This window comes from Pieris rapae, chromosome 13 (genome assembly GCF_905147795.1).
Source record: "Pieris rapae chromosome 13, ilPieRapa1.1, whole genome shotgun sequence".
NCBI lineage: Eukaryota > Metazoa > Arthropoda > Insecta > Lepidoptera > Pieridae > Pieris > Pieris rapae.
The window spans coordinates 9,310,308-9,382,396 of NC_059521.1; the positions used below are offsets into that span (position 1 = coordinate 9,310,308).

A 72,089-nucleotide genomic window follows, 5' to 3' on the forward strand; every position below is an offset into this window, starting at 1 on the left:
GGACCAAATTAGTTTTCATAGATATAACGTTAAGTTAACTGTCTGAAGAGTATTTAATATGGCCATTTGTATCTTTAAATATTAAATACTAGTTTATTGTACTTTTATAACGGTTTTCCTTTGTACTTCTTATCATATATGTCTAATAATGAACAAATCAGTGAGTGACTGAGTGAATTAACTATCAATTGAAAAAAATAGTATTAGAAATTAATTTAACAAATGTCTGAAGAATGTTTCATATGGTCATTTGTGTTTTTATATATTACATTATAGTTTCTAGTGCTTTTATTGCGATTTGTATTTCACTATGGTAATATAATAATATATGGCTAATAATAAACAAATCAGTGAGTAGAAATTATTAAATATAACAAAAACGATATTTCCGTCAATTTTAATCAATTTAAATTTTTGGCTACACCCCGAATCGAATCGAGTACCGAATGATCTACATTCAAAAGCGCTAATAAATTGATGGACGAGGCTGTTATTTTAAACCCAAGTATTGATTGGTACGACAAGGCCGTTAAAGTGCATGATTAATATTGAGGTTATTAAACGAATTTATTACAAAACTGCTGTGAAATTAGTTTGCGCCTTATACCATTCTAAGTATTAAATATTAAGTGGGAATGGGTTAGTCCATTATATATTTCACATAATAGAATCTCTATAACTGCAGAGTTCAAACGCAAGAGTTGAATTATTCTGACCCTAATAAATTTACACAGTCAAACGGACGGTGTTAGACAAATGATTTTCAAGACGTGTGTTAAGACATTATTTTAAGTCTCTTACGACAGCTCATTTGTGTTGTGATGGATTCCTCTATGCAATATATGTCAGTTTTCTTGAAAGGTATAGTTGTATGGAGCCAGTGGAACGGATTTTTATAATGCTTATTTCATATCTACACTAATATCTGGACTAGAGGACCATTTTGTAATTGTAAACAGACTCCAAATTAGAAACTGCATTCAGAATTGAACCATAAGGTATTCCTGGATGAACTCCTATGAAATATGTTCAAAAAAGTTTGGTAGGTGTGGACTAGACGAATAAAATAAAATTCCTAAATCGCGCACGCGGGAACCTAATGTCAAGAGAGCAAAATATTACAGTTTTAAAGAGGACATCAATATAATTTTACAAAAATATATTCTTTTGCATTTTAATATTAATATAACACATAATTAACAGCGTGGTACAACTAAATTAACGTGGGTAGAACCTCACACTTATATAAATCAAAAGAAATGTGACATCGACATTACTTACACAACATTTTTAAATTGAATAACATATGTTCTTGTCTGTACCTTGGTTCGAGACATATGCGTATAAAACAATTTCAAATTGAAGTAAACATACTTCGTTGTAAGGAAATAAAATAAAATAACAGTAACATTTTCACCTTCAGTGTCACATTTGATTTAAATATAAAACGTATTTATTATTTTCCTGTTGCCAACAGGGAAATTTCACGCCGTATTCGGCACATAAAACGTACAGGCGAGATGTTAATTTACAAAACACATTTGCCTTGAAGTGTTTAACGCAATTTCTTTCGCCGTTTCCTCAAATAAATTACAAGTGTAAAATTCAGACCAACAAAGGCAAACAAAAGGCTCGCGGCTCGCAACATCCGGAAGGCCTTTCCAAACTCTGATTACGGATTTCCGAATAAGAAAAACGAAAAAAACATTCTTGTCCGTGTACCTAACAATGGAAACAGTCAAAAAATTTAATTTTCATCCACGTTTTGTATAGAACACTTTCTCGTTAGCAGAACGTTAATGTGATAATTCACGTATTCGAATAACTCCGGTTGTGGAGTGTAATGCTTGACATAGAGATGGAATCGCGGATCTTTTTGAGGTTTTCTATCAACCGTATCACCACAAGGCGTTGGAGCAGGCGCGCGTGGTGGAGCAGGAGTGGATTTTGGCAATGTGAATGGTCCTCTGCCCTCATCCTGCGAAGGCCTCACCTTTCTCCACAGAAACGGCTGCTTATGCTGCGAACCGTGATGAGTAGCAAGGTGTCTAGTGTTCCGATCTTTTGGAAGTTCCACCGTCAATTCATACATCTCGGGTAAAGATAAATACCAATAATCAGCCCCATCCCCAATTATGGGGAATAATCTTTTATTACTGAACCTCGGTCGAAATTTCCTCACAAATTCGTTGTATTTACGCTTAAGCCGTTTCATATACTCTGTGTATTGTATAGACTTAAGAAGCTTTTCGAACTCAGACAATTCCGACGTCGCTATATCCGAGTACACACCCGCACATACGGACGTCCGAAGAAGATGGTGCAATTTGAAGACCACAAACGCCAGCCACTGGCGTGCCTCATCTTCTAGAATACGTAAATCATCAGCTCGGCTTCTGACACCAAATTCCGCTGCTTCTGCAGCACGTCTTTCTCCTCTTTCTGTGACTGTTGCTAACCATTTTCTATATGATCGATAACAGAACTTTGTACGTCTCGAAAAGTGGCCTCGCCATAATGCCTGGTACAAATGTGATATTATTAATATTGCCAGGAAAGAGGCTTTATAATAATTTAAAGCACAATTATATAGTTAGACATTATTTAAACCTGACCATCTGTAGTATTATAAATAACTAAGAAATATTTACTAACAAATGTGTTGTACCCTACATTCTCGTTTATTCAATATGAGAAATATTCTAGTTACCTGTATTTTAGTTGCAGCTTGTGCATAATGTTTCCCGTGTTTATTACGGACAGCTCTCCGCAAAGCGGCGCGGTAAGCTTTCCGAGCCCTGTGTATTCTGAAAGCGCATTGAATGATTGTTGCGTTCAGCGATAACCAGGCGATATGCTTCCGTATCAAATAGCCCCTAGTCATCCGCTGTAATAACAAAACAGCAAGAAAGCGCTTGTGTCTCCTTTCTTCAGCGAGATCAGCGCGACATTGTATCTCTTGATAAAAATCGTATGGATTGGGTAGAAATCGCTGTACAGTTGCCATTACACTTTAATATTTACAAACCAAAACATCCTATTAAAATTTTGACATTCTTGACAAGTACGCGACATATATTTCGTTTACAAATTTAAATTAGGTTGTATAGAGTTGTTAGCGGAACTCGACTCGTTTAAGTATGCCGTAATAAGCTGGGGAGTATTTTTATTTGTTATATTCTTGCCCATTTCGTTGCGCCTGAAGCGATGATGTGAATGTATTCGAATTCTTTCGCCTGAACCCTCGCTCAGGTGTGCCCGTGTGTGACGTCATGAATAATTCAACAATAGGAAATGCGAGGTGTACTCTTATTTATTTCATTCCGTAATTTTTCTTATCATAACATTTATAACATTATCAAAAAAAGCAGCATTTCATATCGTTTTAAAATATATTGACATATCGTACTTATAAAAACTGTTTGTTGAGTTTTGTAATCTGTGGACATATATTTAGATTTGTAATCTATGCCATTTAATTATCATTAACATACCATTTAATTCATTAGAAGTAGTCTGTAGCACTACTCCCAGGCCCTTTTTATCAACTAGAAAATCGTTGACATTATAGCCTTTTTACACAACTTTTTACTTTTTTAAATATATTTTTAAAATTTGTAGGTAGAGATAAACGATCCTCTGGAACTTTTATCAAAGAAAAGTATTTTAATTTTCCCGAAAAAGAATAACTAAGAAGACTACTACATAGAATAAGTACTATATGTAAATTTATTCATGGCGTAAATAGAATATTATATTTAGTAAGTAAGTTAGTAAGCTGTTAATCTTTTGCAATAAATATATAAAAAATTAGTACTATGTCTCATCGCCAATCCGTTAATATGAAAGAAACACTGAAGTTTTGAATCCATGGTGATTTCAAGAAATCCAATTGTATCATCCAGATTCAATTCCCAATTATTTATGATTGGTCTAGTATCCATAACCCTTATATTTTTTTGCACAAAATACCACCGCAGGCACCGTCGATTTCAGAGTAATAAATAGGTATTAGGCACATATAATAAGTAATCCTCGCTTGGGTTACCTCTGGTAAAATGGTACTAAAATTATGAAATAGCTCAAACGGAAAATTATTTCATTTAGGATCAACTAAAGCACATGTATTTTTTTTTACATTCGGTAAATTGGCATTCAAAGACACACGTTCCAATTAAGGAAAATTCAGCTAGAAAAGCTTGCATAAGCGGATAAGGCGTAATATGACATTTTATTGAAATATTAAAATGCGGTCTTTATTTATAACATGGCTTATATCCTATGTAAAACGATAAAAATATATTTTGATACATAAAATGAAAATAGTAGGTACTATAAATGTCGCAACAATGACGTGTCAGCTGTCATTGTCAATTATATTTCACAGGGCCCATAAATTAACAACGTCAACGTCAAATTGTCAAAAAAGACTGCCGCAACACGTATAACTCCTATTTCCATAAAAAAACTTATCAATATATTTTTATTTAATATAATACCTACATAGACAAATATAGTTATATTATGAAAATAATTTTCTATCATATATTATTACTTGGTTTAAGATTCGTTCATTTGTCTTAAAAAATCGTAGATTTGCAAAGGTTTTAAAATATACGTTAAATGAGTGATTACATTAAATGAACCTTAGTTTGTAATTTTGTTGATTACACGTAAAAGCTAAATGTGTTTATAGTGTGTCAAAGTCATTGTCAAACATCATATATGTCAAAGTCAATTTATTCATAAAGATAACACAATGAACGTCAAAAAATAAATATACATTAATGCTTCTAATTAACTGCCAGTTTTCAAATCAAGGGCGTAGACGGAAGAACTGCCTATAAACTCTCCGCCACTTTTTTTAATCAACAGGTTTTTTTTGTGTTTTACACAACGTTTGTTAAAGGAGCTGCAACCATTACACCATATTCCACGTGACATCTTAAGAAATAAATAATATATATATATATATAATAATAATAATAATAATAAATTAAAAACAAAGATTCGTCTCAGATTGTCAAAGATCCTCTTTAAGTAGGAGGCATGGTGAAATAGTAGCAGACACTTACATTCTCGTGGGAACACCCGCAAATACATAGTCAAAATAACTAACAGCACCGCATATCAAGTACGACCAGTCACCATAAGTAGCACCCGTTCACGAGTATTAATGTATTGTATGTAGTAAGTAAACCATTAATGAAGCGAGACAACATTTTATAATAATAAAGCCAATTTTCTATCTTACAAATGCTAATAATATACAGTTATATACATCGTTTTTCCTGTTACTCGTTATCCGCGTCCTTGAGTAGCATTGATAAAAGCCAGGGAAATCGTTACCAGAGAGAGAATTTATAGGTTATCTTTCGCTGGTACCGATCTGCCCCAGCTTTTCTCAAGTATCTTCATCCATCGCTTTCTTTCTTGATTTACTTCGTGCTAACAAATTATTGTATTTAAGATGTAAATAATTTCAACAAAAACTATATTTCCGTCAATTTTAATCAATTAAAATTTTTGGCTACACCCCGAATCGAATCGAGAACCGAATGATCTACATTCAAAAGCGCTAATAAATTGATGGACGAGGCTGTTATTTTAAACCCAAGTATTGATTGGTACGACAAGGCCGTTAAAGTGCATGATTAATATTGAGGTTATTAAACGAATTTATTACAAAACTGCTGTGAAATTAGTTTGCACCTTATACCATTCTAAGTATTAAATATTAAGTGGGAATGGGTTAGTCCATTATATATTTCACATAATAGAACCTCTATAACTGCAGAGTTCAAACGCAAGAGTTGAATTATTCTGACCCTAATAAATTTACACAGTCAAACGGACGGTGTTAGACAAATGATTTTCAAGACGTGTGTTAAGACATTATTTTAAGTCTCTTACGACAGCTCATTTGTGTTGTGATGGATTCCTCTATGCAATATATGTCAGTTTTCTTGAAAGGTATAGTTGTATGGATCCAGTAGAACGGATTTTTGTAATGCTTATTATGCAATACTATCTACAATAATATTATCTGGACTAGAGGACCATTAATTGTTATTGTAAACAGACTCCTAATTAGAAAATACATTCAGAATTGAACCATACGGTATTCCTGGATGAACTCCTATGAAATATGTTCAAAAAAGTTAGGTACGTGTGGACAAGACGAATAAAATAAAATTCCTAAATCGCGCACGCGGGAAACTAATGTCAAGAGAGCAAAATATTACAGTTTTAAAGAAGACATCAATATAATTTTACAAAAATATATTCTTTTGCATTTTAATATTAATATTAAACACATAATTAACAGCGTGGTACAACTAAATTAACGTGGGTAGAACCTCACACTTATTATAAATCAAAAGAAATGTGACATCGACATTACTTACACAACATTTTTAAATTGAATAACGTATGTTCTTGTCTGTACCTTGGTTCGAGACATATGCGTATAAAACAATTTCAAATTGAAGTAAACATACTTCGTTGTAAGGAAATAAAATAAAATAACAGTAACATTTTCACCTTCAGTGTCACATTTGATTTAAATATAAAACGTATTTATTATTTTCCTGTTGCCAACAGGGAAATTTCACGCCGTATTCGGCACATAAAACGTACAGGCGAGATGTTAATTTACAAAACACATTTGCCTTGAAGAGTTTAACGCAATTTCTTTCGCCGTTTCCTCAAATAAATTACAAGTGTAAAATTCAGACCAACAAAGGCAAACAAAAGGCTCGCGGCTCGCAACATCCGGACGGCCTTTCCAAACTCTGATTACGGATTTCCGAATAAGAAAAACGAAAAAAAAAAACATTCTTGTCCGTGTACCTAACAATGGAAACAGTCAAAAATTTTAATTTTCATCCACGTTTTGTATAGAACACTTTCTCGTTAGCAGAACGTTAATGTGATAATTCACGTATTCGAATAACTCCGGTTGTGGAGTGTAATGCTTGACATAGAGATGGAATCGCGGATCTTTTTGAGGTTTTCTATCAACCGTATCACCACATGGTGTTGGAGCAGGCGCGCGTGGTGGAGCAGGAGTGGTTTTTGGCAATGTGAATGGTCCTCTGCCCTCATCCTGCGAAGGCCTCACCTTTCTCCACAGAAACGGCTGCTTATGCTGCGAACCGTGATGAGTAGCAAGGTGTCTAGTGTTCCGATCTTTTGGAAGTTCCACCGTCAATTCATACATCTCGGGCAATGATAAATACCAATAATCAGCCCCATCCCCAATTATGGGGAATAATCTTTTATTACTGAACCTCGGTCGAAATTTCCTCACAAATTCGTTGTATTTACGCTTAAGCCGTTTCATATACTCTGTGTATTGTATAGACTTAAGAAGCTTTTCGAACTCAGACAATTCCGACGTCGCTATATCCGAGTACACACCCGCACATACGGACGTCCGAAGAAGATGGTGCAATTTGAAGACCACAAACGCCAGCCACTGGCGTGCCTCATCTTCTAGAATACGTAAATCATCAGCTCGGCTTCTGACACCAAATTCCGCTGCTTCTGCAGCACGTCTTTCTCCTCTTTCTGTGACTGTTGCTAACCATTTTCTATATGATCGATAACAGAACTTTGTACGTCTCGAAAAGTGGCCTCGCCATAATGCCTGGTACAAATGTGATATTATTAATATTGCCAGGAAAGAGGCTTTATAATAATTTAAAGCACAATTATATAGTTAGACATTATTTAAACCTGACCATCTGCTGTATTATAAATAACTAAGAAATATTTACTAACAAATGTGTTTTAAATACCCTACATTCTCGTTTATTCAATACGAGGAATATTGTAGTTACCTGTATTTTAGTTGCAGCTTGTGCATAATGTTTCCCGTGTTTATTACGGACAGCTCTTCGCAAAGCGGCGCGGTAAGCTTTCCGAGCCCTGTGTATTCTGAAAGCGCATTGAATGATTGTAGCGTTCAACGATAACCAGGCGATATGCTTCCGTATCAAATAGCCCCTAGTCATCCGCTGTAATAACAAAACAGCAAGAAAGCGCTTGTGTCTCCTTTCTTCAGCGAGATCAGCGCGACATTGTAACTCTTGATAAAAATCGTATGGATTGGGTAGAAATCGCTGTACAGTTGCCATTACACTTTAATATTTACAAACCAAAACATCCTATTAAAATTTTGACATACTTGACAAATACGCGACATATATTTCGTTTACAAATTAAAATTAGGTTGTATAGAGTTGTTAGCGGAACTCGACTCGTTTAAGTATGCCGTAATAAGCTGGGGAGTATTTTTATTTGTTATATTCTTGCCCATTTCGTTGCGCCTGAAGCGATGATGTGAATGTATTCGAATTCTTTCGCCTGAACCCTCGCTCAGGTGTGCCCGTGTGTGACGTCATGAATAATTCAACAATAGGAAATGCGAGGTGTACCTACTCTTATTTATTTCATCCCGTAATTTTTCTTATCATAACATTTATAACATTATCGAAAAAAGCAACATTTCATATCGTTTTAAAATGTATTGACATATCGTGCTTATAAAAACTGTTTGTTGAGTTTTGTAATCTGTGGACATATATTTAGATTTGTAATCTATGCCATTTAATTATCATTAACATACCATTTAATTCATTAGAAGTAGTCTGTAGCACTACTCCCAGGCCCTTTTTATCAACTAGAAAATCGTTGACATTATAGCCTTTTTACACAACTTTTTACTTTTTTAAATATATTTTTAAAATTTGTAGGTAGAGATAAACGATCCTCTGGAACTTTTATCAAAGAAAAGTATTTTAATTTTCCCGAAAAAGAATAACTAAGAAGACTACTACATAGAATAAGTACTATATGTAAATTTATTCATGGCGTAAATAGAATATTATATTTAGTAAGTAAGTTAGTAAGCTGTTAATCTTTTGCAATAAATATATAAAAAATTAGTACTATGTCTCATCGCCAATCCATTAATATGAAAGAAACACTGAAGTTTTGAATCCATGGTGATTTCAAGAAATCCATATTCAATTCCCAATTATTTATGATTGGTCTAGTATCCATAACCCTTATATTTTTTTGCACAAAATACCACCGCAGGCACCGTCGATTTCAGAGTAATAAATAGGTATTAGGCACATATAATAAGTAATCCTCGCTTGGGTTACCTCTGGTAAAATGGTACTAAAATTATGAAATAGCTCAAACGGAAAATTATTTCATTTAGGATCAACTAAAGCACATGTATTTTTTTTTACATTCGGTAAATTGGCATTCAAAGACACACGTTCCAATTAAGGAAAATTCAGCTAGAAAAGCTTGCATAAGCGGATAAGGCGTAATATGACATTTTATTGAAATATTAAAATGCGGTCTTTATTTATAACATGGCTTATATCCTATGTAAAACGATAAAAATATATTTTGATACATAAAATGAAAATAGTAGGTACTATAAATGTCGCAACAATGACGTGTCAGCTGTCATTGTCAATTATATTTCACATGCCCATAAATTAACAACGTCAACGTCAAATTGTCAAAAAAGACTTTGCCGCAACACGTATAACTCCTATTTCCATAAAAAAACTTATCAATATATTTTTATTTAATATAATACCTACATAGACAAATATAGTTATATTATGAAAATAATTTTCTATCATATATTATTACTTGGTTTAAGATTCGTTCATTTGTCTTAAAAAATCGTAGATTTGCAAAGGTTTTAAAATATACGTTAAATGAGTGATTACATTAAATGAACCTTAGTTTGTAATTTTGTTGATTACACGTAAAAGCTAAATGTCTTTATAGTGTGTCAAAGTCATTGTCAAACATCATATATGTCAAAGTCAAAGTCAATTTATTCATAAAGATAACACAATGAACGTTAAAAAATAAATATACATTAAATGCTTCTAATTAACTGCCAGTTCTCAAATCAAGGGCGTAGACGGAAGAACTGCCTATAAACTCTCCGCCACTTTTTTTAATCAACAGGTTTTTTTTGTGTTTTACACAACGTTTGTTAAAGGAGCTGCAACCATTACACCATATTCCACGTGACATCTTAAGAAATAAATATAATACATATATTTATATATAATAATAATAAATTAAAAACAAAGATTCGTCTCAGATTGTCAAAGATCCTCTTTAAGTAGGAGGCATGGTGAAATAGTAGCAGACACTTACATTCTCGTGGGAACACCCGCAAATACATAGTCAAAATAACTAACAGCACCGCATATCAAGTACGACCAGTGACCATAAGTAGCACCCGTTCACGAGTATTAATGTATTGTATGTAGTAAGTAAACCATTAATGAAGCGAGACAACATTTTATAATAATAAAGCCAATTTTCTATCTTACAAATGCTAATAATATACAGTTATATACATCGTTTTTCCTGTTACTCGTTATCCGCGTCCTTGAGTAGCATTGATAAAAGCCAGGGAAATCGTTACCAGAGAGAGAATTTATAGGTTATCTTTCGCTGGTACCGATCTGCCCCAGCTTTTCTCAAGTATCTTCATCCATCGCTTTCTTTCTTGATTTACTTCGTGCTAACGCTTCTTCATCCACCGTTTTATAGCCCCCCCTTTTTTTTCTTCTGCCTTCTCTTGATCCTTTGCTCCACCTGTTGTCTCTTCTGTTTTTGTGTATAGTGCAAGACATCTATAACTTTTGTTTTAGTCAAATTTTTCCACTTTTTTCTTTGTTTGTTAAATTTATACAGGCCTTCTCAAACATTGAAACTATTTTGAGATGGTGTAAATAAATTTGTGGAGTATTTCGCTTCTCAATTCATCATATAGAAACATCTCGAATTCTCTGTAAGGTACTCGTTATCCGCTTCCTTGAGTAGCATTGATAAAAGCTAGGGAAATCGTTACCAGAGAGAGAATTTATAGGTTATCTTTCGCTGGTACCGATCTGCCCCAGCTTTTCTCAAGTATCTTCATCCATCGCTTTCTTTCTTGATTTACTTCGTGCTAACGGTTCTTCATCCACCGTTTTATAGCCCCCCCTTTTTTTTCTTCTGCCTTCTCTTGATCCTTTGCTCCACCTGTTGTCTCTTCTGTTTTTGGGTATAGTGCAAGACATCTATAACTTTTGTTTTTAGTCAAATTTTTCCGCTTTTTACTTTGTTTGTTAAATTTATACAGGCCTTCTCAAACATTGAAACTATTTTGAGATGGTGTAAATAAATTTGTGGAGTATTTTGCTTCTCAATTCATCATATAGAAATATCTCGAATTCTCTGTAAGGTACTCGTTATCCGCTTCCTTGAGTAGCATTGATAAAAGCTAGGGAAATCGTTACCAGAGAGAGAATTTATAGGTTATCTTTCGCTGGTACCGATCTGCCCCAGCTTTTCTCAAGTATCTTCATCCATCGCTTTCTTTCTTGATTTACTTCGTGCTAACGCTTCTTCATCCACCGTTTTATAGCCCCCCCTTTTTTTCTTCTGCCTTCTCTTGATCCTTTGCTCCACCTGTTGTCTCTTCTGTTTTTGTGTATAGTGCAAGACATCTATAACTTTTGTTTTAGTCAAATTTTTCCACTTTTTTCTTTGTTTGTTAAATTTATACAGGCCTTCTCAAACATTGAAACTATTTTGAGATGGTGTAAATAAATTTGTGGAGTATTTCGCTTCTCAATTCATCATATAGAAACATCTCGAATTCTCTGTAAGGTACTCGTTATCCGCTTCCTTGAGTAGCATTGATAAAAGCTAGGGAAATCGTTACCAGAGAGAGAATTTATAGGTTATCTTTCGCTGGTACCGATCTGCCCCAGCTTTTCTCAAGTATCTTCATCCATCGCTTTCTTTCTTGATTTACTTCGTGCTAACGCTTCTCCATCCACCGTTTGATAGCCCTCCCTTTTTTTTCTTCTACCTTCTCTTGATTCCTTGCTCCGCCTGTTGCCTCTTCTGTTTTTGTGTATAGTGCAAGACATCTATAACTTTTGTTTTTAGTCAAATTTTTCGGCTTTTTACTTTGTTTGTTAAATTTATACAGGCCTTCTCTACCTTACTACTCGGGAAATAAAACTTTAAAATATACGTTACAAATTTACGATAAACAAAATTACGAGTATACAAAACATTGAAACTATTTTGAGATGGTGTAAATAAATTTGTGGAGTATTTCGCTTCTCAATTCATCATATAGAAACATCTCGAATTCTCTGTAAGGTACTCGTTATCCGCTTCCTTGAGTAGCATTGATAAAAGCTAGGGAAATCGTTACCAGAGAGAGAATTTATAGGTTATCTTTCGCTGGTACCGATCTGCCCCAGCTTTTCTCAAGTATCTTCATCCATCGCTTTCTTTCTTGATTTACTTCGTGCTAACGCTTCTTCATCCACCGTTTTATAGCCCCCCCTTTTTTTCTTCTGCCTTCTCTTGATCCTTTGCTCCACCTGTTGTCTCTTCTGTTTTTGTGTATAGTGCAAGACATCTATAACTTTTGTTTTAGTCAAATTTTTCCACTTTTTTCTTTGTTTTTTAAATTTATACAGGCCTTCTCAAACATTGAAACTATTTTGAGATGGTGTAAATAAATTTGTGGAGTATTTCGCTTCTCAATTCATCATATAGAAACATCTCGAATTCTCTGTAAGGTACTCGTTATCCGCTTCCTTGAGTAGCATTGATAAAAGCTAGGGAAATCGTTACCAGAGAGAGAATTTATAGGTTATCTTTCGCTGGTACCGATCTGCCCCAGCTTTTCTCAAGTATCTTCATCCATCGCTTTCTTTCTTGATTTACTTCGTGCTAACGCTTCTTCATCCACCGTTTTATAGCCCCCCCTTTTTTTTCTTCTGCCTTCTCTTGATCCTTTGCTCCACCTGTTGTCTCTTCTGTTTTTGTGTATAGTGCAAGACATCTATAACTTTTGTTTTTAGTCAAATTTTTCGGCTTTTTACTTTGTTTGTTAAATTTATACAGGCCTTCTCTACCTTACTACTCGGGAAATAAAACTTTAAAATATACGTTACAAATTTACGATAAACAAAATTACGAGTATACAAAACATTGAAACTATTTTGAGATGGTGTAAATAAATTTGTGGAGTATTTCGCTTCTCAATTCATCATATAGAAATATCGAGATATTATCTGTAAGGTAAAATATTTAATATCTATGGGGCACGAGTCCTTTGATCTTATTGATTTACCGTCACATTTTACGCACCATCTTTTTCTTATCCCTACCACGGTTGATTCGAAGAGGTTTCAAGCCATTAATAACAAAAATAAATAATAATCATAACAATGATAGCAATCATTCTATTACAATTAATGAAACTCTGTAAAAACACAATCTAATGGTTGAAAGATCATTTATTTAATAAATTTCATACACAGTGCTATGACAATCAAAGGTAGGCAAACTTCACAAACAAGAAATCTTGCAACTAACCAATAAACTTTATCTGAAATCGGACACAGAATCAAGTTGTCAAACTGTGTTGTGCATTATGAACTAAAATTATTTAATACCAGCTACAAATTGCTTGATCGATCTCAGGTTGACTTCGATGCTTTATTGAAACGTTGAAATGTATTTGGAATATCGGTTTTTGACATAACAAAGAAAATACAGAATTTGAGGACTCAATATAACAGAGAATTAGCTCGAGAGGCTCTAGTAAACAAAAACAAATAAAAATATCTTTATTCATATAAGTAAACAAGTACACTTATGAACATTTTTAAATCAAGGGCGTAGAACGGAAGAGAAGAAAAAATAAATAAATAAAATACGTTTATTTTGGAACATAAGATCATCTAGGTATCACTTATTCCACGTCAATCAATTCGAACCTGTAGGCATCCCTACTCATCGGCAAAGAAGACAAAGAGTGTAGGCCGAGAGAAAAAGCCAGCTTAAAATACTCTCGGTACTCTTTTAAAAAAGCAAATCGTCAAACAATATTTAAAACAAAACAAGAAGAACAAGAAGAACTGGCAATAAACTCTCCGCCACTCTTTTTAATCGCCATGTTATTATACAGTAAGAAATTAACAAATAAAATTACTAAAAATAACCAAATTAAATTACACGAAATTAACCACAATTTCAACAACAATAGTAACGTCCTATATCTAGTGCGAGCGTCGAAGAAGTGCGCCCGACCATACAGCGCGCCGTGCTTATATAGCCTGAAAACCAGTTTAGTCCAGTATACCCCACTGCTACACGTCACTTGACTTTTTACAGCTTATTCGGCCTCTCCTGACGACGGTGCGTCCTCGCCCGTGTGATGATAGGCAGGTTGGCATGTTGAAACTTGACCTGCTGATGACTCTTGTATCACGTGCGGTGGTTGTGGTGAAGGACTATCGTCATCATCAGCGCCACCTAAAAATTACATCATTTTTGTTATTATAACGTTAAATTAACATAACTTCATCGAAAGTAAGAGCGCATCCATTACTCTCGACACAACATTAGTTCTTTTTTTTTTTTTTACATAGCAAGAGCGTCTCCATTGCTATCAACAGTAAGAGTGACTCCATTACTGTACATCACACTAAGCAAGAGCGACTCCATTGCTTTAACAGTAAGAGCGACTCCATTACTGTACATCACACTAAGCAAGAGCGACTCCATTGCTTTAACAGTAAGAGCGACTCCATTACTGTACATCACACACTAAGCAAGAGCGACTCCATTGCTTTAACAGTAAGAGCGACTCCATTACTGTACATCACACTAAGCAAGAGCGAATCCATTGCTATTGATAGTAAGAGCGACTCCATTACTATCACACAAGACTCCCGCAGGTCTTTACCAAAATAGGTACTAGGTACTTATATGATAAGCAGTCCTAATAAAATTACAGTTCTCACAAACATTTATCAACATACATAAGTTTTGAAAAGGCAAGTAAAAATTACTTACTCTCAAAGAATGCGGCACACACATCAGGGGTCCATTCCCCGCGCCAGGGCAACATGTATTCCGCGGCAGCTTTACCATAAGAACCAGCGACTAATTTTAGTTCATATCTGTCCTGCGACAACGTCGCTAAAACCACATATGGTCCGCGCATACAGGAGTCTAGCTTACCAACAGCTTGGCACAAATACAAAATCGCCGCCATTGAAATGCACACCCTTGCGAGTCAACCTCGCAATGCACGATGTCTTCATATCTTGACCATTGCTAATGACTCGGCATAGATACTCGATCTCCGTAGTCTGAAAGTTACATTTTTTTTTAAATTAATGGAAAAGCCTGTCTGGGTCCCTTACCCTTACCCCCATCTCTGACACATCATGTAATGTACCTAAACCCTCTTCTATTGTTTTACTAGGTAATAATACGTCATATACACAATTACAACACACAAGGGCTCTGCCTGAATCTATGTAAAATCGTAACGTATTTGATATAATTCGTTGATATACAACCTGTGCATTGCCTAATTCTTATGGCATCTTTATGTACTCATGTCTCATAGTGATCCTCAGGTGTTACGAATCTCGGAGTGGTGTCGATGTTTTTTATTTAATTTTATCTGGTGAAAGCCAGTAGCCATATCAAGGTAAATATAATAGGTAGCTTTACCTAGCCAAACAATATGGTCCTCAATTAACGGAAGCGGGTATTTTAAGTGTCTTTGAGTTTTAAGTTTAAAGTCGACACAAAGCCTATCTGAATCGCTTTTTTTCTTTACAAATCTCTATCTGTAATTATTTATTGATTTAACACATCTTTTATGATATCTCTAACGCGTAATTTTTCATCATACGACATTTTATAAGGGCGGTAAACTATAACTAATTTAGCCTACCGCTCGACTCGGAACGCTCTCGAACAAAACAGTTCTCCGTTTTATGTCCTACCTTCTTACAAAATGTGCAAATAATTTTGATATTAGAAAACTGCCTTTTTTCTAAACTTGAATTGTTTGTAGATTGAGTCTCTGGTGCGGTTTCATACTTAGTTTTTTTAGGACACAAAATTTGTATATGACCAATTTCCCTACATGAATCATGAACAGTTAATATTAGACTGAAAATTATCTCGTTTTCAGAAATTATCTCGCAAATTTGGCCTTTTAACGTGATTTTGTATTATAGAGCGTGGTTCTAGGGGCTTGGTATATAATGAGAGGAATTTAACTAAGCCTTCCGATGATAAATTAGCACAAGTCGCGGCGGCGCGAACTTGTGGGTCCTTAATACCCCAAATAACTATTGCGACAATTAACTCTTCACTCATTCCTCGTACAACACGCAATACGTGAGATAACTATCAGAGTCTGTTGTCATTACGTCGAATAAAATATTTGCTACTCGCTACGGAAAAAGCTATTTAAATTCTCTCAACTATGATCATTACTAAGCCACTCATTTAGCCACACTTTAGCATCCCCTTTCAAACAGTATCCAATCAGAGATACACACTCACGGTCATCCCAATAATTAGACAACCGCGCAGTCTTCCTGCTCACACCATATATCGAAATATTTGAAAGACGGATCAAAATTAGAAATATAAATGGAGTTAGATCTTACCAGAATTGTGCTCAACGCACTTACTAGTTTGTCGGTCACCTGATTAAGTACCAGATCAGTGCTTGACTCGCATGCGCTGCTTGAACTTGGCACCGGAGCGTTCTCAGTACCATTGTGCGAACCGTCAGTACCAGGTGGTAACGAGTGTCACTTAAGGAAGAAAGCAGCAAATCCGATGGTGTTGCGCATGTCGGTGCAAAGGGCCGATCCCCTCGCGGTGGTGTTGCTGAGCACTGTTGTGGTGACACCACTGGTGGACATAGCTCAGTCGCTTGCGTCGGTTGACGGTTTAATATCGACTGTAACGTTTCTTCAAGCCCAGAGACGGGCACACCGTCTCTTTTTTACGTGTTCACCGCCTACCCTCCATTATTTTTATTAAACGTATATCACTCGCGTTTCAAACTGACTAAAATAAAACCACGTGGGCGTTAATTTAAACTAATCAGAAATGAGAACGAATCCCACTACTGAAGTAAGAAATTAACAAATAAAATTACTAAAAATAACCAAATTAAATTACACGAAATTAACCACAATTTCAACAACAATAGTAACGTCCTATATCTAGTACGAGCGTCGAAGAAGTGCGCCCGACCATACAGCGCGCCGTGCTTATATAGCCTGAAAACCAGTTTAGTCCAGTATACCCCACTGCTACACGTCACTTGACTTTTTACAGCTTATTATACACAATGTTTGTAAGGAGCTGCAAACATTACACCATGTTCCATATGACACGTGAAATAGGATCACGCACTTGCATACTCGTGGGAACAACACGCAAATACGTAGTAGAAACAACAAATATCACCGCATACACAAATTCAAGTACGACCAGTCACCACAAGTAGCACCCGTTCACGAGTATGACGCATGGCCAGCCATTGGCAGCAATGCAGCCGAGAGATTCAGTCGGGTTACTTTATACTGAAGCAATTCATACCCAAGTACTATGATCGTCATACATCACTCATATAATACATCAACTGATACATTATATGAGTGATTAGAATGAATGAAACTTGACTTGTAATTTTGTTAGTAACATGTGAAAGCTAAATGTTTTTATAATATGTATATCTATTTAGCATATCAAGCCCTACTGAAGCGCGACCACACTGTAATAATAATAATGCCAGTTTATTTTACAATCTTTACAAATGTTAACAAAATACATTTTATACATACATCACTTGTTATATACATCGTTTTCAACTTCTTTGAGTAGCATTGATAAAAGCTAGAGAAATCGTTACCAGAGAAAGTTTAAAGGCTATCTTTCCCTGGTACCGATCTACTCCAGCTTCTTTCAAGTATCTCTATTGATGGCTTTCTTTCTTGATTCGTGCTTCAATATCGTCTATCCACCTTTTTATACGACCCCCTTTTCTTCTTGGTCTATTTCATTTTTGCCTTGAATTTTAAATTGATAAAAGCTAGAGAAATCGTTACCAGAGAAAGTTTAAAGGATATCTTTCCCTGGTACCGATCTGCTCCAGCTTCTTTCAAGTATCTCTATCGATGGCTATCTTCTTGTTTCTGCTCTATATCTGTGTGTTCCATATCTTCTATCCACCTTTTTCTAGGACGCTCACTTCTTCTTGGTCTATTTCATTTTTGCTTTGAATTTTGAATTGATAAAAGGTAGAGAAATCGTTACCAGAGAAAGTTTAAAGGCTATCTTTCCCTGGTACCGATCTGCTCCAGCTTCTTTCAAGTATCTCTATCGATGGCTATCTTCTTGTTTCTGCTCTATATCTGTGTGTTCCATATCTTCTATCCACCTTTTTCTAGGACGCTCACTTCTTCTTGGTCTATTTCATTTTTGCTTTGAATTTTGAATTGATAAAAGGTAGAGAAATCGTTACCAGAGAAAGTTTAAAGGCTATCTTTCCCTGGTACCGATCTGCTCCAGCTTCTTTCAAGTATCTCTATTGATGGCTTTCTTTCTTGATTCGTGCTTCAATATCGTCTATCCACCTTTTTATACGACCCCCTTTTCTTCTTGGTCTATTTCATTTTTGCCTTGAATTTTAAATTGATAAAAGCTAGAGAAATCGTTACCAGAGAAAGTTTAAAGGATATCTTTCCCTGGTACCGATCTGCTCCAGCTTCTTTCAAGTATCTCTATCGATGGCTATCTTCTTGTTTCTGCTCTATATCTGTGTGTTCCATATCTTCTATCCACCTTTTTCTAGGACGCTCACTTCTTCTTGGTCTATTTCATTTTTGCTTTGAATTTTGAAGTGATAAAAGGTAGAGAAATCGTTACCAGAGAAAGTTTAAAGGCTATCTTTCCCTGGTACCGATCTGCTCCAGCTTCTTTCAAGTATCTCTATCGATGGCTATCTTCTTGTTTCTGCTCTATATCTGTGTGTTCCATATCTTCTATCCACCTTTTTCTAGGACGCCCACTTCTTCTTGGTCTATTTCATTTTTGCTTTCAATTTTGAATTGATAAAAGCTAGAGAAATCGTTACCAGAGAAAGTTTAAAGGCTATCTTTCCCTGGTACCGATCTGCTCCAGCTTCTTTCAAGTATCCCTATCGATGTCTTTCTTTCTTGATTCCTGTTTCTATATCTTCTATCCACCTTTTTCTATGATGTCCTCTTCCTTTTGGTGTTTTTCAAATAGTTTTGCTTTGATGTCCAACTTTTATATTGCTATATGCTATGGTAAGGATCATGGAGGTGGTGTACTAATTGCTTATTCTAAGAAACTCAAAATTTTGTTGAGAGATGACTGGCAGTCTGACTGTGTTGAGGACTTGTGGGTACAAGTCACATTGAATGGCGATTTTACTATGAATCTATGTATTGCATATCTGCCTGGATATTTATCGTCAAATGCAGCTTGCGATTTTATTCAGAAATGTGGTCGCATAGTTGGTGACATGTCTGATCACAGGACTTGTATATTGGGTGATTTTAATCTTGGTAATGTTCTCTGGTCAACTGAAACTGGCTGTCCTCTGAACAATTGCTGTGAAAAGTCAAAAGCTTTGTGTGACCTATTCGATGTTACTATGTTGCGACAGCTAAATTTCAATAAAAACTATAAGGGTCGAATACTAGATCTAGTTATAACTGACTGTCCAGACTTATTTACAATTTTACCGACATTACACATGAGCCGTCTAGATGAGAACCATCCGACATTTGAACTAATACTTCAAACCACTCCTTCTACATTGATTCAGCACACATTGCTTAAAAAACTATGTTTTCGTAAAACTGACTATGAAAGCTGCAGAAAGGATATATTGAAAATTGATTGGGCTGAATATTCATTTAATATGGGATGTGACGAATTTGTTCTGTTATTTTACAACAATATACATTCAATCATAGAAAAATATACTCCTAAGTCTAATGGTCCAAACAATAAATATCCGCAATGGTATTCCAAAAATTTAATTAAATTGCTTACATCTAAAAACAAAGCTCATATTAGATATAAGCGATTTGGTAACCCAAGGGACTATGACGAGTTCTCTATGCTCAGAACTAGAACTAAAGAAGTTATTAAGAGGTGCTTCAGAACATATATAGAACGAATTGAAGAGGATGTTAAACTCAACATAAAAGCTTTTTGGCGCTACACAAAATCTAAACGTATCACCAATAATATTCCTGGTCGAATGTGTTATCAAGACAAAGTTGGTACTACGGGTGAAGATATTGTAAACCTGTTTGCTAGTCATTTCTCATCAATTTACTCTTCTAATACCACAAATAATTACTTTCCTAGCTTTCCGTCATCAAACTTCTCTATTGGTAATTTACAGATAACTAGAGAGGAATTGTTAAAAAAGTTACAAAGTGTCGATCTCTCTAAGGGTGCTGGCTTTGACGGGATTCCACCTATTTTTGTTCGTTTTTGCGCTACTGCTCTTGTTACACCGTTATTGATTATATTTGAGAAATCTTTGCACGAGGGAGTATTTCCTAGCCTATGGAAGATAGCCAAAGTTACACCAGTGTATAAATCTGGAGACAAAGGTGATGTTTTGAATTATAGACCTATCTGTATTCTAGACTTATTTGCTAAGATATTCGAGGGTTTCATCTATACCCATATGTATAACCATCTCAAACATATATTGAGCCCACGACAGCATGGATTTGTTACTGGAAGGTCAACCAACTCTAATCTTTTATGCTATTCTACTTATTTATGTTCATCATTTAATGATAAAAAGCAGGTGGACGCTATATATACCGATTTCTCAAAAGCTTTTGATAGAGTGGACCATTTTGCATTGCTTGTGAAGGCTCAGCATGTGGGGATTCATGGGAACTTATATAGATGGTTAAGTTCTTACCTTTTGAACCGTACCCAACTGGTTGCTCTGAGTGGTTACAAATCTGTGCCTTTTTTAGCAACATCGGGCGTGCCCCAGGGATCGAAGCTGGGTCCTTTACTCTTTTTGTTATTTGTGAATGACTTGCTTAGCAAAATAAGCAGTGAATGTTTGGCATATGCAGATGACATTAAAGTCTTCAGACGTATATCCGATGAAAGAGATTGTGAGACCTTACAATTGGATATTAATACTATCTCTGCTTGGTGCGATGAAAACTTTATGGTTCTGAATATTGAGAAGTGCCGAGTTATAACGTTTACAAAAAGTAGGAACCCTATCCAGTATAAATATAATGTTAAGGGTATTCTAGTTGATAGAGTTGAGGTGATTCGTGACTTGGGAGTGCTATTTGACTCTGCTATGTCTTTTAGACCTCATTACAATGATATATGTAGTAGAGCTAACCGGATGCTATCGTTTATCCTTAGAACTGCTAAACCATTCAGGCGAGCCGACTCCTTGATTATCTTATACAGCTCTCTCGTGAGAACCATAGTTGAGTATTGTTCGGCGGTATGGACCCCGATATACCAAACTCATATAGATAGATTGGAGGCTATACAAAGGCGGTTTGTCAGAGCATTGTGCTATAAGTATGGTCTTAGGCGAAAAATAAACCAATATGACCAGCGTCTTGCCCACTTTCAAATGGTTAGTCTTGAAAGGAGGAGGTGGGTGAGCGACCTATGCACTTTGCATAAAATAGCAAATGGCTCATCTGACACCTGCCTTTTGGAGAGGCTGGAGATCAAGGTGCCGACGCGTTCTGTGCGCATCCAGGAATTATTTGTTATACCTATGACTGATAACAATGTTTCCCAGAATGCTCCGCTCGTAAGAATGTGCAAATATTATAATGCTGTGTGTGCTGAGGTTGATATTTTTCACAATAATATTTGTAAATTTAAAAAGATAGTTCATAGTAAATACTTGTAACCTTAATTACTAATTTAATTGATTAATGTATATGTATATACATGTGTGTGTGTGTATGTATATATATATTTTTTCCTTTATTTTTTATTATTTTGTCATTCGGTTTGATATGTGTATGTTGTTTAGTTGATATTTAGTGTAAATGCTGTGTACAGATATAACTGGAAGTCAGATTTTTAAATGTTGTTTAGTATGTAATAATTTTATGTATGTAGTCAGTCTGTTTTCTGTTTCTGTACCTTAATGTGAAAATAAAATAAAATATGCTCCGCCAATTGCTACGTCTGAAATACCAATCTAATTATGGTAACATAGGATTTGCTTGGTCTTTTGCTAAAACTTACATTAAATGGGTGATTACAATGAATTAACCTCAGGTTGTAATTTTGTTGATTACATGTGAAAGTTTATTGTCATTATAATATGTTGTGTTATGAATTATATAATAAAGGGTGACCACACTGTTATAATAATAAAGCCTATATATTTTACGTTCTGTACAAATGTTAATAATATATATACTGTTTAAATTTGTTGTATAAATTGTTTTTCTTGTTACTCGTTATTCTTACTTCCTTGAGTAGAATTGATAAAAGCTAGGGAAATCGTTACCAGAGAGAGAATTTATAGATTATCTTTCGCTGGTACCGATCTGCCCCAGCTTCTTTCAAGTATAAGATAGGGATATCGATGGCTTTCATTCTTGATTTGTGCTTCTTTATCTTCACTCCACCTTTTTGTAGGACCCCCTTTTCTTCTTGGTCCATTCCATTTTTGCTTTGATTTTTGAACAATTAATTAAGGATTTTCTAGTCTGGCCATAAATACTTTAATTTATTTCAACGTATAAAGAAATTTGAAGCAAAACTCTTACCACAAGAAATAAAGATTACTGCTAGGACTTTGTCGCGTAGAGATCTGAAACTCAGTGCTTATCGTCGCTATATAAGACATGCCCTAAATCAATCTGTACAATTTGCTGCCTGCACCTGGATTTCCAGCTTTTTCGCTTACGGAGTGGGGTAGACTAAATCGAGTCCAATTTGACCTCAAAAAGAAAAAGTTGGCGCATTTTCCGCTAAAAAAACACCCTTTATCGCTACTCCTCTATTTGATGACACTCTCCTTAAAGTCTCAGCTAGCATCGGAACACTGGGCGCTGAAGTATCGAATGTCGTTCAGTTTCGCGGTCATTAGGAAGGAAAGGCTGAGTTGGCCTTTAAGAAGCTTGGTGTACTGAAAAAGGTGAGATGGTACAACGGGCCACCGTTTGATACTCTATGAAGCACAAATTTGTCCCCAAATGGACATGTTCTTACATCTGGGGCAGAGCTCCCCAGTATCAGCTCCTTTCGAGCGATTCGAATCTGACGAATCAATCGATTATCTTTGAATATCATTCATATTAATAATGACTATAAATCATTATTACTACTGACTATCAAATAGTTGACTATTTGTATATCTAGTAATATTCGCAAATCGAATGAACTACAGATATTAACGTTTTTAATAGTAGGGGAGCCCAAGAGGGGATTTCGGGATTTACTCAAGCGCGGCAGATTAATATACAGGGGGATACCTTGTACCCGGTTAAGTACCTCCACCAAATATGAGGCCCATATATAAGGCCGCCCGTGAAGGATACAGGATCAGATTAGTAAAAAAAAATTGATCATCAGACATTCTCGAGCGCGTCAGATTAAGGTAGTGTGAGTTAATCACATCCTAAAAAGTGTATATTCCACTAATCTGACAATTTGAGAGTAACGTAAAGAGAGGGGAGGGCAGCAAAGTTGTAAAAAAAAAACGTCATCTTGACATTCTCGAGCGTAGCTAATTTTTTTTATATTTTGAATGAAATAATTCAAGTATATTGAAAAATATATAATCTGACGATTTCCGCAAGCCGAAATAACAAAATTTCGTCGATAAAGTTCGTGCGATAAACGCGTGCAGCTGCGTGATGCCTACATTTCCTTCTCCGCGTTTCCCTCAAAATTAGATTTCATGTGAATTTGAACCGATTCGGACCGATAGATTTTGAGAAATTTTGAAAAATCTAAAAAAATAACAATTTGTTTTTTTGAAAGTGTTTTTTTGCAATAACTTTTAAACGGCTTTATCCATCAACTTCAAAAATTAATCTAATTAACTAATCCACCTTTAAGCTTAAAAAACGACGTCGATCGCCACCAAACTGGTCAAAATCGGTTGATTCGTTCGAGAGATATTGTGAACGAAAGAAAACCGAAAAAAGTGTTTCTATCACATAACTTCGACATTTCTTATCGGATTATCGTTTTTGATGAAATTAAATAATTAGAGCTTAAAAAATGCGTCGATCGCTGTCAACCGCGGGAAAATTGCTTGATCCATTCAAAAGTTATTGGGGTTTGAAAATTTCAAAAATAGTGTTCTATGAAACTTCTATCAGACTTTCGAGCTGGGACAACTCAAACGCATAGAAATATTATTTCTTTGAACTCAGCAAGCTCATAAGTACAATTTTAAGCGCCCAGGAATGGAATTGCAGGGATGGCCTTTAGGGTGAACCGTTTTTCTAATATTTTTTTTGTCAGATCAGGCAAATCCCTCTAGATAATCGTCAGATTATGAGACAGTACGTTTAGAATATAAATCTGAACCATATATATCTTAATCTGACGCGCTCGAGTATTTCAAAATGGCGAATTTTTTTTGCACATTATAATAATGGCTGCGAGTTTGCGTCAGATCGAAATCGTCAGATTATTGAATGAGAGCTTTTGTTTTGGTGTACTTAACACCCCCTTTGAAAACCTGACGCGCTCGATTAAATTTTTTTTTTTCATTTTTAACCCTTACGTACAACCACCCCCATCATGCAAATGGTCAGATTAACATACGTACATTATTAAAAATACGTAGGACATTGATGCTATCAATATCTGACGCGCTCGAGTATGTCCATGCAACAGTTTTTTTTTACATATTTAAACATCTATAGCCGCTTTCCCCACCGATGAAAAGGTATATATCATATAACATTTTTTTCTTCTTATCATCTAAGCTTTGCAACCCAATAGGTCTCCACGACGCTCGAGTAAATCCCCATTTAGCATCGTGGGCTCCCCTACCATAAAATATTTTGAAATTAAAACTTTGCCGCTATACGTTGAACAGTACTTTTTTCATTAAAAGCTAAACAAAATATTATTATTTTCTTTTAAACCTTAAAATGTACCTACATAGACAAATATAAAAACGATTGCCTATCATTCAATTGTCTTGGTCAATTAAGATTTGGTATAATTTCAAAATTGTTTATTTCATTACTCGTATATATATGTATATCAAATAGTTATAATGTAGCTTTATTATATATTATAATCGCTTACTTACAAATAAATGAACGCAACGCAAACACCCCCAATAAAAACCTGTACATTTGAGAAGGATCGAAGGATTATCAAATTATTACATTCTATTAAATTTAACGTCCAGCTATTAGACTATGATTACACTATATGAGTACGCACCTTGTGGTCGAGCTTTCGTATCACGGTTGTACACCAATACAGATCTCGCTGTGTTTATGCAAGTATACTTGTAATAGAAGTAAAAGAACACATAGTCATCATTGTCATCGAAGCCACCCTGTTTAGACCAAAAATAGGAGAGGTTCAAGTATGGCTGACTATATTTTGTTTTAAGATTCATTCATTTGCCTCAATTAAGTAATTATAGCTGCATACAATTTGCGTGGCTTTTTGTTAAATGGCTGATTACAATGAATGAACGACAGCTTGTAATTTTGTTGATTACAAGTGAAAGCTAAATCACATTATAATATGGAGTATGTCAGCCCCTATGAAGCGCGACCACACATTTATAATAATAAAGCCTGTTTATTTTAAAATATTTACAAATGTTAATAATATATACTGTTTAAATTTGTTGTATAAATTATTTTTCTTGTAGCTTGTTATTCTTACTTCCTTGAGTAGAATTGAGAAAAGCTAGAGCAGGCCTTTACCAGCGAAAGAGTTAAATTCCGTTTCACTGGTAAAGGCCTCCTCTAGCTTATTCCAAGTTTCTCTATCCATGGCTTTCTTTCTTGATTCGGGTTTCTGTATCTCCTATCCACCTTTTTCCAGGACACCCTCTTCTTCTTTGTTGTTTTGTTATTTCTGTAAAGTTGCATTTAGTAGATAATTTTTCGAATAATTATGTCATGCGTGTACATGTGTACAAGCACACATTTCTTTTATTCACCTCTTACTTTATTGGCTATCCAATCAAAATTACCCTAGTTCAGCTATGGTAATTACAAAACATAGAGCATTTCATAGTTATCTCTAATCCAGATCATATTTACCACGGTGAAAAGATTATACTATTTAATGAACATAGTTAACTAAGTTGAGACGGCTAATGGCGATGTGTATCTCGCTCATATATATATATATCTATATATCATATACATATTAATATTAAGTTTCTCGTTTTTTCTAATGAGAAATAAAGTTCTTTAAACATTTGATTTATCACTCCATAGAATTCTGACAGCTATCATTTTTTGACATGTCAGAGATGGCATACCTTCTTAGCCAGGCAAATTTTTCAAATACGAGTCTGAATATCTAAGTCTACACATATATTTTATTTGTTAGTCAATGTTTCCATTTTATGAAATGCGGTGCTCCACATTAAAAGTAGATTAAGGGCGAGTGATAATTAGTGAAAGTCTTAGATATCCTTTTTTGTTTTACATTCCCGTTCATAATACTAATATTAACAGTATCGGTGAAGTAGAAGTGCCGAAGATAGTAAAGTTGTATGTTGGCTAAACTTAAATATTACTAATTAACCTCACAAGTCCAAGATGGCGCATTGCAACGTTTAAAGTTATTTCTGCTAATATCCTTAGTCGAAGCGTACTTAGGATATAACTTTTGGATAACTGAGATTGTACAAACTTCAATAATATCTAACACTTAAGTCTTGCGGTTGAGAAATGTAATGTGTGGACAATGTAATATTGTCTTACAGTTGTTTAACACATTGAATGCTTAAACAATGGATACAAAGTAATAGCCGGAAACCAGAACTTTTTATAGCGAATTTTGAACTAAATAAATATGAATGTTTGAAAATATTTATGAATGCATATTATTATTTTTATTAAAAAAAAATCGGATTCGATTGGTGCCGGCATACAGCCGGCATGGGATGTCAAGCCTTATGTTAGGCTTGATTGTAATGTTAAGAAAAATAATAAAAAAATACTGCATGGCATGTTAATCTCGACTTTAAAGGAACCGAGGTATGATAAAATTTATATCTAAAACATACACAAAATGGAAATTGAACGAAATTTCAAACTTCAATAACAAACTTATTTTATTATTCCGTACTGACTAGAACACATTTTCAATTCTGGCAATTTAGTTTAAAACAAGTTAAATGTGGACTTTAGAATATAATTAAAACTGGAAGCTGCCCGTGACATTACCTGTCCGAGAAACGGCGTTTCTACTGCATTTGTATATATCCTGTGTCGCAGGGCTTATAAATAAACAATGTTAAATTAAATCCGTCTAAAAGCATTTTATTCGTTTATTTGATTTGTCGATTCGATTGTATAATTATTGGGTAATTATTATTAATGAGTATTGGGTAAATTTATTTATTAATCTTAATATATATAAATCTCGTGTCACAATGTTTGTCCTCAATGCACTCCTAACTACTTAACCGATTATAATAAAATTCGCACACCATGTGCAGTTCGATCCAACTAGAGAGATAGGATAGGTAAGATCTTTAATTATAGTCGCAATTTTATTTTATTGCAAATTATTTGTTTATTATTTGATACAATTCTAAGAGATGGCGCTGAGTTAAAGGTAGTTTAGTTTAGGTCCGTGTCGTGGTACCAACGTTTCACATAAGTTCTCCTACGGTTTCCCTTGATTAATTTACTACTATGTAATATAACAAAAACCTTAGCCACAGCAACGCTTGGCCGAGTCTGCTAGTTAACGATAAAATACTACCTATAATTTGTAGTTTCATTAAAAATAAAAGGTTAGAAGAAATATGTCATAATTGGAAACTTAAAAATAATGGCGATGTAACCAATAAATTTATGTTTACATTGAAATTATACTAAAATGTGAAAAACATAAAATAGGTCAAGTTACAGATGTCATAGGTCAAGAGGAAAAGGCCCTGAGTCATCAAAATAAAGCAGGGTCACGCGAAGGCAGAAATAGACTTAAGACTGAATTTCGTCTTTGCTAGTTGACTCAAAGACGTGCCATCCTTGACACAGACTGAATTATAGTCATAAATAGAGAATCAAAAATAAAAACTGGTGAAACTGTGCTTTATGTTTATGTTTGAATGTGTATTCCGTAATAAAATATTATTTCAATTTAAAAATAGTTAAGATTTTCATGAACTAAACGTAATATTTAGAGTTATAATAACTTTCTTGCAAAATTTTCCTTTTTTTTGTAATCCTAGAGTTACTAGTATTTCCTACTACAGCTAGCTTATCTTCTACTTTTAATGGTTCAGTAAACAGTAATTCCAGTCAATAAAAGTAATAATTTTTTACTATTACAACTACATTACTAACATTGATATATTGATATGTTTTAAACCAATCTTCTTGCTGCTCTTAATGGTGTTTAAACTTATGTTTAGTTTTAGTTATTATTATTATTTGTGGTTGATTAATTTTTTCACTTGCTTGATGTAATGTGTCATATTTTCTTGTATAATGTTATGCATACACTTTGTTTTAGATCTTATAAATTAATATCCTTGTCCTAGATCTGGAAGACTGGAGTAAATTTTATTTCTTTGTGTTTGGATGAATACTTGACATTTAGTAAAATATCAAATCTGGTTTATCAATTCATTTGCAACAAATAAACAAAGACGATATATGTAAATAATGTAATGAATTCGGGTTAAAAAAATAAAAATAAATCGATGGCGCTACAACATGTTAGGTCTTGGCCTCAGATTTCTAAATCTGTTTCATGATCATTTTTAAATCTAAAAGGCAAGTAGATCTGATCAGCCTCCAGTGCCTGACATATGCCGTCGACTTTTTGGGTTGGGACAAGCAAATGTTAAATGCGCACATAGAAAGAAACTCCATTGTTTCACAGCCGGGGATCGAACCTACGACCTCAGGTATGAGAGTCGCACACTTAAGCAACTAGGCCAACACTGCTCTTCGAATGAATAAGGGTTATACAATATAATAAAAGAAAGTCGTGTTAGTTACACCACTTATAACTCAAGAACGAAAGAACAGATTTGAGTGAAAATTGGTATGGAGGTAGCTTAGAGCCAGGAGACGGACATAGGATACTTTTTATCCCGTTCGACAGCGTTCCCGTGGGACTTGACATGAAACGTCAGTCACTATAAAAAGTGGTATAACAAATAAGAATCAGACTTGGAATAATAAAACGCAAATGATAGCTATGTAATTGACGTATAATGACAGCTATGTAATGACGTATATATGACAATTTGATATTTGTAAGAAATCAATATTCAAAATATTTCTATTAAATAAATACGTTTAATTATTTTTACAATTTACAATTTAATTATAATGATAGTGCTATTGCCCATTCGTATAAACAGTGAAGAGAACTATAAAACTCGGTATGGTCGTATGTATACAGTTCATCCAAAGAATGATGAATGTTTCTATTTGTTGTTGTTGTCGAATGACGCATTTAATCGAGTAAAGGAAGTTTATGATACTTTAATGAAGGCAAACGATGATGAAAATGGTGGTTTATATTTCCTAGATGCCCTTGGTGGAACTGGCAAGACATTCCTCATGTCATTAGTTTTAGCAACTGTTCGGGCGAGATCCAACATAGCGGTTGCAGTTGCTTCTTCTGAAATAGCAGCCACATTGTTAGAAGGATGCCGTACGGCTCATTCAGAATTAAAATTACCGTTAAATCTTCAAACTATTGGAGAACCAACGTGTAATATTGCAAAACACTCAGCAATGGCCAAAGTTTTAGCGGCATCGAAAATCATCATCTGGGACGAATGCACAATGGCGCATAAACGTGCATTGGAAGCACTTAACCGAACATTAAAAGATTTACGCAATGAATCGAGATGTTTTGGAGGAGCAATGATTTTACTGTCTGGCGATTTCCGCCAAATACTGCCAGTAATTCCAAGATCTACGGCTGTCGACGAAATAAACGCTTGCCTCAAATCGTCAAATCTATGGCGCTATGTGACGAAACTGCAGCTGACAACAAACATGAGAGTTACATTGCTTACTGATAAAAAAGAAGAAAAAGAATAAAGATGTAGATGACCTGAACTACATAATGGTATGCGTTTGGTGGTTAGAAAATTGAAGAACAATGTAATTTACGCTACGATAATGATAGGAAAATTCAAAGGTGAGGAAGTTCTTATTCCGAGGATCCCTATGATCCCAACCGATATGCCGTTTGAATTTAAAAGACTTCAATTTCCGATACGTCTTGCATTTGCCATGACCATCAACAAATTACAAGGCCAATCCTTAAAAGTTTGTGGTTTAAATCTAGAACATTCATGTTTTTCCCATGGTCAATTATACGTGGCATGTTCACGGGTCGGAAGACCATCAGCGTTGTTTGTTTTTGCGCCTGATAATAAAACAAAAAATGAAAAAATGTGTATCACAAGGTACTTAAGTGAAGAGCAACCTATGTACTAAAATACAGAAATAATAATGAATGATTAATGTAGGTATTTAATTTTTTTGTATTTTTTCCAATAAAAAAACCCAAACTGCTTATTTATTGCCATTAAGGCGGAACAAAGTTCGCCGGGTCAACTAGTACAATATAAAAATTGAGTTTAAAATTGTATATCCGATGTATAAGTTAAGAAATAATAGGTATTTTTATCCAATTATAGTTGACCTATTTACTTTGTGTTGCGTACATAAGTTTATGAGTATATGAGCTTCGCGCTTTCATAGAGCTTTAGTCAACATCTCAGAGCTATAAACTGTCCTTATATATGTTGCATAGAATTATGGCACTTTTATGTCCTGGCTTCCGTTGCTTAGCGTCACCTCGTAAAACTTGGCAAATTCAATTCAATAAGAATTTTATTAACACTCTGCATAAATTGAACGTGTTCAGGTGAAAAGGCGTGTTATGTAAATATTATGTAACAATATTGAAATACAGGAATAAAAGTATTGCCTACGTTTTCTGTCCTTTTAGAGATAAAGCGTTCATTAAGATTGATTTATATTTAATAGTTTTTGGTGGGTTTCTGATATACGTATACAGGGCGTCTCAAAGTTATGGGACATGAAGGGAAGTAAATATCGTAGATTGGGTACTGTACTAAAAGAAAGTTTCAAAAAATTAGTTGCCTTGTATGGGAATCAAACCAACTTTAATGTAAAAAACATGAACTTTTATGATGCCAATTGAAATAATGGCCAAAAACTAATAACCCTTCTTAACTATGATAGGAGGCACCTCTCATTCGAATTCTTCGCGATTACAACGGGTGTAAGAGTACTTTTTCTGAATATATTCTGGTGGTGGGCTGGTAATGTTAAAGAAAGCATTCTTAAGCCTAAGTGGATTTGGTATGAGGAATACCAAATCCACTAATTTATTGTAACATTTATGTTAAATGATAAAAAAGATAGCTTGTAACATATTACAGTAAATAGCACCATGTATGTAGTGGTAAACTTCAATAAATAAATAAATAAAATCCATATATAGATGCTACTTCAAGCTTTGACATATTTACACGTTCAAGTTTCATAGCGGAAAATTTTTAAAATATTTTCACAGGCGCTTCAACTTGTGACATAATAACCGAGTTAGAAAAATGAAAACTTTGCCAATATTCCTCGCGAAGTTGCACAGGAATTCAGTAATATACGTAACATGTTTGGAAAGTTTATAAAGTTGATGTAAACTTACCTGAGTGAAATATTTTAAATTTTGCCCATCGGGCTTATGTAGGAGCGATTTATGCGATGATACACTATACTTTATTTTCTTAAATGTACCATATATATGCAATAATATAAAACTCCTTGTTTAAGAACGATACAGATAATTATGTACACGCGTTAGAAGTTATACTTCTTTGGCGTAAAAAGATAAAATCTTTTCAAAAATTTTATCTTTCGTCTTTTGGACACTAACAATAAAAACTATTTATATATAAGTATATAATATAAGATTATAGCTAACTTTAAGATGTCGGATTTTTGTGACAGTATGTGGAGTCGGTTTTCTGTGACGGTGTGCGGCTGTTGGTGTTTTTGCGATGGTTTATGCGCACGCACACCATCATTGTACTCTTATTATTTTTCTCTAACGCACCAAAAGAAGTATAACTTCAAAAATATCATTACGATTGTCAAGAAAAAATAAATAAACTTAAGCAGGTCAAAAAGTTCAGTTTTGTATTACAAACTTGCTTTTAAGAAATTGGTTTCTTCGGTTCTTCAAAATTGGATCTTGAATATTAATTTCACCCTAGCAATCTGATTTTACAACGCGTATTTTTTTTTGTTTCGTACTTGATTTTGAATTGCAGTACACGTGCAGTACAGTAGGTTCTATAGACTATAGACATTTTGAATTAAGACAATATTATTTCCATGTAACGAAATATTTAAAAGCCAATTTAGTCATTTAAATATAAATGCAGTCGAAAATATACTTGTTTTGATCTCATATTAACTCACAAAATAGGTTCCCAATTTGACGAAAGTAAATATTTGGAATCAAAGGAATTTCGTGCCTCATTTAATTGATTGAGCTTTGAAGATGTATTTGAAAGCTCTTGACCGTAAGATTCGTAAATATGTGGAACTTTTAAGAATTTTTGTGAAATTGTCCCGTAGCTGGTAAATTGTTGATGGAAATTTTTGTATAATATATATTTGTAATGGGAAATAAAATAATATATTTGGTATTTATTATTTTATTTCCCCATTTTTGATATTATATTATTTTTATTATATATTATTTGGTTTTATGTGTGTTTGTGTCAACTTCCATCCAGCTTGAAGAGTGTTGGCCTAGTGGCGTATTTGCCGCACGTATATTACGTCATCGTGTGTAATGTTTTTATTTTCGTTACGGAATTTCTTGATTCGGTCGCCGTGCTCAAAGCCCGTGATAAAAGCTATGTAGTAGCTTAAAAACATATATATATGAAATACAAATTCAATTACTTTAATCAATAATAGTATAAATTTGCACTATTGTTGATACTCATAGATTACAAAACATGATTCGATCCTACCAATATTCACTAATCAAAAGTTTAACAATAAAAACGCATTTTATTAGTTTGCATTTAAGTTCACCCTACGCAATGTTATCCACCGCATCATACGCTACCTTGCTTAAAAAATGCTGTTTAGTTAGGAGGGCGAATGAAAAGGCACAGTTCTATGGAAATTTAATGAGAGCTTAGGGAAGGCTTTTAAAAGCGAGTGACCATTACGTGACAAGAGGATGTCTGAATGCCGTGTCCACACTTCCATGCAATGTTGATTTAAACCCCGTTCACTTTGTTTCTTATTCTTTAGACGCCAGCTGAAGTCTGGACGATAGTAAGCAGATATCATGATAATAGGGACCAAAATTTTTTAATTAAAGATTATCTGTACATTAAGCCGTGTTTATTTATTTAATTATAAGTAATCTTACAGCTTATATACATATTATAAGACAAAACAGATTAGATAGATAAACAATTTATGTATATGAAACAGAAAACAAGCAAGTACACTATTAGACCAAGATACATTAAAAAAAACTAAAGTAAACTGAAATTTAACATTTGAAAACAACAAATAATACTTAGGGTCTGTTTCACAATGGCCGGATAAGTTCCAAAATAAGCTATTTATTACTTATTGATAGGATGAACAGTATTGTTGCGTTTCACGACTGTCAGATAGCGATATTCGTCATGAAACGCGAAGTATCTTATTTGGAACTTTTATCTTTCGAATAATTTATATGTTGCATAGCTATTTGGTACTTTATCCATGCATTGTGAAACGGGCCCTTAGAATTTAAAATTACAACTTAATAAAATCACAACAAAATCAGAGTATTTTGTTATTTGTGTAATCTTCAAATAATTCGTTAACAGTTTACGTAGTTTTTGACATTTTTGCATTAAACATTCGAGCAGTGTTGTACGGTTGAGTAGAATTATCGTAAGAAAAATATGAACCGTAGCATTAAATTCCTAGATTAAATGTACTTGTAAGAGATTAGGCAGTATTGAACTTCACACTAAATTAGGAAGTTTATTCATTACTTATTCCGTATATATTGGTTGACTGGAACTGCATGACTTTACCTGCAACAAAATAATACAATGGTTTATTAGATTCAAGTGTTCATCTTAAATTAAACGTGACTTCTATAAATAAACGAGTATCTATAATTGGTTTAACATTATTATCGTTATATTATATTACGATCGTAATATAGTAATATATGTATATCATAAAAACATAGTCGAGTATGTTCACTGGCGGATTTACAAATTTTGTTAAAATTTTGTGTTGAAATTGCACGTAAAATAGGTTAGGATGATGTAGCACAAAATTACACAGAAACCATTCAGTTCGCAGCCTTCAACCAGTTGTAGAATCGACATGTTTGGTCTGATGTGTCGGAGGAAGAGTGAAAAGGCTCATACAATATGTGACAGTTCTATCTGTAAAATAAAAAAAGCATGCAGAAATCTTTTTGATTTATATACCAAAAATTTCGGTTCCCAAATGCCGCCACAAACATCTGCCGCCTTGGGCCTACTCAGCCTGCTAGTACAGCAGCCACTAAATATATTCAAATACTTAATATTTATTTATATCATCTGGATCAATAACCATGGTTTTTGATTTGTTGCATGTTCACTAACTTGACTAAAACAATAAAAAAAAATCAATACAAAATGTTCATGGGTTTTGGAAAAGTCAAAAATGTTATGTTCATCCCGTCGGTACGATAGACTCTCTCCTCGAATTGAACAGCTTATTTAAATAATGGTATCGAAGCGACAAGATACATATACAATTTAATTAATCAATTAGGCGGTACGAAATTCGCTGAGTCAGCAGTTTAAATTAATCCGATGATATTCGAATGTCAAAGTAACATGACGCCAGTAGGTGTCATGTTACTTTGATAGACTCTGTATTAACAGAAAAGCATGTTTTATCTTGTTTTATCTCTTGTTGCTAGACTATCTATTCAATTCTCTTGCATTGCCTTGTAATAGCATTTTCATTTTACATAAATCGCCACTTTTCAATATATATTATCATGGAATGTCATGTTAAGGTTAAACTATCATAAAGTATAAATTATTTGCGTTATATAATCACTACGCAACGTTCATTAATTAAAATCAAACGTGAATAAAACTTAACTGGGCATTAAAGACATCTGGAGCGGTTATAACAAGGTTCACTATGCTCTTTCACTTTACCGCTCGTTACGAACGTTTCTTTGACCACCAAGAGCTATTTACCCGATCAAAAGCAACGTCTAATTACTAAGTTACTAATGGCTTAATATATGGAATTATATTTCAATAATAGATGTTGATCTTAGGTTCACAGCGTAAGTGCTTTTAGCTTTTCAACCACTACCCAAAGTACTTTCAAATGGAACTAAATGACTGCCATGTAACATATGCATTATGCTTTCTATATGTGAATACATTTTAATGAGTTTAGTGTCTATTCATAAGTTTAAATTAAAAGTAAGTGAATATTACTAAATATGAGCTGTGAACACTTGATTATATAGAAATGTAAAGCATTAAACATTCAAAGCATTCAGTATTTAGCTCAGTTAGGGAAGTTTAACTAGCAGTTACTGAACAACAGTTTTTATGCAATACCCAATATGTTAGGTTACCAAAGGCAATAACACGTGTAAGAAGTTAGCCTATTTAATTGTTCCTAAAAAAGGGATGCGAGTGAGTGCTAAAGCAGGACTATCAATGAATATCTCAAAGACTATAGTAATGACAAATTCAATAGAAGTGCCTAACGAAGATGAAGATGAATATGAGTATGTCTATTTAGGACATTTGATAGCTAATAAAGAATGCATAGGCCAAGAACTGGACCGTAAAGTTACAAATACTTCGAAGAGATAGTGGTCACTGTCAGAAATAATGAAAAATAGACAAACAACATTTGCAACAAACAATAAGATTACAAGTGAGAAGGTATTGGGAGACTGGATTCCAAACTACGTAAGAACATGTGATATGGATAACCAGGCTTTCATTCCATAGCAGTCATATTGAGTGGTAATGTTTGTTTTATTATATCCAACAATTCGTAGTTTTAATATAGGAAGACATAAATGTATCTGTTATTTTCGTCGAAAACCTAATTGTAACAAATGGATCAATTAGTTTTCTAATTAACACAGTATTTTCTTCGAGAAAGCACCAGCTCTGTCGACCTCATTAAACTTCAAACCCCATGGAATAACGTGATTGAAATATTTAATATTGTATTTTGATTACGTACAAATGTTTCCCCTAGCTTATATTTGAAGCTGATTTCTACTTCTGCGCAATAGATGGCGTTAATAAACATTTAGTGGGCTTAATATAGTTATTATTAATCGTATCATTTCAGACAACAGATCTATCAATTTGATGTAAGCTGTCGCTCGTCACAACTGACCTGAAGCGTTCGAAACATTGAGTTTATTCAATTAATTAATACTAGATGGAACAGTATAAGGCTATATTTTTTCTATACGCGCACACAACATTTGCTCCTTCGGTAAAAGGAAACATGTTAATAAATCTTCTATGTATCGTCTTTGCAGTAGAAACTATTTTAAAAGAGTAAATATGGACTTTCTTGCCCATTCTTCTCCATTTGACATCTTGTTATTTTGACTTACAGATGTGTCTTTTAAATATGCCTAATTGTAATTTGATTGAATTGGTTTGACTTGACGTGATTTGACTGTGACTTTAGAAATATAAATGCTTATGTACGAGCGATCTGCGGTGATTTAAGGTTCTAGACCAGTGATTCCCAAAGTGGTCTATATCAACCCCTAGGGGTCTATGACAACATGCAAGGGGTCTACGTCAGCGAAAAAAAAATTTGAGGGTCCATCAAATGAAAATGGGGGTCCACGATAGTGGATCTCAACACATACACTGATAGTACCTATTTACTAACATCATACTATCTAATAATAACAAAACATATACGTTATTTATAAAAGTACATATGAAGTCAAAAAATATTATTTCATCACTACATATTATAAAACAAAGTCGCTTTCTCTGTCTCTATGTCCCTTTTTATGCTTAAATCTTTGAAACTACGCAACGGATTTTAATTTTTAATAGATAGAGTGATTCAAGAGGAAGGTTTATATGCATAATAACATCCATTAAATACGGGAGAAGTACTGTTATTTTTGAGGTTTCTATTGTGATGTCGTAAATAATTATATTTTTTCCGCTTACATTGCAAACGCAGGCTGAACCCTACGAGTTTTATCAAAATAATGTCCTAAGTATTGTACACATTGAAAAGGTCTACAGAAAATTCCTTAATGGTATATATCTATCTCTTATGGATAACCCACATTTTTAAATACAACGTTCACAGATTTTCTGTAGTGTATTTAGTATCAGCATTGCACCCGTGCGAAGCCAGGGCGGGTTGCTAGTATGTTTATAAAATTGTGTAAGTTGTAGGATGTTGGTATTCGCTTTGTGGTCACAATACATTTTTAACTTGACAAAAAAATTTAATTAAAATAGTAAATGTATTATTTAACATGTCTTTTTACTTATAGTTTTTAACACTTAACTTCACTACAGGTAGAAATTTACAGGAAATCAATATCAGGTATTGGTAGGGGGTGTACCCAACACGGAAAAACATGGCAAGGGGTCTACGACTAAACAAATTTTGGGGAACTCTGTTCTAGACTCTAGACCTCTGTTACTCGTTATACATATCATTAGACGTATTTGATAAAAATCTATTTATTTGGCACCAGAGACAATTTTTATCACGTTAGAACATTAAACTGTTTGATGGAACAAGGTAGTTGCCGCTCAACTTATTCGTCGCTGTTATTTTGTAATTAAATTTGCGTGCGCTTCAAACTCAGACCTGGACTGTTGCTAAATTTCTCCCAACTGCACATTTTACATAGATCCAATACAACTTTGTTAAAATTTTCGCCTGTAATTTTGAAATGAAAATTTTGTATGAAACAAAAAAGCAAGTTGTGATACTACGGCTAACGTGCACAAAAATTTTAATTCACATGTAAGTTTAACAATCGTTTGACGTCATGATGATTCGTTTGTTAATAAATTTGCTCTCGTTATAAAAACATCGTAAGAAATAGAATAAAAGTTTAAAGAAAAACACTTTTTTAACGGATTATAGATATGTATTTATATTTAAACTTATAATTTAAATTATAAGTTTAAATTTAAACCGCCTGTGTAAAACCTCCAAAAATGTATGGATTGCCAAAAATACACAAACTCAACAATCCTTTAAGACCAATAGTCAGTCATATCGACTCACCCACATACAAATTAGCCAAACACTTAGCATCAATATTATCCCCTCTCAGGGGGCACACTAGTGCTTATGTCAAGGACTCTTACCATTTTGTGGAAACATGTAGAGATCTCAAATTACTCCACAACGAAACTATGGTGAGTTTTGACGTTGAGTCACTATTTACAAACTTACCACTAAATGACTGCCTAGATATAATTTCAAAAAGACTTAAGGAACAGAACATGTCACCAGATTATGTAGATATTGTAAAACACTGTCTTACATCAGGGTACTTAATGTGGAAAGATGAGTTCTATGTGCAGGTTGATGGAGTAGCCATGGGTTCTCCGGTGTCACCTATAGTCGCTGACATCTTCATGGAGGACTTTGAGGAGAGAGCTTTGGCCAATGCCCCGGTTAAACCTAGACTGTACAAGAGATATGTCGATGACACATTTGTAGTACTCCCCAATGACAAAATATCTACATTTCTAGCGCATTTAAATTCAATACACAAGAACATTAAATTTACTGTTGAAAAAGAAAACAACAACTGTCTGCCCTTTTTAGACATTTTAATTATACGCAAAGCAGATGGCACACTAGGTCACACAATACACAGAAAGGCAACCCACACAGATAGGTACCTCAATGGTGAATCCCACCACCACCCGTCACAACTGCTCTCTGTCGGTAAATGTTTGTTTCAGAGAGCCCAACGTCTTTGTGATGCGGCCCACCTCAAGGAGGAACTACAGCATGTCAAACAGGTGCTACACCGAAACAAGTTGCGCATCCCCCGGCTGCATCACAGAAACAAAAACAAGACACAAACAGTTCCTCGCCAGCCAGCTTACCTGCCATATGTGAAGGGAGTTACAGATAGAATTAGCCGGGTCCTAAAACGAGCTTCCATTAATACAATTTTCAAGCCGCACAAGAAGATTCAGCAATTCCTAAGACCAATCAAAAGTAACACCCCATTGCAAGATGCAGGTATATACAAACTGGATTGCGACTGTGGCCTGTCTTACATAGGGCAAACTAAACGCAATATGTCCAGCAGACTCAAGGAACACATCGCGGACATAAGACATAGACGACACACAAAATCAGCAGTCTGTGAACACACACTAGATAGGCCTAATCACTACATACGCTTTGACCAACCGAAAGTACTTGCGAAAGAAAAAAGATTCTTCCCAAGATTGGTACGCGAAGCCATTGAAATCAAAAAACACGCCAATTTCAATAGAGAGGACGGCCTAAAATTATCAAACACCTGGGATCCAATAATATCCAAATTAAAATCTCAAAATAAACAACCCGCGAAAATGGAGGACACCGTGAGCAATTTCTGCAAAAACCCTACATCTTTTAGTCGATACCAACTCCGGGGAAATAAATACAGATAACACAACATTTTTCTGCAGCTGTAATACTTTTTGACATTTAACACCTTTGTCTTCAGTCACCGTGACCACGCACGCTGTAAAGCACGCGAAACGTCGGTTTAAATTTAAAATTATGTACAAATAATTATAAGTTTAAATATAAATACATATCTATAATCCGTTAAAAAAGTGTTTTTCTTTAAATGTGTAAAAGTTATGTAAATAAAAGACAATACTAAGAATAAAAGTTATTGAATGATTCATGATGAGGGTTTAAGTTAGGTAAGGTTAATCGGAAGCTGGCGTGAAGAGGCGGACGCAACCGCCGCATCGCATGTCGGGAAGCGGATAAGGCTCTGCTGTTACTGTATGCCGCATGAGGCGGTTGTTGGTGGCGCCTTGGGGTTTTAGTGGGTATGCACAATAGCGAGTCCCACATAACCCTTCCGCACCAAGCAGTCGCGCCGCAGAAGGGTATGTGCAATGCATTTCCCCAAGTAAAAAAAAAATTTAATCTGTCAATATTTTCGACCCATGGGAGTTTCTGGGCAAAGCTAATAATAATAATACAAATATAATATAGGAATGAAAATATTTTTTAGACGGCTCAATTATAAGAGTGATTTCTCTAACTTCTATTTTGTTTCGTTTGGAGTGGAGACTCTTGGGCCGTGGGGTTTAAATGCACAGACGCTAATAAGAGATATAAGTTGGCGACTGGTAGGTACCTACTGGTGACGTCAGAGCTGGTCACACCCCGCTCAACGCCTAAGTATCTCAATAGAGTGAGGAAAATATACCAGTTTTAGGAAGACTGCCACAGGGACCAAGATTTTTAAATTTGTATTAATTTTTAATTATAAATAGTTATTTAGGTAATATTACAACACACTTTTCAATAAATCTTTATAAACGTATTCTGCTCACTTGATGCTGTCCCAATTCCGAAACGAATACTATTATTTCTACTATTCATAACTTGTAAGGAAGGCATAATAAAAATATCATAATTTGATATTAGAAGCCAAATCAGAGAACACAGTCGAAATCAAAAGAAAAAGTACGAACTGGCTGGATTTTCGTCGCTATTCAGGAATTCTGGATGGATTAGTCTGTACGTCGAGAATTTCGACGTAAGTCCATATTTTTTCGTTTTGTAATTCCACCCTATTAATGAGAACTGGAGACAGTCATGTTACCGGATCAAATAGGCTAGTTCAGATTTTAAAAACCAGCTTTATAAATGGATATATTCTTTTTTTAATTTACAAATGTGTTAAATAAACAAATGAAGACTAAAATGTGTCTAGTGAAAAATAAGTGTTCTGTTAGTTAAATAATGAAGTTTATATGAACCGTGGGAAGTTGATTAGAGATTTAACAATACTGTTTAAAGCGGGACTTAATTTCTATTGTAAACGGCCGCACACAGGAGATAATACCAGAATAACATTAGGAGACACAGAACAGCAGGCACGCAGGTCAAAATTAAAATTAATAATTGAAATATGTCTACTTTAGAATATAAGATACAGGTATCAGTTATTCCACGTCATGCAATTTGAATGACATCCCTACTTATCGGCAAAGAAGACAGAGGGTGTAGGCTGAGAGAAAAAGCCCGTATTATAAACTCTCGGTACTCTTTTAAAATAGATATCATACAAAATGGCATATAACACTTATTTCATTAGCTAATCAATTAGAAGTAGTCTACCTAGCACTAGTCCAAGGCCCTTTGTATCAATTAGATAATCGTATACTTTATTTTAAGCTTCTTTACACAGATTCTCTACAATACATTTCTTAAATTTATTTAAAGGTAGATAAAAGAGCCTTTGTTGGATTTTGTTAAAGAAAAGTATCCCTTTTCCCAAAAAGGAATTACTTTTTTTAGATAGTCTAGTACGGGGAAATCACAGCCTGCATTTGTTCAGAGTGCGTATGATCTATTCTAGAAACAGCATAAACCAGTATCTTCATAAACCTAACTGTATTTTATTAACCTTTAATCGAACACGATAAAATCATACATACACGAATAAGACAAACGAATTCAGTAAAATGTTTTTGCTTATTCGGAAGTTTTCAAACAAAAACCTTACCCATTCATGCCAAATTTGCAGCTACAACGAAAGCCAAAGAGGGTTTCTCTGAAATCCCCTTTGTGGTAAGAGTGGGGTCCTATTCCCTATGCCTAGCTCTCGCTTCCATCGCTTATGCATGGCAGACTTTGCGAATCTTCACAATCTGCTTTGATTAGAGTATATTTTTTATTTATTTATTTACACTTCGTTGCTAAAGAAATACAAATAACACAGTATATATAAATTACAAGGGATGCAACGGGCGGCCTTATCGCTAACAAGCGATCTCTTCCAGGCAACCCTAGTAAGAATAGAAATAAATAAAGAAAAATGATGGGTGCAAGAAGTGCAGAAGTAATATAAAAAACAAAATAAATTTATATTAAAATATAGATCCTTAATCTATTAGCAACTATATATATTATAATAACTAACTAAAACTAATCTTACAAATTTAAGAAAATAGAGAATTTACAAAACGAACAGGAGATTCAAGAATTACACAGGTCACGATTGATCAGGATAGGATAAGGTTAGGAAATATTTGTATAGAAGGGTTTTAAAAGACGATAGGGAGGAAGCCAATCGTATAGACTCAGGCAGCTTATTCCACAGCCTAATGGCGGAAATCCAAAATGAATTACCTAAGAAGGAAGAGCTGTGGGATGGAATTTCCAATAGACATCTATTAGAAGAGCGTAGCGTATAGTTAGAAGGACCTAAGAATTTGAAATTATTTTTGAGATAAGAAGGGGTTTTGGGATTGAAAAGAATTGAATATAGAAGCTGAAGAATATGAGCGTCACGTCTGAGTCGAATAGGTAGCCACCCCAGCTGCCTGCGGAACTTAGACACATGGTCATATTTCCTAAGACCAAATATGAAACGTATGCACAAGTTCCGCAGGCGTTCGAGCTTGTTGAGTAGCTCTTCATTCATATCAGAGGTGCAGGAGTCCGCATAGTCGAGAATAGGAAGCAGAAGAGATTGCGCTAACATAGTTTTAGTGCGGATAGGAAGGAAATTAGAAAGACGTCTCAGAGAATTAGACGCGGCGTATAGTTTACGGCTGATTACCTTTACGTGATGACCCCAGGATAGCGTTTGGTCGAAGAAGACCCCAAGGTTTTTTACATTTTTATTAAGAGCCAAAGCCACACCGTCAAGGTAAACGTCAGGGATCTGAGCCCATTTCACTCTTGAAATAAAGAAAGGGCTTCCAATGACAATTACCTGACTCTTGGAAGGATTAATTTTGAGACCAAAGTCTTTACTCCAGTTAGCTATATTTTTAAGAGCATCATTCATCGTTTGTATCGCGAGAGGAAGCCGATCCAGTGTAGACTGAACGTAAACCTGGAGGTCATCAGCGTAAAGGTGATAATGAACCAAAAGACGTGCTGTCAGTGAGTTAATAAAGATAGAAAATAGAAGAGGCGAAAGTACTCCACCCTGCGGAACACCAGTACTTACATTATTCCACTGCGAGTGTGTTTCATTAATTTTAATACGCTGGCGACGACCGTTGAGATAGCTATCGAACCAAGCAATAGCAGATGGAGAGATTTTTAAAGAACGAAGCAACCCAAGCAGAATTTCAAAGTTCACAGTATTGAAAGCATTGCTAAAGTCAAGCAGAGTGAGAACAGTGAGCTGCCCATCATCCATCCCCTGACGAATGTCGTCAGAGACCTTAACCAATGCAGTAGTCGTGCTATGCCCCGGGCGGAAACCCGATTGAAAAGGATCTAGTATGGAGTTCTTATTCAGAAATCCGCTAAGCTGCGAGTGTATAAGGCGCTCTAGAGCTTTAGATAGGAATGGTAGAATGGAAATGGGCCGGTAGTCAGAAAGGTTAGTAGGATCAGGCCGTTTGGGAATAGGAATGACTAAACTATCTTTCCAAGAAGTAGGAAATTTACCAGCCTTAACTGAATAATTGAAGATATGAGTGATAACTTGAAGGACAGCTGGCAAGATAGGTAATATCATAGCTCGACTAACTTGGTCACATCCGACAGCATCCGAAGAGATGGACCGGATGCAACCCTCCACTTCAGGCTCGGTGAATTCAGTGAAATTAAAGGGAATGAAGTTTGGAGTAGGAAGAGATGCTAGATTATTGAGTGTCTTCTCAAGAGAAGATTTATCATGGGTAGTAGAAGAGGTAAAGTGAGAGTTAAGATTGTCTATATCAATAGCTGAAGAAATATCATTCTGTGCCACTCTGCCAATCCCCAAGTTTTTGAGGAACTTCCAGATTTTCGCGGTGTCACCATTGGATATTGAATCGTGAATATGTTGTCTTTGAGCATCACGACAGCGAGTGTTACAACGATTACGAACTACTTTATATTTTTCGCGCTCTGCATCAGATTTGGCAGTTCTCATTTTAGCTTTGGCTCTGTTTTTTTTGTGAATCAAACTTTTTATCTCATCAGTAAGCCAGGGAGCAGGTAAATGTTTAAGCTTAACACGTCTCACTGGGGCGTGCTTATCATAGAGGTTTATGATAGAAGAGGTGAACAGCTCAACTTTGTCATCGAGGAAGGCTAAGTCGTATAGACCACTCCAGTCAAATTTGAATGCATCACTAAGCAGGCTCTCATGATCGATTCCACCAAAGCAGCGACGCATAACCACTGTCGGTTTCTGCTTGGGTGGCTTCGCATTAAAGGAGAGATAGAGAAGGTCGTGGTGCGAGAAAGCGACAGCAGGAAGTTGCCCATACTTAGCCACAAGGTGAGGAGAAGAAACAAAAATAAGATCTAAAAGTGACGGAGTAAGACCGGGAATTTTATGCGTAGCATTGAGATGCAAGTTTTGTAAGTTGTAGGAGTGAGTCAAAGAAATAAGCCGTCTGGAGCGAGAATCATTTTTTAGCAGGCATGTGTTAAAGTCACCCATGATTATTGTGTTTTTATATAAGGGAGAAAATTGATCAATTGTGTCTTCAAAGGAAGCAAAGTAGTCCACCGATGATGACGGGGAATAGAAGACTCCCAAGAGAAGCTTACAATTGGAGAGAAGAACTTCTATAAGGAGGTGCTCGGCTGCATTGCTAGGTGGAGGCTGTGGCGATGAGTTAATGATGGAAAAGGGGATGTGAGAACGCAAATAAATTGCCACACCACCTCCTCGCATGCCGATTCAGTCATTTCTAATTAAATTGTAACCAGGAAGAGAGTAAGTAACAGAGGAGAGGGAAGGATTGAACCATGTTTCAGAAATAAGAATGGCATGGATGTCTTTAGAAGCCAACGTGAGCAGGTCTGTATGATGAGCTGGTACACTTTGAGCGTTAATGTGTATAACGTTAAAGTGCTTAGACAAGTTTTGAAAAATAGAGGATAAGGAATCAGGTAGTGGAGGCGTGGAAGAGTCTATACTATGGAAGGAGTCACAATCGGACGATTCCAAAGATAAGAAATCAGAGTTATCACTATTGCAATCCATGAATTCACAAAAGTATGATAATTTTCCAAGATATATCCACCAGACAATGAGATATGGCTATATCCAAGAACAAATCACACACACAAATAAACCTATATAACTATAAGAACACAAAAGAGAATAGTTAACTAATAATAATAATATATAAACAAAAGAACAAACAAATTACAATTTAGCCCAAAAAAATCACACTAGTTCGCTAAGTGGCTATCGTATCAGTGCTATAGCTACAGGTATCTCGTTGGAACACAGTCAAAGTATAAGGATAATATTATGTTTAAATTATTTTACATTAAAAAAGATTGTTATGATCCGAAAACACACAGATTAAGACGTGGTACAATATTATGAGAGAATAATTTAATGATCTGTGGACGGACAATACAAACTATCCCTCGCTGACAATCACAAACTTTGACAGTGTCACATAAAGTTTGCTAGGTATCTGTCACTGAGCTGTAATAACTAAATAACAATAAATAAACAAGACAAGGTGAAGATTGTGAGAAATCAAATAAGTAATTGACAGAGAACTATTTATCACTTTAAACCTATGCCCAGAAACCAAGAAGAAATTAAAATCAAACGCACACACGGAACATAAGCGCATAATACATATGGGAGTTATTGAACCTTCTTTGAACCCTTCTTGTTACGGGTCTTGTCTCCTCTCAGCTTTGGATCATCAGCGGCGGCCGATAAGGGGATGCTGTCTGGGACCGTATCCAGTTCCTTCAGTGAAGAGATGCGTCGAAGTTTCCCATCAGCCCCTATCACTTGTACCCGTCCATCCCTGGTCCAGCATTTCGTGACACCAAACCGCTTTCTCGCCTCCATAAATAAAGAGTGCCTTGATTTAGTTAAAAACTCAGACAAGGTTATGCCTGTGCCTTTAAGACTAGTTTTGGCAGCCCAGATCCTTAATTTATCGTCATGCTCTCGAAGCTTTATTAAGATTGGCCTAGGCTTCTCTCTGGATATAATTCCCAATCGATGACACCTGGTGAGGCTCTGCTCTGTTAAGTTGGGACACTTAAGTAGGACGGATATCATCTTAGCTATGGAGCCTGAACTTTCATCCTTTGTTTCGTTAACCCCATGCAGCAACAGACACTTTCGCCTGCTGCGCATCTCCTGCTCGTCCTGTACTTTAAATAGCATCGCCATTTGAGCCTGGAGATTCTCAAGGCAAAAGAGAACTGAACTTTTAAATACCTCGAACTCCTTAGCAAGAGGAGTTTGTTCCAGCGAAGGGGACCTACTCTGCGTTGCAATAAGGCGCTGCTGAAACTCTTCCATTTTGGCAGACACCATTTCGGATACATCCCTTAGAGACTTCTTAAGATCCTCCATAATAAGGTGACAGTGAAATTATATGAAATTAATTGTTCAAAAGAAGGTAGTTGAAAAGTGATTAACAAACTTTAAGTAAATTACAGTTAATTATAGGATAATATAAAAGAAAGATAGCGAATAATGTGTAGTGGGCCACTAGTTCATCACTGGAACCGTAAGTAGAAAAGTTAAAACTGAAATACTATTTTATTTTGGTACAAATCAAGAGACACACTAATACACGTTTGCACTACCCACTGTTGACATATATATATTTAGAATATACAGCAAATCATATTTGTTTGGTTAAATTCAATTCTTCTAAAATATCAGCCATGCTACATATAGACTGTTCTTTAAAACGTAACAGGAGTTTTGTTTAATGTAGAAATTTCTGAGATAATTGTGTATATTATTGGAACGAAGTTCATTATCGCGCATTGCGAAAGGGGGCTAGACGGGAAAAATTAAGACGAAAAGTTGTAACGACAGTTTTTGCTATAGTTGTTGTATTACACCGGTTTTAGTCCGATCACCGAAGTTAAGCAACGTCGGACGAGGTCACTACTTGGATGGGTGACCGCCTGGGAACACCTCGCGATGTAGGCTTTTTTACTTTTTGTAGGATATGAATTGAGATTTATTTTTGGATAAAATCATACTTATTTAAGAATTTTTTTTTTCGAGAAATCAAACGTACACCAGAATCCCTGGACAATAATTGCGAGTCCCTAGTTTCCTTGCAAAATACAGTTACATCATTAACTACCTTTAACAAATATTTATTATAATAATAAATCATGTTTCAGGGAAATGTCATGAAATTCTGCGAATTCAAAACTTAGTGAACTAATCACAACGAGAACAGCATATACAAGGAAATGAACTAGATAATACTGTTGGGAAAATCTATCATGCTGTTATGATACCTAAAATAAAAATTTATCGAAAGGAACTTTGTTCCATCCCGGTGTCCTTTGACACCTCTTTATTAAATAAACATTTCATAAAACGATTTTATGTTTTGCAATAAATGTCATGTTTTAAACAAGGAAATAAAATTATATGTTTTTAAGGACTTAATTTTCTCAAATATCAAATTATCCAAATCGTTACGAAGTTGTTATTGTATATTCTCCTTAATTGTTTCCAAAATAAACTCTGTTGAAATATCTTTGTACAAATTGATATACAATTACGGGAGGTCTGCGTTGCTAACTGATTAATTGGGTTTGGTACTGTACACAGGTGAGCTTGTTTCGGAAATCTAAACAAGCGACGCTCCAATCATTGTACGACCAAATCTATATCCAACGTTTCAATTCAAAAAGGAAATATTTGTATATACAATATAGGTTATGTTTATTTTCTAAATATACATAATAATAATAATCAGTGGCTTATTAGGGAGTATTACGTCGCGCAATTTTTAGAGGTTCCTGACCCCCCCCCCCATGTAACGCGCCGAAGAATTGGTTAAGAATTGGTACACTAATAGATCTAATAGGCAAGTATCAACCTCGTATGCCTGGCACACGCCATCGACTCTTGTGTCTAAGCAAGCCGGTTTCTTCACGATGTTTTCCTTCACCTTTCGAGCCAATGTTAAATGCGCTCATAGAAACTCCAATGGGGCAAATATACTATGAAACATAAATAAAAGCCTCGCAATACATTCAATTACGGGAGGTTTGAATCTGTATCACATCAAATGGCGCCAGATTTTTTTATCTGAGATGTATGCGATTTATTGATAATAAATTATACTCATAGTATTGTCTTTTATTAACATAACTTTTACACATTTAAAGAATACATAACTATAATCCGTTAAAAAGTGTTTTTCTTTAAATAAATTATGCTGTCATTTATCAGACTTATCTATAGAAATTTTATTACAATGATTTTCTTAACACACACAGCGTCGAACGAACGCCTGCCTTGTTGACGATTTTAATTATGTTTATACTGCATGCCAGTACAACAAATCAATTACATCACAACGTAAAAAAAAATAGTGTTTTCAATTTTCATTCGCTGTCATTTTAATTGACAGAAAAAGCGTTATATACATCCGTAACTCTAACTTCCGGAAAATGCATTGGAGCGTGAAATTCCAAGGCCCCAATTCTAATTGCCCCTAATAGGCGATCCGGGTTGATCTCTTCCAATTATCTCAGCCACCTGTGATTGACCAACGACTATATATATATATATAGATGTTAGCCTGTTCATAAATATTTTATAAGATATGTATATCTTCTACGCCATCGCATATTTAATTCTAACTGATTTATAATAAATCATAAAACAGTTATTAATAAATAATTACGCAAACATTACATTTTCACTGATATTATTCACTTTTTACACGCATTTTACAAATAGGTAACATAAATAAAAGTATACTTAAGGTAATAGTAAAGTCGAAGGTACATGAAACACCATACATTGATGATAACAAATAATATACCTAAGAGATAATAATTCATATCGTAACATATATAACTGTTTCTTGGCACCGAAATCAAGATAATCAGTATTTACATCATCATGTGCCAAATACTAATAAGTATTTATCATGGCCCATACAACAGCAACGTGAAAAATGGATGAGGAATTAAGTGGAGTTTTATAATACCGAGCTGTGTTGGCCTAGAGGCTTCAGTGTGCGACTCTGATCCCTGAGGTCATAGATTCGATTCCACTCTCCATCAATGAACTCTCTTTCTATGTGCGCATTTAACATTCGCTCGAATGGTAAAGGAAAACTTCGTAAGGAAACCGGCTTGCTTTGACTTGCTTTTCAAAATCGACGGCGTCTGTCAGGCATAGGCATACGCAGAATGTTAATACACGTAGCAAGCGCAGGCTGCAATTTCCCCGTACTAGACTAATAACGTAGACTATCTAAATTTAGTAAGTCTCTTGTGGGAAAAGGGATACTCTTCTTTAATAAAATCCGAGAGGCTCTTTTAACTCTGCATTTTAAGAAATTTAAGAAATGTTTTAAAGAAAAGCTGTGTAAAATGGCTTAAAAAATGAGAGTTTTTTTTCGCCGGCTTTTGTCTCTCGGCCTACATCCTCTGTCTTCGTTGTCGATGCGTATGGACCTTTAACCTTTAGGTTCAAATTTAATGACATGGAATAAGTGATACCTGTCTGTCTTATGTTCCATAATAAACGTATTTTATTTTTAGGAGGCTGATCACGTTCTTGTCTATTAGATTGACATTTATGAAATAGATACAGGAATCTGAGAGCCCAAACTAAAAATCATAGACTGATTTTTTTATTAATAACTTAACCGTTTAAAACTTTAGATTTACTCTCACACAAGCCAGCTATACCTGCTGTAATGCAATTTAGTAATTAATGTAACGAATATATACTAAAAATAACGTACAATATTTCGCGTGGATTAATACCATAATTTCATAACGAGGTGAAATATATTGGAAATCGCTGTATGTAAATGCTTCGAGGTCAGTTTCCGAGCACATTTTGGTCGGTTTCATGTTACATTTTAACTAGCAACTGCCACCAAACGAATGACACTACAGCCTGTGATCTCGTTACAGATAGTACCATCAATCTTATACAATACTGCTCTTCTGATCGTATTGCCTATTTTTCTTCCAGTCACCTAGTACAACTTTCTTGTTTTACAATTCGTTTAATTATAATAGTGTTGTTAGAGTTATTTTACTAAAGGCTATGTAGCGTATCGTAGATACGCACTTAAAATGTACATGCTATATGGTGTCGTTTTTTCTATACGATTTTGATGTATGTGGCAACAGTCCTTAGTGTCCTACTAAGAAAAGAAGACTTTTAAGACGAGCGAGCATATATTTTTTTTCCCTTGAGCGTTTGTAAAAGAATATAATTTAATTACTGTTGTTTGTGAAGAAATATACCAATTTAACAAAGATAAAAATGGTTTGTGATTTATAACGAACATCCCATAGCTTCTTCCGCTAAGACGGTTATTGTTTTTTGGATATTGTACAATACCGTAATTATAAAAAAACAAATGTATTGATCTGTGTTTTATTCAAAGTTGTGAGGTAAACTAAATTAATCTCTAAAAACGGGGTTCTATAATATTTTTAAAATTTCAAGATCAGTCAGCGTTAAAGATACACTGCAATGGGAACGAAAATTTTTAGTTTTTTTTTTAATTTTATATTTATTAATGTTCAATGTATCTTACCTACATATATTTATTTTATTTATTTATTAACCCTTCGTTGCATTACATAAAAGGAAAATATTAAACATAATTTAATGACAAGCAACTGGCGGCCTTATCGCTTTAGAGCGATTTCTTCCAGACAACCACTGTTGGTAAAGGAAAAAACCACTATGAGTATATTAGATAAGGTAGGCAAGAAGTGCAAAAATAAAAAAAGGGAAAACAAAAAAGATATACATAAACCAATATAGTATAGATTTTCAATTAAACTATAATAGCTACAAACATTTAAAAGTTACGTACAAATCTATTGAGTAATACTAAAGAACGTTACATAAAAACGGATACATGTCGTTAAAAATAAAAACATCGATGATTCCACATTCCGAACTTCGCAAAAATCACAATGTATTAAATCATTAGCCTGAATTTTTGAAGTACTCTTGATATATCGGTATCAGAAAGAATTGCTCGTTCAACAGCGCAATTTCTTAGGTTCGGTTTTATTTTGTACTAAAACAATACTATTCTGCTCTCTCTCAACTGTCTAACATTCAAGCCACTTGATGGAGCACCCTCAGATTGAGATCGTACTCGGTAAAAACTTTACGGTACATTTTTACAACATAACACATCCACTTTGCATTTATATTTGATTCGGAACCGAACGGTTGGATAACAACAAAGTTGTGCTTGATAAACTTTATGAGAATTGCTAATGGAAATGTTGAGTTTATTGAAACATATCGAGATTTTAATTTGAATATTATGTAACAGTTCTATATACGGAGTAGTAGTATTTATTTGACATAACCCTTATTTAAATTAGATAAAGATAAATATATTCCACAGCTTATGTTAGTTACTGCTCCCTACTTTTTTAATCGACATATATTTTTCAGTGCTTCAGTATTTCTACCATTTTAGATTTTTATACAAAATTGAGAAAACAGTGTTGGCCTAGAGGCTCCAGCGTGCAACTCTCTGAGACACGCCAGCTTCATATAAGCATAATAATTATCCACAAAGAAAGGATATTGAAGCCGTCAGCTATTTCAACTCAAATTCAAATTCAAAATTTATTTATTCATGTAGGTAACAATGTACACTTATGAACGTCAAAAAAAGAAATATTAAATGAATTTAATTTTACATTTACTGCCAGTTCTCAAATCAAGGGCGTAGAACGGAAGAGAAGAACTGGCAATAAACTCTCCGCCACTCTTGAAGATCGAGATTTATAGTTCTATCTCTGTTCTCTATCTATTGCTGATACCCCTTTTCTAGTTCGCTTCGTTCGGCTTGGTTAACAAATATACACGGTTTCTAAAAGTATTTAGAATACTAAGCGAGGTGTATGATATAATATGTTATGTTCATATTTACGCAGGTAACGGTATATCACATACTTAAATATAATAAACCAGACACAAATTGTAGTATTGTCCAATTTTTAATACAATAGCAACACTTGTTTTCAATTAATAAGGAATTAGTTTGTATAATGCGTGTTTTTGCGTTTACGAGAGATCCTCTTGCTTGAGGCAGGGATATTGTAAAGCCTACGCGGAACGGAAACGCAGAAAGTCAGCTCAGCCGCTTATCTGACAGTCTTCTTTAAATATTTATAGACAAAAGCCACGGTTTCCGGCTAATCTCGCTTCACCTTTCTTCCTATTAATACATTTTACGGACGTAACAATTTATTCCCTGAATAGTTCTGCCTTTGTTCTTACTTAAATGCAAATAGATGGTTAGCCGCTTGTGCCGGACACATCAGCAACCATTTAGTTCTAAGCCAAGCCGAACTTCTCATGCTATTCTTCAACGTTCGAACGAATGTTAAATGCGCTCATTAATTAAGGAAATCAATTGGTGCACAGCCGGGGATCGAACCTACTACCTCAGGGATGAGAGGGAAGCCGAAGTCAATACACCAACATGCTCGAATGTTATCATAGGTCGGCTTTTTCCTTCACAATAATACGCTTTCTTGGATTTCCGGATAACATAGACAGAGCTTGTTTTTGAATGACAGTGATCTTATATCTACATGTCCTGTCAGGGTTTGTTCAATGGGACTAAAACTGTTTTTGAAAATACGCGTTTTTTACATTTATAAAGTTTTTCGTCAACCTTGTATGTATGTATGTGGGGACTCCGTTTCCGCAATTAGACTCTTAATAGGTCTGTTGTGCGTGACGACTTGTTTTATTAATAACATACTCAAGGATGCAAGCGCAGGTACGATAGATTTTGGATGTACCTACTAACAAGGTTAACGAAGCGCCACTCGTGATCCATATAAATAAAATGTCTATCGAGGAAGACCTATTTCTTTGTACACTAGCTGAGTTTACAAAAGCGGCTTTTTATGTTTTTAAATGTCTTTTAATTGTAGATTTATCGGTGTACGTATTATTGTGTAGTTCTATCGAGTTAAATAAACATTACAAAAATCTTTACGCTGTATATTACCTACGTATCGAATCCTTCAATTAAACGATCTATAACTTAATCAATCATACTAGCACTATATAATAATGGAGTGGCATTGCCTTAGTCATACGATAATCGATATTTTACTATTTTAGTAATAATTTCCCATAAATAAATATTTTACTTATGATAGTTTTCTAGTCTAACTTCTTTACGGCTACCATTGAAACATTTTTTGTTGCTCTGATTTCTTTTCTCTCATGCAGTCGAACTTGCCCACCACCAATAGATACGTTTCACAATACTTACAGATACCTATAAAGTATAAACTTCTCAATATATTATAATAGCAGACTCATCCAAGCGTTGCTGTGGCTAAGGTTTTTGTTATATTACATAGTAGTAAACTATTCAAAGGAAATGGTAGTAGAACTTATGAGAAAAGTAGATAGCTTATTTGAAATGTTAGTACTTGTAACACAGCGCCATCTGTTAGAATTGTATTAAATAATAAACAAGTATTTGCAATAAAATATTGCGGGTATAAATTGAGATGTTACCTATCCTATCTTTTAAGTTAGATCAAACTGGACACGGTGTGCAAATGTGATTGATATCGGTTCAGTAGTTTAGGAGTCCATCGCGGTCAAACAACGTGACACGTTATTTATATATATTAAGATTTATTAAAAACTGAATTGCAAATATATTCCATTTGAATGGCTTCAAAAGCAAAGTAAACAAGAGAGGTAATTAAAAACCTGCACGAGAAAAAGAACAGTTGATCGAGAATGGATTGTATTTTCCGAATAATTTTTGAATTTACATATCTGTCGACTTTTGAAGTCGCAATTATGATGCTTAATTGTCATTGCAAACACTGTTAGATTAACCTTCATATAAACATATCATTGATATATGTGTATTTTTATTATAAATAGAAATATATGTCTTTTATTTCTAGAAGTAAATATGCTCAACCTAAACCTTGCTCAACCTTTTGTTTAGGATCTCCGCCATTGAGCATGTCCATGGGCAGCGGTATCACTTAACTGCATGCATGCTGCATCTGGCACAGGACAGGACTCACCAAAAGAAGAGAAGATGTATCATATAAGAATAGCCTGCCACTGATAAATTTTTAATTTCGCATTTGCTGTCACCTGAGGTAACAAGCGACTAGTTTTATCACAGACAAATCGATTGTCTTCTAGGAGAGAGAAGCAAACACCTGCTTATATAGAAATAAAACATATGCAGACAGAAAAATTAGTCCACGGCTAACATACACCCACAGCGTTTGGTATGCAACATTAATTTCTTTATATAAAATTAATAGTATATTATGCATAATTAGTATTAATCCAGAGTATCAATACTAATTATAAGTATATTACTCATTATAACTGGTAATTAATAAGCTCTGTTACCTGTAATTGATCTTAATAAATACTCGTTATTGAATTTAGGTCACTTCTCTCATTATACGTTCTCCCAATTCACGATATTATAAAGCATATAATAATCAATTAAATTAATTAATATTTTGATGAAATAAGGTTTTGGTTTTAAAAACATTAAGGTGGTTGTAATTAAGTTATTTTATAACAATCGTAATTGATGGGTTTATAAACAAAGATTTAGCTTTTAATACACAACAAAAACAAAATTAAATGTAATTTTTCAAATTCGAATAAATTTTACTACCCACGTAAGTAAAATCATGAATTCTATAAAATCAAATACAATTTAAATCGACGATTATGTAAATTGCGATCCAATTTTTAGATATTTCCAATAAATGCTAACCTATTTCCTAGTAGAAAATTAACATAAATTAACATTGCAATACAAGCAGTTTTTTCTTCTTTTATCTCCGGATGAGAGACAATCAGACCTACCGAAGTCCTGACCTATCTCTGGTTCATTCATACAATGGAAGTCGATTTTCCGTTGGGGAAATATATTTGAAAAGGAAAGTAATTTGAAATGACACTAAATTAAAAAATAATTTTGTTAAAAATGTGTGCTGAAACTTCTTTATGACCTTAATTTTCGAAAAATGATCTACTGTATGCAACTTTACAGAAATTGTTTAATAAAGGTAAATTGGATAAAGTTTAACAAAAAGCTTTTATTATTATCATAGATATGAATAAAAATAATACAATTATTTCATTTTACTTTATTACTTCGATTCATTCATTAATTGTAATAGAATTATTACTATCATTGTTATCGTTATTATATTTTTTTTATTAATGGCTCGGAATCTCTTCAAATCCACCGTAGGGATAAGGTTAAGGGATAATTTTTTTTTCAACGCCGATAAAAAAGTTTCTCTTTAAATATATATAACGAATGTTCATTTTATTTTCTGGTTAAACGTTTAATTAGTTTGGGACAAAATACTAAAATCTCCAATGATATTCAAATTTTTTTAACCCTATTTCAATTAAATTGTTACAAAACATCACTATATTTTTTTAAAGGTCTGTAAATGTTTTATATACAGACAGAGAAGTGTCATGTTTTTTCACAAATATATTATCTTTCAGTTGATCTCTAAAAATGTTTATATAAGATATACTGTATTTCCTAAAAGATCATTACTTATAAGAAATAGTCATTACGATGTTATTCGCACAGGATAAATGAGTCGTATAAATAAAAGAAAACGTATTTCCGTGTGAATATCATTTATCATTAAAGTTAATTGTCCTTAGCACTCCAGTCCATCCGGCTAATTAGTTGACATCAAAAAAATGTTGGATAAATGTGGAGAGCGATTGCTCGGATCTTCTTAAAAGGCTGATAAATTGAGTACTTCCCCAAATTCCGGCTTTCTTTGTAAACACAAAACAATACACGACTTGACTTTAATTTCTTTTGAGAATTAGTTTTTCCTTATGATATAATATTTTTCATTTTCGTAACATAAAATCTTTGTAAAATATTAATTAATTAATTTATGTAACAAGTTAAAGAAAATTGTTTCGGCTTGATTAGTTTCCGCCCATGGAATAAATAACATAAGCAAAAATAGTTTATCTTCCATACATAGCCTAACTATTTACATATTTATAATATTATAATAATTTTACAAATTATACAAATTATCATATATATATCAAGTTTCTAGGCTATTATTTATCTATTTGAATTAGACTAGCACCTGAGCATAGTTTACATAGCAAACACAGGGTAATTATTCAATTGGGGCTGATGTAATATTGCGGGATTTACAATGACAACAGAGGCCATTATTATGCGAAGGAACCTTTGGATATACATGTACCTAAATTCTCCATTACGTTAGGTAAACTATTGAAGTGGAATAAATGACTGTTTACTGAGGACGCGGCATATGAATTAAATTGTTATTTCAAATATTAACTACAATATATTTCAGTCATTCATTCAGTTCCACTAATAAAGCAATCACCTTAGTTCTCCAGCAATTCTTGGACAGTAAAAGAAATGAAAATTAATGATGGCCGCGGAGTATTTTTTCATGTCGCTTTGAGTACACACAATTTATTTCGTCTTTGGTTGAACCCTCATTTATTATGTAAGTTGGGTGAATTACGAAAAATGCACGTGGATAGTGAAATATTTTTTTCGCTAAGATATTTCATATTATCCCCAACATGGGTCAGTTATTATGATTATTCTGGAATAGACGATTCTTTGTTATTGTAGAAAACTTCAATTACTTTATTATTCTAGGATAGCAGACGAAGACATTTAAAGAAAGGTTCTTTTATTCTTTTGTTCTTTTAATATTATTATCATTGCGTGGGCGTGAGATTTTGTAAATTTGTATTTATTTTTTTATGTAATAAGAGGAAAACTGGCAGAAGGCTCACCACCATACATGGACGCTCACATTGCCAGAAGGCTCGTAAGAGCGTTGCCGGCCTTTCAAGAATTGGAAATATCTTGAAGGAACCTAAATTGAACTATGTACTACAAAGTAAAATAAAATAAAAATAAGTATTCTTATAAACTAAACTTTATTTGAAATAAATGTTTAGTCGAGATTAGACATTAACGATGATTTAATATCAAGTAATTTAGTGTAATATACTAGATTATTTTTTAATATAAATAGCTAAAAGTTAAATAATTACTATCACTCATTAGACTTGAGTATTTATTTCACAACAGTGTTGGTCTGCATCACCACGTGATGGCACGTCAAATGACGGATATGGACGCACGGCCTTTTTTCCTTCTACGCATTAAACATTAGCTCGTATGATATAGGAAATTATCAGGAACATAAACCTTATTATCTACTATTTATTACAGGGTATAATATAAATAAGGAACATAAATCTCATCAAGCCCAGGGATTGCGGCGAATCTCAACACTTAAAGCCAGTTGGAATTTTAAATATGAAACTTCATTATAAAGTATGGTATATTAAGTAATACATGTAAAATAGTTCTACGTCAGACAAAAGTTAATTTCAGCTGGTCGTTCATTATCTTTGCCTGATAGATCTATGAGGGGCGCTCCATCAATCCAATTAGTCTGAATCAAGAAAAATCGTTCCAACATTTAGCGAGCGACATTTCGCCCAATTCTCATATAGTGGGGAAATTCGATGTCAGATTGGAAAACATTATTATTTTGCACGAATTAATAAAATAACTTCATGGAAATCTAAAAATAAATGAAAATGAAACTGGCAGTTAAAGGTGCGAATATATAGAAGCCTTATGAACGACCAAAGTACTTTTTCTTTTTCAAGTCGTCATATAAAATTATAAACTTTTGCTAGCCTATATTATAGTCTGTTTAAAAGACACATCACATGCTAAAGCAGATATATTATTTTTAGAGGTTTCTTTTAAATAAGACTGAAAGAAGAAGAAATTAATAATAAAATTAGTGCAAAAACAAAGTTGTCACTAAGAAGGACTGCAATGTTTCTAGTTTTTTCCACTACATAAAGAATTTTTCATCAGGTTGAAAATGTAATTTCTGACTGTTTTCAGGAGGTCAATCGATATCGTAATCGTCGTTACTCTCGTTTTCAGGAGGCTGAATCATTTTTCAGGCAGTTTCAGAACAAGTGTAGTAGAGTGGTAGACTTTTCAGGAAACCGGGCCGGCATTTTCTATCCGATCCCCTAGCAACATCAATATGTTCATGTCCAGAAATGTGTAGGTAACTATGTCAATATTTACTGAACCAAATTATTTAACCGACCGAATATACCTAAGCAAAATCAAGAATTATCTTGCATACAATTTTCGAAATTTAGCTCATGTATGGAATCTAGACACATCGAAGATTAACCGATCATCGTAGTCAAATACTATCCAATACACAGGTCAAAATATTAACAGAAAAAAAATTATCGCGTTATTGGTTTTATGCTATCCACGAAGATATACGGCGAAATATAAACAAATCTTAATATATATAAATCTCCTGTCACGATGTTTGTCCGCGATTCACTCCTAAACTACTTAACCGAGTTTAAATTAAATTGGCACACCGGGAGCAGTCTGGTCCAACTTAAGAGATAGGATAGCTTAGACCTTTAATTATAGTCGCAATTTTATTTTATTGCAAATTATTTGCTTATTATTTGATACAATTCTAACAGATGGCGCTGTGTTAAAAGTACCAACCTTTCACATAAGTAATGTAATTCTAACGTTTCCCTTGAATAGTTTACTACTATGTAATATAACAAAAACCTTAGCCACAGCAACGCTGGGCTGAGTCTGCTAGTATATTATATTTAAATAATGTAACCAACACAAGAATAAAACGTAGCGAACAAAAATGAAACTCAACAGAAACCATAGCTGACACCCGACAGAAACAGCGCACATAGCGAAAACTCAAAGACACCGACAAATTTGAAATTCGCACCCACTTTTTCCCAAATTCAAATTCAATCATAAAACATTTCGTTAATCAGTACAATTTCGTATTCCGTTTTAGATCAATAGTACCAAATTAGAACGCCGTTGTTTGCTCCTCTTGAATAGCTAGAGGCTTTTAGAGCTTGATGAAATACAAACTGTGTCACTTGGCACACGGCGTCGGCCCTGCCGAAATCATAGTTTGTTTGTCAGGTGCTAAACGAACTACCTTGTACGTAACTAATGGAGTTCTATAACTACGCTCTTCCTAGACAGTGTTGTTCTTTGTTCTTATGCTGCCTGTAAGCGCACAGGCAGCAATCACTAATACAATTTCTACACCATTGTATACGTTGTTAATTATAAAGTACCAATTCCCAACCGTAGTTTTATCTATGTATGTGGAATAAGATTCCGTCCGTCGGCCATAATTGTTTTATTAATTTCACTTGATATAAAATAACAATTTTGAAAAATAATATAAAAATAATAAAAAACTTTATCATTAAATTTCTAGATACTTTTATAAACCAAAATAACGTATCTTAGTTAAACGTTTCACTTATATTACTATACTCTGGCATTGAGAGTGTCCATGAGCGGCGGTATCACTTAATATCAGGTGAGCCTCCTGCCCGTTTGCCCCCTGTTTTATAAAAATAAAATAAAAACTTATTATAGCTACACAAAATTGACAAAATCACACTCAACTCGAGTACTGTTTAATTTGCCTCTCAAGTAATGGAAACTAGGCGCCGTGGTGCTACCGTGGGTCACATTTGCATAATAACCCAACTAAATCTCCCATGGCAGTCAAATTTATATCTTAATTTATCCCCTTACGATGCTATTTCAATAGTTAAATCATTGCACGTTCGATCTATACGCACATGCAAATTCGGATATTTGAATGTAGTAATTAGAAGTTCTGTCACGTTAACGTAATTTTGTTGTTTGAATTGAACTGTAATGATTATTGAACTTTTGCATTGATAAGCTATAAGATAATAAATCACACCTTAGTACAGTTTTAACGTTTGTACAAATCAGTGTATGTGCGTTTTCAATAAATATCTATATTAAGACCGGCGTAGTGCAACATGGCAACATGGTATTTTAAGCTAAAAAATAAGTAATAATCACAAATCAATGAATTAGATAGACCTATTATATTCATTTGTGGCTTGGTGACTTATTACCTATAACCCGATTCTAGTACCAATGATAAAATAAGGGTTTTGGCCTCAATGGCTAAGGCTAAGGCTTTTTACCTAGACATTAAAACGACCCAGAAATGTGTCTGCCACAACATGGACTGCCCCAAAATGATGATAAAGATAATATTATTTGTCCTATGTAGTCGAAATTCAAATATAGCACTAGTTAAAACTTTCTTAATAAAAATCCACTGTCAAAGTCACCGTAAAATTGGTTCTTTGTAACAAAAACGAAGTTCGATAGGCAAATTCCGACCCAAAATCCTGACCTAATATTGGGCAATTTATCACCGACAGACCTCAGTACCTTAGCTATCAATCTTGAACTTTCGTATACTTCAACTAATTACTGTCTATCGACAGTTGTCTTAACCTTTTTGTTAGCCTATTTCTTGTGCCAAGCAATGAGCAGTGATTATGTTTGAAGCTGTGTAAATGATAATCTTTCTGCCCGTTGCGTATCATCATAAATAACATTATTTTTATTAAACGCCTTTCTACTAACTGGATAAAGATTTAGATGAAACGTAACATTATAACGATAAGATAGTGATAAAAATCTTGCTTCAGTTTTCAACACGTTTTCTTGATCATTTTTCATTATAGTAAGTCTGATAAGCCTTCTTTCAGAAATGTCTTAGCTTTCAGACTCTAGAACACGATGTTTATATATTGTTTACAGAAGTGTACTACTTGGTACTCAAAGGGGATTAAAATGTGTTGATAAATAAATAAATTAAAAAATGTCTTTATTAATTTAATAGCTCAAAGCATTGGGTGATAACACTCTTGTTCATATCCACAATACAGATAGTCTCACGCTTAAGCAATAGATCTAAAAATCCATCGTTTATAAAATATTGAAAGATTCTTATTTTTGTACTTAAATACAATTTGTCGGATAACATGCAATCTATTATTTAAACACTCTATACTGTTCTCGTACAATTGTCGTAAGTAATGTAGTTAAACCCCAAAGGCTTGTAGTGTTGAGATTAGATACCTTAGCAATGAGGGCGTAGCTGTTCGAAATGAGCCGTGCGTGCTAAGCTAGTGAATAGGTAATGTACGTAATTAGTTTATCCGCAATTTAGCCGATAGCGATAGAGAGATTTGAGTCAATTCAGTTTAGATTCACAAAGTCTAAGTCAAAGTGAAATCTTTATTGCATTCCATATGTTCTTTATACTTGGTATATACTTTACAGATGGTCCTACTCCATAGGACAATCATAGAACCTTGACAAAATCAATTGGTTGCTGATTTCATTTAGTTTTACAACTGTAATTATTTTTAACTCACACTGTTTTATCGTTTTTTATAACTCTTTAATGTAAAATATTCTACGGTTTTGATATTTGTAAATATGTGAGGAACATTTATACTACAATAAAAGACCTGTATAGTAGTTTTATTCTAGGAGTACATTGTTATTACATATAATTATTTGAGTATACTAAACTATTATAAAACAGTAAGCGTGGAGATTCTGGCCCATTCTTCCGGAAGATTCTTCTTTTGGAAGGGGCAACTGAGTTCGGAGCTTCTGGAGGTATGGAGGTATCTGATAAGAAGACGTGTGTTTTGAATAAACAAAACACAGATGAATAGTTGCAATCCAATTAATGGAAATATATTATTTCACCTGAATTTAAATATTACGGTACCTTATCATTATTTACTATAAGTATCGACTAGATAAAATTAACGTTAAATTTAAACAATATTCCCATTTCCAATAACGAGATTTATTATCCAAGAGAAGCTTACTCGTAATCCAATAATTATTATTACTCTGTTATTTTAATATAAGTTAATATATAGGAAATATTTGCAAACATTCCCATTAATTTATTAAATGTGAATCCTATAATATTATCAGCCATATTAACTAGGTGAATTGCGCGCATAATTTGAATAATTGGTGTTGGATCAATCCTGATATTTTGGTTTAGAAACCCTGTACTAATGAAGTTTAGCTTTGTGTACAATTAGCATTTGCGGCGTAAAGAGAGAGTATATCAGTAGATGACCCAAAAGTGGGTGATAAATCTCGAATATATCTTGTTATCCAAACACCCATGCACCATCTCGTTACAAAGACATTATCTTACATTATTTACATATTAATTGGTTGATATTATGTATTCCCATTTGGCTTTATTGTCAATATGTACTATCAACTCACCAAATACATATATGACTATTAATAATATTTGTTTTTAACTGAACCTATGCATGATTTCCTAATAACTATTATTATTTCGTGAATAACAGCGAATAATATTTTTTCTGTCCACCAGAACGTCGAACAAAATTACAACAAATTTATTGATTTATTGATATTATAATTATGTAACATAAGAAAATTTTCATATTACTTTTCAGTATTTTATTGTCCAAAGATAATATTCTCAGAGTGCAAAACATCAATTTGCTGTATTAGGTGATATATATTTCGACTGTGACAACTATTTTCTGTTGTGAATAAAACAATAAAATCTTTATTCACACTCAAACCGGTACTGCCGGCACTTTTAAGGGCAAATAAAATTTGAAAAATTTCAACGGCGCAAATCCCCTGGGGATCGGGGCTAGCACGTTTTACATCACCCCATCTCACAACTTGCTTCACAATGTTTAACTGTTACATTTCTGATATCAACGTAATTACGTCTTTTAATTTATCTTCCTAATGTCTATGTAAATATTGTTGTTGTAATCAGTTATCACTGATTCTACAACTAATAGTGTTCTTGTGTTCAATATAGATATTTATTTTTTAGGTATGGTTCGAGTTTAATTTTTATCGTTTTTGTTATAATTTGTGTTTACTTTTAAATACATTAAAATGGTGTGAAAATCACCTAAGAAGTTATAGATCACTGCCGTGTTCACTTTCAAGAGGAAGGTGATAATTTTTTAAGAGTAAAGTGCCTTTACAGCGTGGGTGAGTATTTATAAATAATAACAATTACTTCATTGACTCAAAAACATTACATTCTAAAGGTCGTAATCCTTGAGATACAATTTTATATAAATATATTTAGATTATAAGTTTGCTTACAATTATATATAACTCAAATATTTAACATTATAAAAATTAATATGCATGCCAATTTTAATATGGCTGATTTTGTAATAAATCGATCTAAATGTACCACATTCTTGGCTAATATATTTTTTTTATTATTATTAAAATGACTAAGTGTTCTGTCGTTCGCCAAGTTATATGGGAACATTATATTTAATTGAGATAAAGTTTTTATCTGTTTACCTTCAAAATATTGAATGAATACTTTACTTTAACTATTATCCTTTTAGTCAGTTACTACTGGTTTATATAAAAAGCGCTTTGTTTATTTCAAGGTGGAAACAATTTATAGGTTGCTAGCATTTATGATATTCGTCCGCATCCATAGAACTGCAAGGCATTTTACATCAGCTTAATGCTCATATTCCTTGAACATGTTAGAATGTCACTTAAGACGTTTTGAAATGGGGTTAAGCCTTTGTAACATAATGTACAATGTACATTACGAAATTATTTTTATAAGACTGTTAAAAGATGAGCTTTACAAAAAAGGAAACACACAACTATATATGTGTGTTATGTGATAACAAAATATAATTCCATATAGAAATATAAATTTATAAGTGTATAATATGTATTATTATTAATATAATCTTTCGATCGATGTCTTAAAGGAAATCACTGTGAGAAAAAAATAGATAAGGTAAGGAAGAAGTGGAAAAAACATAATACCATTATACACATATACAATTCAGGCAAAATTAAAACAGGAGCAAAAAATTAAACTAAAAAAGGCCACATGAGAAAAGAAAAATTCGCATATAATTCACGATAATTTTAGATCAGTTTCTCATTAGATAGTACGAAATTTAGGCATTCGATGTGGACGCGATGTTTTTACATTACAGATTTAAAGGAAGATAGAGAAGGAGCTAAACGAAGCTAAGGAAGGATAATTCCAGAACCTCAGTGAAGAGAATGATTCCCGATTACTCAAAGACAATTTGAATAAGAACTAATAAGAAGTTAAATGGAAGGTGAAACTCAACTAATTTATTTATTAGTTAACGATATAAACTGTATTCAACGGATGTGAATCGTGGCCCAAGCGATGTGAGTCGTAGAGTTGCAGAGAGGGCTGAGGCATAGAAAGCCGGAAAATGTTGGTGCAAGGTGAAATACCTCAAGGCCGAACGCGATGAAGACTCACTGTCAACGCCGCTTGCGTCATCTATGGTTTATAGGACATCAACTCATAATTAGTCATGATAGAACTGATTTGGTTGTAAATTTAAAAGCATTATCTTTGTTAACATAAGTGTATATTTTGTTAGCTGTAGAAATAAATCTTATTTTGAATTAATCGTAATAATAAATTCCCAACAAATACATTTCACATAAGTCCAATAAATCGTATACAATAGAATTGTATTAATATGCATACTTCCCAACTCACAATAACAGAAATTATTCATGAGAGTGACGACTTGCTTTTTTCTGGAATAACGCCAAATTGTCTGTCCTGTCAATCTTCGTTCATCATGCCAAATGTGCGGGACATTTTTGTGCAAATAAGACTCGAATTGAGAATTCATTCGTGCAATGCAGTAATATTATATTTTTAGTATTTTCCTCACTAAAATTTACAAAACAATTACGTATTGGCTGTTTGTTAGTTTTAATTTTTTTATAAAGAATAGTGTAATCTAAAGTTGCAATATTTCTAAATATACCTTAATAATTTAGTTATCTGGTGTATTGATTTTTATAACACCTAATTTATTTCAGTATAGTAGTTTTTTAAGGTTCCAGCTACATGGTCTTCACATAATATGATCAAATCAATAATATAAAATATGGTAAAAACTATCTTAAAAGAGCATCTAAGTATGGAGTTTCTTGCCAGCAAAAGTCATTATTTTTAAATATTTTACGTATAATTTCGCCTTTCAAAATTGCGTTTTAAATATTCCTAATCGAACATTTCTAACGGGTAAATCTTGCGAATTGCCTCGGTTTCGCAATTTTGTGCACATAGATGCTTTGTAGATGTAGCTCATTTTATGCATTTACGCCTTTTTAATAATTGTGATTTGATGAACTATATAAGTATATTTCAATACTTGTATAAATATTTAAAACCATATAAATTAATTAGAAGCCATAGTACCTTTATTATTTATTTATTAATACTTCATTGCATATAAAAACAGGTTAGATACGTTATAACTTATAAGTCCAAGATCTTTATCGCTTACACGCTAGGACACTCTATGAAAAACTAAACACCAACTAAGGGTATTTTATAAGAAGTATATAAAGAATAAAACAAAATAACTATAACTTAAATTACTACTCACTATTACGATACCATACCAATAACTTTATGTTACAACAATATTAAATGAGAAACTCCATGCCTATATGTTTCAATATAGTCGGACGTATTTTCTACTCATTTGCGTCTATAAGTTCTGATTTGCACTATCTCGTTAAATATATGTACTTACCCGATAAACAGTAAAGGTTGTTTTGGAAGCTCGACGGTTTTATGAACACAGTGTCCTGATCGTAAGTTCTGCTTATAAGAATTACTCTGCACTATCGCTCTTTCAAAGTACCAGATTTTATTTCTAATAAATAACCTCGATAAATATATTTATTTATTTTATTAATTTATTAATTAACACTTCGTTGCATTATATAAGACAAAAAAAATATATTAAACATAATTTAATGAAAAGCAGCCAGGCAACCACTGTGAGTAAAGGAAAAAAAACATATATTAAATTACGTAAGGTAGGCAAGAAGTGCAAAAATACATATAACAAATACAATAAGAAGGAAGAAACATACTTAACAGAAACAATACTTACTTTTTGTTTTTTTGTATTGGATACATAAAAAAAAAACAAAAAGTAAAAAGTGCACATGAATCACCATATATTAGCAAGAAGAAAGACCTATATACATTCCTTGTTATTGTTGGAGACTGCTGAAGAGTTCAGTATAGAAATCGATGAAACTGATAATATTGATCTCAGAACAGATGTATTTCATCTTATTTGTCAATTTCATAGGCAAGCAGAGAAATAATCTATTGGTGCTACCCACAACTCACTAGGCCAACACTGATATAATATAGTAATATTAATATAAAAATATACTTGTAATAACCAATGACATGTGTTATATGCACATTATACTCATATTGGTGTATAAATTTCGTTAACAATTACATAGGTTAATGGACCAATTGCATTGTCCGTTGAGTGAACTGGCAAAAGTTCTATTATATTTTAGTGCCTATAATAGTTTTTTTATTATTTTATATTGTGTTTCCTAATTAATTTATTATGTTTTGTCTGTAAATTGTATTCACTTGTTAAGCCCTCTTAGCAATTTACAATTTAGTGTCACCTGTTAGGAAAGGAGTGTTTTTATAAATAAACTAGCTGCCCCCGCAAACTTCGTTTTGAACATGGAACATTTTGCCCTTCACCCGAGACTGTTCAGTTTAACGGAATAAAAACTTTTTAGGTATTTCTCTGAATTCTCAGAGTTCAAGTCATAAGTTTTTAATTAACAAACAAAATAGGGTTTGATCGTTGAGGGGTTGAAATTGCAGGGTGGTATGTACTTTTGTATTTTGTATCATAAAAAAATTAAAACAAAAATTTTAATCTTAAAATAAAAAAATAAGGGTTGGGATTACCCTTAACATTTAGTGTGATGTAAAATAGATATTTTACGATTCGCAGACTTATCCGATATGCACACAACATTTTACGAAAACCAAACAAACACCGTGTACCGAGAATTTTATACATTAGGTAAAATATATGTCAAATATAGCACTTAGTATTGCTAAGTGCTATATTTGACATATATTTATATACTTATATATTTATATATGCATATTAGAAGTATGATACACTTTTCGATCAATATTATAAAATGTCGTGATTATTAAAACAAAGGTTTTGTTTATTAATAAAAACACCATAGACAATATTAATTAATTAACAAAAATTACCCATAATGGCCGTTGCACAACAAATATTGCAAATGGCTGCTATAAATCAATGTCATGTGAAGGGGTGACAACATCGATTCAAAGCAACATTTCGCCATTATCTATAACGTATATAGAACCTGTGATACTCCGCGCACGATCGCTAGCCAGATACACAATCAGGTCAGCTACCTCATTACTTTCAGCTATTTTACCCATGGGTAGTGTGCTTCCAAACTTATCTAACAATGCTTCACTATTGGTTCCGAAGCCAGCAGCAACGACAAACTTGGTTCTCGTGCAGCCAGGATTCACAGAGTTCACGCGGACACCTTTGGGACCGAGCTCCAAAGCCACACATTTCGTAAACATATCCATCGCAGCCTTTGAAATGCTGTATGGTAAGAACTCAAACGCTTTGATCGGTTTCAGACCTGCGACGCTCGATATATTAACAATATTGCCCTTTGATTCGATAAGGTAGGGCGCGGCCAGGCCGGTCAGAAGATAAGCGGACCGCATATTAAGGTTCATTGCATTATCAAATAACTGAACGCCGTCCAAAATACTTCCATGTACGCCCACAGCTGCGTTATTCACTAACACATCGATTCGACCGAATTCTTCAATTGTTTTTTCAACGATGTTTTTGACGTTCGCATCGATAGTGATGTCGGCTTGAATAATCAAAGCTGGGATTCCTGTAAATCCTTCACATTTGTTAGCTATTTGTTTTAAATTTTGTTCGTTTCGTCCAACGAGTACAAGTTTCGCTGATTGTTTGGCGAAGGCGCAAGCCGCATCTGCACCAATACCAGCACTCGCTCCAGTTATAATTACTACTTTATTTGCGAAGTCCATTGCGGATGAAGTTTGCTCGATAACTGAGCGTAAACTGATTAATGGGAAGTGATTGAATGTTCTCCACGTTGAAGGTCTTTAACAATAAAAACTTAATTTCCTTGTTTACCATGACAATCTAATACAAATAACCAATAATTCATTAACAACATCGATTAACTGTGATTAAATACTTATTAGACCGTATAACGACGCAATTTAAATCAAAATATAATTATTATATTGACCAATGGACCAGATAATAAAACAAAATGTAGTTTTCTTTTTAAAATGTATTTACTGTTTTTTGGTTCTTAATACTCGAAAGACATTTTAGCAACTTATAAATATTATAAGAGCAGTGTTGGCCTAGGGGCTTCAGCGTGCGACTCTCACCTACATACCTGAGGTCGTAGGTTCGATTCCCGGCTGTGCACCAATGGACTTTCTTTCTATGTGCACATTTAACATTTGGTTGAACGGTGAAGGAACATCGTGAGAAAACCGACATGTCTTAGACCCAAAAAGTCGACGACGTGTGTCAGGCACTGGAGGCTGATCACCTACTTGCCTATTAGATTAAAAAATGATCATGAAACAGATTCAGAAATCTGAGGCCAAGACCTAAAGAGGTTGTAGCCGCACTGATTTATTTATTTTATAAATATTACTCATATAAAAAAATCAAATAATTTATTTCAATTAGACCACCTTAAATGGCACTTTTGAACGTTAAATAAGATATAAAGATTATTCTAGTTGCCCCTTCCAAAAGGTAGTTTCGTGTGGAGAAGAATGGGCAAGATATATCATACGTTTTGATGGTAATTATAAATGTCATAACTATTATTTTGTTATGATATACGATGATTATTTTTATTCAATAACAAAAATTACAATAATTATTATTTATATAGTAGAATATTTCGTTTAAAATCAAATCGATAGCCATAGCTTCTTTTTTTTATAGAACAGGGGGCAAACGAGCAGGCTCACCTGATGTTAAGTGATACCGCAGCCCATGGACACTCTCAATGCCAGAGGGCTCGCGAGTGCGTTGCCGGCCTTTTAAGAATTGGTACGCTCTTTTCTTGAAGGGCCCTAAGTCGAATTGGTTCGGAATTACTTTAGTCGGCAGCTGGTTCCATAAAGTGGTGGTGCGCGGCAAAAACTGCCAAAAAAAACGCGCAGTTGTGGAACGGTGTTCTCTTCCGGCTGAGCTAAGCTCGCCAAACAGCCCGTGCTGAGCTGTAAAGGCCCTTAAGGCCAACAGCGAGATTCCATTCAAAAAAAAAAAAACGGTGTTCTCTGTCATATTTTGTCTAAATAGTTGCATTATAGCAACACAGTACCCTGGCATTATTGCTAATGTGACTTTATTTAAATGCATAAAATTAACAATGCATTGCTGCAGGCTATGTATTGGGCATTATATGAATGATTCAAGGGTTGCTAAACGATTTGCGCCCGTAATATTGGAGCAAACAGGCGATTACAGCATGTTTCCTGCAATAATACAAAGTGTATCAGAACATTGAAACAATGGCGTAGGAGCTTGTTAACATGTTTTGTCCAGTTTAAAACAAGTGACGGGAATGTACGATTAGCTAATACAGATACATATAAGTTTGGATTGTTGAGCCCATAAGAAAGAAAACTTTGAGTCATGCGGTAGGTTGGTAATTATTTAAATTGCTTGAGCATTAGTTTCTTTTTAAACGCGTATTTTAAAAGCATCCAACTCACTCAGTACCCTACTAGAGTTATAAAGCCATGGGCAGTTTCATATTCTATAAATATATATTTATTCTAGATTGTTTTAATCGCCAAAAGCGGCACCAAGCTCCAGAAATTCAAGAATCCTTTATACTAGATCTATTTAGTTAGATTATTTATTTAGATTACTTCTGACTATTATAATTAACGTATTTGTGTGGTGTTTTTTTATAATTAATCTGAATGTACCACTTTCTTTGCTAACACGATTTATTATTATTATAAAGTTTCGTTGGCATCCCGTTTGAAAATTTAACACAAACAATGTCAAGGCAATAAGGTTATATAAAAAAATTTATTGCAAAGATATGACTCAGATAGCATCGCTATTCCGATATTCTACGATTGTTTATGATGATACATAGTACATCCTTTTTTGACCAACATTTCTTCGAAAGACTACACAGACAGAAGACACTTTATATTAATAATTGGCTTTGGTATTACATAATTATGTTTGGAAATGAGCGGAATACTTCAAAAACTACTGAACTTAGGTTATATCGTAACGTTATATATTGATCGTCAATTTATTTATTTATTATTTTTTTTTATTATTATTATTATTATAATCTAGAGTAGAATATGGTACAAAAATATTATGGTGGTACAATGTAAAGTTCGCATGTTATTCTAATTATTAGAAAATTTGTTTTGAAAGGTAAAATGTTGATAATTAAAAAAACATTACATAACATTGAAATAAGAGTTCATGTCGCTTCGTAAAACTAGAAACAGAATATAGGAGTGAAAGCTCTGAAAGGAGGCCTATATCCTGTACAAGGTACCGATTAATTATTAGTGTTATTCTTTTTTTGTGTTAATTTATTAGTACTTCACATTTTATGAATTAGTGTACTAGTGTAGTAATACAGCAATAAAGGATTTTATTATTATTATTTCATTTCCAAACATCTACTGCATGAACACTGTTTTTCGAAGGTCAATTCTAAAAATAAAATGAAAATCGGCTATCCGTCAGGCTCTCGAGGCCTATGACAAGAAGGCTTACGTCTTTCATGAATATTTATAGCGACATTGTTCATAAATCTGAATATGTACATGAAAAATAAAAATCTATAAAACTTCCTGGGTTAAGGGATGCTTAACACTAGTGCTGCCGGTACAACTTTTCATGGTGTGTGCCTCATTTTTGTATCTGTTTCAAGACTCAATCTAATAGGCAAGTTGTTATCAGCCCCCTGTGCTTGACACAAGCTTTTGACTTTTTCGGTCATATATATAACATATGGTGGAGTTGAGTTGTTTATGTATCCATTTTAAAAGATCGATAAATAAATAACTTCATTCGATAGAAAAAAAACATCAAACATTTCTTAAAACTTTGAATTTATTTTATGACAAAAATGTATTTGTTCTTATTCTGAAATTAATATGATATATTTTAAAAATAAAATTGACAAAATTACATTAATTTCATGTTTCACAAACCTAATTGTTATTACGGGCCTACGCGCCTTAGCTCCAGATTTCCACTGCCCACCGCAGTCCACCCACAACCACCGAGACACAGTCACAGAAATTCGGCCGAGATAGGGCCTTAATAAGAATAACAGAGGATTTTTCACTCGTTAATCACTCCTACAGCAGTATGTCAAAGTCATTAAAAATGCTATGCAAATTAAAATTCATAAGAGTGCCTGTGTCTGATTAAAGACGGCTTCACTCTGATGTAGGTAATCGTAACGCTTATAGAACAAAGAAAATGAGAACGAGCAAATAATTTTTTTGTTTAATCTATCTATCAATGTTACTAATATTATTAAGCTAGAGTTTGTTTGGTTGTCTTTGCTTATCATAGAAATTTAAATAAATAGTAATAATGAATAATGAATTTTGTAAGGATTTGTAAGTAATAAGCTTCTGCTTTGTAAATAATCTTAGTAAACGTATATATGGCTAATT

The 72,089-nt window shown here is 33.9% G+C and overlaps 3 protein-coding genes across 3 annotated transcripts; all 3 read right to left on the minus strand.

Moving 5' to 3' along the window:
* Positions 1–1,596: 1,596 nt before the first annotated feature.
* LOC123689665 lies at positions 1,597–3,007 on the minus strand. Its single transcript, XM_045630910.1, has 2 exons — positions 2,711–3,007; positions 1,597–2,521 (listed from the first exon to the last, which is right to left on the minus strand). The coding sequence occupies exons 1-2, from the start codon at positions 3,005–3,007 to the stop codon at positions 1,748–1,750; spliced, it is 1,071 nt and encodes a 356-aa protein (XP_045486866.1). The 3' UTR covers positions 1,597–1,747.
* A 3,440-nt stretch (positions 3,008–6,447) lies between these two features.
* On the minus strand, positions 6,448–8,162 carry LOC110995903. The gene is made up of 2 exons (XM_022263301.2): positions 7,845–8,162; positions 6,448–7,651 (listed from the first exon to the last, which is right to left on the minus strand). The coding sequence occupies exons 1-2, from the start codon at positions 8,139–8,141 to the stop codon at positions 6,878–6,880; spliced, it is 1,071 nt and encodes a 356-aa protein (XP_022118993.1). The 5' UTR covers positions 8,142–8,162; the 3' UTR covers positions 6,448–6,877.
* A 59,292-nt stretch (positions 8,163–67,454) lies between these two features.
* Positions 67,455–68,437, minus strand: LOC110995901 (uncharacterized oxidoreductase TM_0325-like). Its single transcript, XM_022263298.2, has one exon. It carries the CDS (start codon positions 68,406–68,408, stop codon positions 67,647–67,649), a length of 762 nt encoding a protein of 253 aa, XP_022118990.2. The 5' UTR covers positions 68,409–68,437; the 3' UTR covers positions 67,455–67,646.
* Positions 68,438–72,089: the final 3,652 nt, after the last annotated feature.

Excerpts from the sequence above, each read along its gene's own strand:
- LOC110995903 (XM_022263301.2), bottom strand. The coding sequence starts at position 8,141 with ATGGCAACTGTACAGCGATTTCTACCCAATCCATACGATTTTTATCAA. Across the intron at positions 7,652-7,844 it reads AAGCTGCAACTAAAATACAG|GCATTATGGCGAGGCCACTT; the intron begins GTAACTACAATA and ends CATTTGTACCAG.
- LOC123689665 (XM_045630910.1), bottom strand. The coding sequence starts at position 3,007 with ATGGCAACTGTACAGCGATTTCTACCCAATCCATACGATTTTTATCAA. Across the intron at positions 2,522-2,710 it reads AAGCTGCAACTAAAATACAG|GCATTATGGCGAGGCCACTT; the intron begins GTAACTAGAATA and ends CATTTGTACCAG.
- LOC110995901 (XM_022263298.2), bottom strand. The coding sequence starts at position 68,408 with ATGGACTTCGCAAATAAAGTAGTAATTATAACTGGAGCGAGTGCTGGT.